Below are 72089 nucleotides of genomic sequence, written 5' to 3' on the forward strand. Positions count from 1 at the left end.
TTGTCTTAGTAATAATTATTAGCAGCAATGCCCCCAGGTCAAGTTCTCATGCTACATACTTTCTCTATGTACTTTATGCTGTAGTCTTTATCTCTACTATGTGCGATAATGCACTGAGGAAAGCAACTTGGTTAACTGATTATACATTGATCATAGGTAATTATATATATATAGTAACAAAAAGTGCACACACAAACACTTGTATGAGCCCTTGTGTAATCTTGGCAATGATGCAAGGGTTCACCTTTTCTTATTGTGGTAATGAGCTTTAGCTTGAAAGGCATCTCCTCTCCCTGTAAGAACAAGGAGCATGAGGTTGTGGGCTTGAAATCCATTGAATGGGTGTGTAATTACCAATCCAAAAAAAGAAAAAGAGAAAAGGAAAAAAAAAAAAAAAAACTAGGAAAAAATATGCAAAAGCCCCTTATGGTTTTCCTGTAAGATATAAAGAGCCTTAAGGTTTTGAGTGTAACACTTAACCCCCTAGAGGTTTTTAGTGTGACACAAAACCCCCTTGTGGTTTTTGTTTAATGTGAAATCACTCAATACTTTACAACAGTTTTGTGTTTTATGGAGAAACCACAGTGGAGGTTTTGTGTACCTTTTCCAAAAACAGCTTTCATTATGGAACAAGAATGGTTTGTAAGGTGTATAATGTCGTGTCACAAGGTCTTTATATTTTTAAAAATTTTCACTTGATTGTTGTGTTGTTTGTTATGGTCAACCGGCCTTGGAAAAAGGAAAAGATATGGTTAATATTAAGTAAAGTGAATAAATTTGTGTTATACTGAACTGAAAACTTATGATTCTTCTTTAGGTGCTATTTTCTTGTTTTGCTTTAGTACTCTAGCTTCTAACTGGAGGTAGCTTTTGGCGTGTACAATTAAGGGAATTTTGACAATTTGCTCAAATTTTTATTATTGGCGTAACATATTTGCATTCTTTTTCCTAATTATTATTTTCTTGCAAATTTGGCATGAAGGACCCTAGCCTAGATGGAGAACTCAGGGGGTTCTGAGGAAGATGGTGGGCCACCACCACCTTTTCCCTCGTCGCCTCCGACCATACCTCCCAATGTTAAGCCAGAATGAGTGACCACTACTAAGTATACTATTATTAGCAGGCGTGGAGTTAGGACTACTGGTTCTTCTTGCAAAAGTGTACCAAAGGCATCTTCTTGCAAAAGTGTTGAAGGATTTGTTTAAATACTTTGAAACTTTGATAATGGTTTTTAATAATGGTTATATGTATTTGATAATATATTTTTATGTATAGACAATGTTATATGTATTTGATAATATATTTTTATGTTAATATTACATTAGTTTGGAGACATTTATAGTGTTGTTAATTAGTTACATTTGTGGTATTGTGTTTGTAGAGCTAAAACTATTACAGGTTCTTTGTAATAGGTCTGTAAAAAAAAAAAAAAAAAAGTAGTTAAAAAACCCGCTGGGAAAAAAAAAAAGAACCTATAGCGGCGGTAAAAAAGCCCTGCTAAAGGTGCATATATTATGATTTAAATGAAGTCCTATAGCGGCGTTTTTGCCCGCTACTAAAAGGTTTACACATATAGTGGCATTTCTCCCCGCCGCTAAAACTACAATTAATCCGTTTTAATTGATTCCCTATAGCAGCGCCTTTCACCCGCCACTAAAGGTGGACACTAATACAGCGGGCATAACTCGCCTCTAAAAGTCAATTGATACAAATTCTAACCTCATATGGTGGCGGTTTTCTGCCCACTATAAAAAACCAAAAATGCCACTAAAAGGTGCATTTATAGTGGCATTTTTTGTTATTGCTGCAATAGAACTATTGCGGCACCGCAAGGCTGGTGGGTAGAACCGCCGCAATTGGCCAAATGGACCTTTAGTCGTGGTTTTTTGGGCCTTTGTGGTGGTTTTGCCTGCCATAATAGTCCAATTTTTTTGTAGTGATATATTTTTTTCAAAAATTAAAGAAAAAAAAAACTAGGATAGAATTAGGAAAACCTTTCAACAGCTTGTATTTTGTTGGGGATTAGTTTTAAACTTTAATATTATTAATTAAATATTAAATTGAAGGTAGTGGTAATGACAATAACAGTACCATGAACCACACCGTTGCCTTTTGTCTATTTGTTCTCATTCTAAACTCAGGCTTGAGCTCTTTCTAGTTTCGTTAATGATAAGGATAGAGAAATAAATTTAATCCCTGTTACAATAAGATTTAGTTTCCTAATTAGTCATAGTGATGAAGTGAAGCACTATGATACATTGATTCCTTGTTATAGTAATAAATTATTAATCGATTACTTGGTACACAGTTGAAACATGTTTTATATATATATATATATATATATTTGTTAGGTTCTAAAGATTTAGATTAAATGTTTAGAATCATGATTGTATTGTGTTGGCAAACTGAGAGCAAAACATGTCTAGTCTAAGTGTTTAGGCAATGCTTAAATAAGTGTGTTTCAAGATTTGAAGCCCAACTGATTGCAGAAAAGAGAAGTCAAGTTATGACTTCCTCGACCGATCGAAAATCACAAACACAGTTTTCTGCAAAAGTTTATTTCAGTCCAATCTCTACTAAAACATTTAGGGTTTCACTTAAACTTCTCCACATATAAAAGGGAAACCCTAGCTACGTTTTGAAGACTTTTTTGGAAGACTTGTGTGTTACTCTTTGTAAGATTTGAGAGGTTCTGTACCTTTTAACTACACAAGATTCTAACAGATCTTAAACTACAATCAAGAATTGGTAGAACTAGTTGCTGCATCAAGATCAACAAGAAAAAGTGATCTGAAACCTTTGAGTGGAGTCTTAAAGTCACAAGCAAGGGTGTGCTTGTGTTGCTATAAATCTAAGAAGATAAGGAGTCCGTGGATTCGGAGCTTGTACGTGGTCGTGTCAGTAAGTTACTACATGAGGTAGCATTAGATTTAGGGTTAAATATTTTGTAAAAACTTCAATTCTTTTATAGTGGATTTGGTTTACCTTGAGGATAGTTAGGTTAAATCCTCTCCAGGTTTTTACCTTGAAACGGGTTAGTTTCATTGGTTTTCTTGGGTAATTATATCGTGGTGTTATTTACTTTTCCACAACTTAGCATGATATGATTCAATTGTGTTTAACCTAGATCTGAAAATTAATTTAAGTAATCACTTGGCTAATTAGTTAGGTTAAACAATCTGTTTAAGGGGTTTAACAGAGCAAGTTAGCTCTTGTTCTTAGGTTTCTTAAGCTAGAGTTAATCCTTGACCCCTGCTGTCATGGAACATGATCACTCTCTTGTGATCCCCTTACACTTTGTTGGAAATAACTATACTTACTGGAAGGTTAGGATGAAAGCCTTCTTGAAATCCATTGATGAGAGAGTGTAGCTCTCTGTTGAGAATGGTTGGGAAAGACCAACCACTACTATTGGTGAATGGACAACTGCCTAAAAGGAATTAGCAAGCTTTAACAGTAAGGCTATGAATGCGATATTCAATGCTGTTTCCATGGAAGAGTTTAAGAGAATCTCAAATGTGGAGATTGTTCACATTGCATGGAACATCTTGCAAACAGTGCATGATGGCACTAAGGCAGCAAAGATTAATAAACTTTAGCAGTTGACATCTAGATTTGAAAGTATTAGAATGTCGAATGATGAGTCTTTTGATGAATTCTATGCTAAATTGAATGATATTGTTAATTCTGCTTTTAAACTAGGTGAAGTTTATGATCAACCTAAAATTGTTAGGAAAATTCTTAGATCTTTTACTGAGGATTTTAGACCCAAAATGACTACCATAACTGAAAGTAAAGATGTTGATTCTATCCCTGTAGATGAACTTGTAAGATCTCTTCAGTCCTATGAATCTGACTTACCAAAGACTAATAAATCCAAATCTATGGCTTTAAAAACTTTTGATGATGTTGAAGATTGTGGATTTGATGATGAACTCTCATCTACTGAGATTGCTTATCTTGTCAAGAACTTTATAAATTTTTTGAGAAATAATAATAGGAGGGCAAGAAATGGAAACATTGCTGATTCTAGGAATGTTAAGAAGAATGACACTGTTAAAAACAATAATGCTGAAAAATCTAAAGAAAGAGTAGGTCAATTTTTAAATAATTCTTTAGGACAACAGTGTTATGGTTGTCAGGGTTATGGTCATATAAAATCTGAGTGTCCAACCTTCTTTAAGTTAAAAGGTAAGGCTATGACTATTACTTTGAGTGATGATGAAGTTTCTGATCGTGAGTCTGAAAGTGATCAAGAAGGAAATTCCATGGCTTTCACTGCTACTGCTGTAGTAAGTGAAATTGAGACTGTTGATGAGAATCCTTCTTATGGGGAACTCTCAGAAAATGCAGATTTGTAGGAAGCTTATAACAAGCTTTGCAAGATAGCAACTAAAGATGCTATGAGTGTTGATTTAGGTTTGAAAAAGATAAACACTCTCGAACAAGAGAAGAAAAATTTGCTACTAAAGTTGTTTGATGCTAATGAACTCCTAAACTCTGTTAAGATTGAGAACATGTCTTTGCTTAAAAAAGTTAAAAGTTAAAAGTTTAGAATTAGAATTATCTATTGCTAGAGAACAAATAAATAGAACTTCTACCTCTAAACTAGATGAGATATTGCATGTTCAAAAGTCTGTTTTTTATAAGACTGGTCTAGGGTTTATTAAGAATGATCTACAACTGTAGTGAATCCTTCTAAGTTTGTACCTGCTACATCATCTTTTGTTGTTCGTCAAACTCTTTTTGATGTTAAGGTTCATAAAGTTGTATCTCTTGCTTCTAGAAGAACTAGAGTAGATCTGAGTGAGTCTGAATCTAAAGAGTCAAATCAATTTGGAAGCAAGAAAAATCACAAACCTCAATGGGTTTGTCACTTCTGTGGTAAAGCTGGGCATACTAGACCTAATTGCATTAAGTGCAAGCCATAAAGCAAGCTTCCAAACAACAAGTGCCAGTGCCAAAAGCACAAGATCTCATGACACTTATTCATGAGTTGGTAAAGGTTCTTAACCTTTATACCAATACCGGAGTTGAAATTAGAGTAAACTCTAATAGAAACTCCAACTCCAAGTTTGCATCCAAAAGTGTATGGCTGCAAAAGACTCGGGCTCAGTGAGTCTTTCTAACATGGTTCTTGTGTTAATTTTTTCTATCTCTTGTGACCAAAATTGTTTTTCTTTAGGATTGCATTTGCATAACATTCATAGGATGTATTATGCATCTTCAAGGTGTGTAATTGAGGTTGGCCTAAGAAATTTGCATTTCATGACTGTGTACCTTGTATAGCTTTGGTGAGCTTTATTTTTCTGCACTATACTAGTTTGTGCTATTTAGTGCTTGTATTGTGTGAGTTGTTTATGTTTTTCAAACACATGGTCTTGATTTTGAAGTCACATTCTTTTGATTGTAAGGACTAAAAAATCCTTAAAAAAGGCATAAATAACCATTTCACTACTGTTACTTGCCAATCATGAACACCTATGTGCAAATCATAAAAGCTGTGCTTGGTAAGGTGTAGCACTTGCACAACAAAATTATTAAGGTGTTATTGAACATTAGTAAAAGAAGCTAAAAGCAAAATAAAAAAACAAAAAGAAAATTATGCTTCAAAAGAAAAGAATAAAAAAAAAAATTGCATGATTACAAGCCTGTTTTCTAGGAGATGTAGGAGTTATATGATGTAACTCTTTAGGTGATAGTCATTTTCAAACTTTATTCTCTGTTTACATATGACCTTGTGAGTATCTTGTTCACTTGCTAGTTGCACACACCACAAGCAAAATTTTGTTAAATTTGGTACATGTGATTGTGTGTCAAGTTTATATGGCCTACAAAAATTAAACTTCTTGATATGTTTAATGCATTTTGGGGAGTGAGGAAAGAAAAGATTGAGAAAATTTTGATAGATTTTGAATTTTTCTTTGAAAATTTTGGTTTTGGAAATCATTTGAAGTCATGAACATACATGTCATATCATAAAAACAGTTTTTCAAATGATTTTGCAAAAAAAGTTTTCTAGAAATTTTCAAAATTTGTGTTTCTTTGAACTCGACTGATCGAGTCTATTCTTTGATCGATCAAAATGGGAAGAAGAAAAATGGTATTTTCTTTTAAAACTCTCGGGTTGCCTCGATTCCTTCCCGATTCCTCTAGACTGATCGAGCCTGTTTTCCTATTGTTTTCAATTCCTACTCGATTCCTCTCGACAGATCGGATTCCCAATTTTTAAAACATATAGGAATCAAATCTGACTTTTTCAAAATATCTTTTTGTCTATCTCTTCAATTCCACTCTCGATCCCTCATCTAATTTTTGTTTTTGTTTTTTTTTGTCGTTTTTGTGGTCAAAGCTTCAAAGGTTTTCTTCATCTATACTAGGTAAGACCATTTTAACCTTCCTTTTTCATCTTTTTACATGTTTACATGCATTTTCTAGGGATTTTTGCATATTAGAAAAGTTGTGGTTTTTGATGAAAATTGGGTTTTTGATCAATTTCAAACCATGGGTTTTTGTTCATGCATCATTTATATAAGGTTGAATTTATTCAATCATTAGTTGGCTTTATTCCATGCCAAATTTGCTTGTAATTCAGCATTTAGAAACCCTGTATTTAGGTGGGAATCATGTAAGGGTGGTGTGTGAGAGAGTGTGAAGAAAAGCTCAAGAGTGTGCAATCAAGAAAAGCCTCGCGAATGGATATCGCAACTGGCAAGTCGCCAAAATGGCACACGTGTGAAGCATTTAGAGGGATCTAAAGGGTCACACCAGCTGTTGCACTATAGGATAAAACCTCCAGTCTGGCAAGGTAGTTAGCTTGCGACTTAAACAATGAGTCGCGGGCTCGAGTCGCCAGAACACCCTATTTGGTTGTAACTGACTCTTTGCATTCCATACACACCCTACTATAAATACCCTTATACCCATGAAATGTAGAGAGCTTCCAAAGAGAATTTTGAGAGAGAAACCCTAGAGAAAAACAAGATTGACTCATCCACAATCTTCATCCTTTAATTCTCCAAATTCCTCTACTCTCACCCTCTCCATTGATACTTCCTTAAGAGGTACATTAGCCAAATCCTTATCTCACCATACCCATATCTGTGAGAAAGTATTTTGGTTCTTGGGAAGCAGTTCATAAAGGACCAATTCATTTTGGTTGATGCAATGGGCTATTGCGGGATCTGTTAAGCTAGAGAAGACAAGGTTCGGTGTAACCTTGTTGGAGCAAGAAGCTTGGAAGGCTTAGGTGCTCTGGGTAGATTAGGCTTGGAGGGTATTCTACTATTCATGTATCCCAACTTTATTCTCTAGTGGATTATTGACTGCTTGGAGGGTGGCGAAGAGGTTTTACGCTGAGGACTTCGGTTTCCTCTTCAATAACACATCGCTGTGTTGTCTTTGTGTTTGCATCTCTCTTCCCTTAATCTTTGCCTTGTAATTATTGTTGTGGTTGTGATTAATTTCGGTTTAAATTGTTTTACCAATTCTGTTTTAGCTTATTATCATATTCCGCACATACATTGTTTGATTATAAGCTTGTATTGGTATTTTGTAATTTGGGGGTCTAAAAGTTCATAGGTGTTTTACACATTTTTTGAACATTCAATTTAAATATGTTTCACATGCTTTAATTTCAAAACTTTTAAGTTTTATTGGAAATTTTGAAATTAGGGTTCTAAGTTCTTGAGAAATTGAGGATTTTGTGAAATTGGACAAAATTTGAGTGAAATTGACTTCTTAAATTGATAAATTGGGTTATTATAATTAGTACATTACTTGTTGTGGTGTTCAATTTGTCAATATAAGGATTTTTTTGAGAATTGTTTGATTTTTCAAAATTGAGAATTTTCCATAATTCTTAAATTTACCTTGTCAATTTTGCAAATTGTGATGATTTTGGACTGCTTGAGAACATTAGATCATGCATCATACAAGGTTAATTGTCATGCATCATATAGTTTTTAAATTATGTAGCCTACCCTTGGTTATTGTTTTTTTTTTTTCTTTCTTTTTATCTTTTTCTTTTTGACTCTTAGACATGGCTCCTAAACTTGTTGGGAAATTCAAAACTAAAGCCAAAAGGAACCTTGGGTCTTCCTCTTCTTCTGGTTCAACCATAGGAGTTAGATTTTTGATTGAAAAGTGTGAGGAAGCCTATGAAACCTTAAACAAGTACAGGCCAATTTGGGGTGAAAGGGAGATAGTTTTGAGTGAGTTAGATCCTTCTATACGTAGGAATTTTATGGCTAGGAACTGGGTTTCTCTATGTGAGGTGTCTGAACCTCCTTCTGCGACCTTAATTAGAGAGTTTTACTCTAATCTTTCTGTTTATTTTGAGGACATCGGCGATCATTACTCGACTACTTGGATCTGTGGTCACGAGTTTACCATAAGTAAACAAGTTGTTTCTAAGGCTTTAGGAGTACCTATTGTTCGTAAAACTGTCTATCCATACACTGAGTTTATTGCTGTAAGTGATATGATGTCCTTTCTTTGTGGCCGTTCTATTTCTTGGGGATTAGAACCAAGAATCAACTCTTGTGAGTTTACTGAGCTTAACTAATTATACTTACAGATCACTTGTCATAACATCTATCCTATCTCTCATGTTCATATAGTACCTATTGAGCGTTGTGCTTTTCTATATGCTTTTATCACTGATGTTTCTATGTGTTTTCCTTCCATGTTTATTCAAACCATTGTTGATATCTCTAGGAGTAAGAGTAAAGGCCAAAGGTTATTCTTTCCTTTGTTTATTTTTAGGAATTTATTTTTAAAGTTGTCAAAGTTTCCTTCCCTTGAATTATTACACATTATGGCCCCCATAAGAACTACCTATCTTAGACAAAGACAAGCACAGATGAAGAGTGCTAAGCCAAGCACTAGGACGTCTAAGAGACCACGAGGAGATGCTTCTACTACCTCTGGTGCCATGCCTGCTGCTGAGGAGACTTATGTGGATCTGACTGTTGCTATGGATCCTGCTGGTCATGCTAATGATGTTGATCTTGTTAGGCCATATGTGATTCAATGTTAGAAACATATGTCACTATTTTATGTAATTGGCTAATCCTTTGACAAAACTCACTTTACTTGTAATTGGGTAGATCTAGGATGTGTTTAATTCTTCAAGAAACAAGGTTTCAAGTTCAAGTGTTAAAGCCATGCAAGTCTATCCAAGAATCAAGTCAGAAAGTGCAGGATTTTGAAGCTCAACAACTAGCTCGACAGCTAGCATCTATCGAGGTTTAAAAGCTGCTGAAGCCCATGGCTCAATAGCTATCTCGATAGATGGCTATCTATCAAGGTTTATGAAATTCAAATTTTCTATTCTGTTTTTCATCCAATTCGTGGGTATATGTTTGGACTTTTTTTCTCACAATCCTAAACATATATAAGAATTATTTTAAGGACCGTAAAAGATTATACAAGTTGTACAAAAGCACAATTGCACAAGTGTGAAGAAAAGTGTAACCGGAAACCTAGTTTACCCTAGTTCTTCATTCTCTTCAAGAAGCTGCTATGTTTTGTACACTGTAGGGTTTTGTGACCAAGCAACTTCATGATCTTCATCAAGTGATGAATAGAAGAACTTTGCAACCAACATCCTTCTCTAATTGGTGATTAAGTTACGTACTGGGATCTGCACAATTGGTTAGTCACGTACTGGGAGCCGTGCATTGAAAAGGAGAGATTGTCACTACAGAACAAGTCCAATTAGGTATTTGGGTAAGGGTTCAACTGTAGGTTGGTATAAGGTACTGGGATTCCTTTACTTGTAACTACTTGTTTTGATAATAGTGGATTCTTAGGAGTGGTAACTTAAAATCACCCGATGGGGTTTTTGCCATGTAGGTTTTCCCCATTCATAAACAAATCACCGTGTCAATTTATTTTCCACTACACACTTAGTTTAATTGGTAATTTTTTTGTGCTACCACGTGTTTTGCATGTTAATTTGATTAATTAATAAACTTGGTTAATTAATCAATTAATTTATCACAAGGGGTCAATACGTATTTGGCCTATCAAGTGGTATCAGAGCAGGCACACTCTGATTAGGTTTTAATTTTTGTTGTGTGATCCATTAACCCTTGTTTGTCATGGATAGAAGATAGTCTCTCATTATACCTCCTTTATTTGATTGCACTAACTATGCATTTTGGAAAGTACGCATGAGAGCTTTCTTACAGTCTTTAGATGAGAAAGTGTGGCTAGTTGTAAAGATTGGCTAGAATAAGCCAACAGAAGCGCCGACCGATGGGGATGATGCTAAGATGCAAACTTTAATTGTAGGGCATGGAATGCTCTATTCAGTGTAGTCACAAATGGGTAGTTTAAGAAGATATCCTCCACTGAAACTGCTAAGGAAGCATGGACCATCCTCCAGACAATCTATGAATTTGAAGCTTCAGAGGCTCACTACAAGCTTTGAAGAAATCAAGATAGAGGAGGATGAGTCATTTGATGAGTTCTATGCCAAGCTCAAGGACATAGTAAACTCAGCTTTTAATCTTGGGGAAACCATTCTTGAACCCAAGATTATGAGAAAGTGCTCCAATCTCTACCTGAGAGATTTCATGCCAAGATCACCGTGATTGAGGAATCAAAGGATATTGACAAAATTCATTTGATAGAGCTGGTTTATAATCTACAGACCTATGAGTTGGGTTTGTCTAGAATTGGGAAATCGAGCAAGAGCAAGAGCATGGCATTGAAGGCCAAGAGCAATGACATGGATGAGTCTTCAGACGATGAAGATTCTAAGATGAAGTCCTATATCACCGGGCAATTCAAGAAGTTCTTGAAGAATGCAAATGGGAAGGGCTTCGACAAGGACCGTAGGCAATCTAGTTCCTCTTAGTTCAAAAGCCAAGACAAAGGGAAGAAGCATGCTAGGGATGGCAGTTAGTACATTGTTCCCTCAGGACCAAAATGCTTTGGGTGTTAAGGTTTCGGTCACATGAAACAAGAGTGCCCCACCTATCTCAAGACCATTGGGAAAAGAAAGGCCCTTGCTGCTACATTGAGTGACACCGAGCCTGAGGATGATTCCGACAATGAGGATGACGGAATCCTGAATGCCTTCACTTCCACCAAGAAGGTTAGTGATGTGGAGCTTAAGTGAGAGGAAATCTCTACAAAGTTTAATGAAGCCAATCAGACTATTGGAGCACTGGGATTTAAGAATAATTTCTTGGCTAAGAAGACCAAGAAACTTGAGGCAAAACTGTTCCAAGTTAGAGCTTAGTTGGAAAGGACCTCAAGCACTAAGCTCGATGAGATGCTCAGTCTTCAGAAATCTACTTTCGATCGAACCGATTTAGGGTATGATTTCTCTTCTTCTAGTATTGCTTCTACTAATACTATTGTTTTTGTTCCTCTTGCTAATAATATTGAAATTGAGAACAATGTTGTTGAAAATGAATTAGCTAGTGAGAAGATAAATAAGGGTAAATCTATCTTAGAAGCACCCCTTAAGCTTGACAAGAAACAAATTAAAAACCTTAGGGCTAAGAAGGGAAACTCTCAAAAGCCAAAATAGAAAAAGCAGCATTTCTGTCATCACTACAGCACAGTTGGGCATACTCGACCTAATTGCTACAAATTGTTAGCCACTCAAAAGAGTAACAGCATGATCGCGTCAGAAGACCAGAGTCAGCTTCCATCCTCTCTTGCTCCTCTTGGAGATCTTCTCAAAGCTCTCATGTTCCTTTCGAACTTCAATGGTTTTAACTCTTCCCCCTCACCGCCGGATCAAGGGTTCACTAAACGGAAAGATTCTTCCAAGGTGTGGAAAGAAAAGGGCTCCAAGTGATTCTGTCACTTTTTCTCTCCCCTTCTTGTTTTTGTTTGCATTACTTGTGTGTTTTGCTTTATTATTTTGAGCCAGTCTAGTTTTATGCATTGCGTTGTTTTTGTTTAATTTGTTTTTGTTTGTTTTCTTTTTAGTTTTTGGTTTATTTTATTTTTCATATAAAAATAAAAATAAAAAAAATTGAAAAAATTGAAATATACAAAAAACAGTGTGTTTGTGTACATTGGTATTTATGTACCTTGGATGGCCATTGAAACAAAGTTTTCTAAATTTTGTATCATTTGTAACTTAGATGAGCATCTCTATGCACAATTAAGCAAGTGAGTTTTGTGGCTCATGTTTGTGATGAGAAGATTAAGTAATCTTTTGTACTTAACACTCGTACCACTCTTTGTAACGAAAAGGACTAGAAAATCCTAAGAGAAAGGCATAAATAACCATCTCACCACTGTTGCTTGCCAATCATGAAATGACATTTGTATGCTTCGGCATAGCAAAAGTGCAATGTTAATGACATATGTATGCTTTGGCATAGCAAAAGTGCAATGTCAAAAACTTAACATCATTGGCTATTTCTTTTCTTTATCTTATATGACCATGTATGAAATGCTTATTAAAAGAAAAATATGCAAAGAAAAATAAAAACAAAAAGATCAAAATGCTTTATATATGATTGCAAGCGTGTATTCTAGGAGATGTGGGAGTTATAGAATGTACCTCGAAGGTGATAGTCCCCATCAAATAGTTATGATTGTGTGTTTGTTAAAGTGATTTTCTCATATCTCAAATTGTCATAACATGTAGACACTTATGCAATCTTGCGATATTTTTCACACACGACATGCAATATTCTTTGCTACCTTTGATACATGTGCAGGTACAATGTGATTTGGCAATCACAAAGAATACATGTGTTGATGTATGCTCACTAAATTGTCTTAACTTTTTTTGAAATATAAAATTATTAGACTTGTTTAGTATCTGTGTGTGTTTTGGATCTAAATGCCTATCATTTTTATTGTTGAGAGATGCTTTTGAGAGCTTAAAATGTTGATTGGATCTTTGTTTAAGGAGCATGTTTGATTGCATTCATATCTGTGTTTTTCTCTCCTTTGTAAAACTATTTTTAAGCAATCTCGAGCTTCTCGATATCTCTCAACAGATAAGCTATCTATCGAGACTCTTCAGCTGTTGTCTATTGCAATCTTGATAGCTCTCGATAGCTAGTTCAATCAATCAACAAACTTCATGTCACCTCGATAGCTTCTCGATAGCTGTCTCAATTTATCGAGATTCTTTGTGTTGAAAACCTTTTGGTTGATCCTCGATAGCTCTTCGTTAGCTGGTTCAACAACTAAAAAATGCGTTTTAAACTTCGACAGATGCTCGACAGCTCTCGATCGATTGAGATTTATGAGTTTTCTATATAAGGAGTTGTCGCGATTTCAGATCTCACACCTTCGATATCTCTTGACAGTTTTCAAGCCTTTCACCTTCCAAACTTACTTTTCTCTCTCTAAACCTTCACTCCACGTGATTTTCGGCCTGTTCTTACTTCTAATCACTTGGTATGACCTCTCTACCTCTCATTCTTCATGCATTTCAAGCATTTAGATCTAGGTTTTGGGTTGTTTAAAAAATTTTTGGGGTTTTTCAAAATTGATGAAGGTTTTCTGCAATTTTTAGGTTGGGTATTACTTATTTGAGTTTAAAACCTCATGCATTGCATCACATGAGAATTATAACAATGTTTCATGCATTTTAGATGTATGTTTACTTTGTGCAATGTTGTGTGCTGGTAGGTTTGGATTGGGCTGAGCCCATGATGAATTTATCTTTGCATGTCACATGTTCATGCATTCTCATGCATATGTACCTTCAATTCTATATCTTGTTATATCAACTGTTTGGGCCTTTTATGATTGTCTCCCTCTCTTTCTTTCTTTCTCTCCCTCTTACGTTAATTGTGTCATGGCACCTAAGCGTAAGTCTACTCCGTCTTGGAACCCTCTTCATTCTGGGGCATCTTCTTCTTCTTCTCCTTCTGACCCCACACCTTCTCACGTTTGGTTCCGTGATGAGAAGGCAAAATCGGACTTCTTTGAGAACTTTTCATGACGAGGCATTCATTCGGATCGCCAAGTCATTCTGTTAGACTTTTCTGACACTGACCTACCCACTATCATCTACAGTAAAGGTCGGGAGTCACTATGTGGCGCCCCCGTCACGTGCCCTTCCGTGATCATATAGGAGTTCTACTCCAATATGCACGGATTTGATTACTCTATACCCCGATTTTCTACTCGCGTTCGGGGTATACGTATGGTAGTTACTCTGGAGATTGTCTCTGAGGTACTACATGTCCTTAGGGTAGCGCATCTTGACTACCCTGGCTGTTAGCGTCTAAGGACTGTGTCCAAAGAAGAACTCTCATCTCTATTTTGTGAGACACTTCATGGGGTGATCGTCAAAACACCTCATGCTCAGCCTTTGCTAAAGGTCCGAGATTCCTAAACATGGTGATGACATTCATTCTTCATCCATTGTCTCACTATAACACTATCACAGAGCCTCATGCTCGATTTTTGTTGTCTCTCATTGAGGGTCTCACTATTGATTTCCCCTCACACTTTATACTCTCCCTCATAGAAAATCTATAAGAACACGACGACTCGTGATAAGCTCATCTTTCCTTCCGCTATCACGGGGCCCTTCGCCACTTTTCTGTCTCCTATCTTAAGTCTCCCCACTTTTCTTTTATGTATGCCATTGATGTCACTACTGTCAAGTGGAGTTTTGCACAACTTCGCTCGAGGCAGCCCCAGTTGCAAATGGTAGTTCCTCCGGCTTCTATCACTCCATCCACCTCTACACCTTTTTCTTTCGTGGGTGGAGTCACACTTGAGGCCATCATGGCATAACTTGTGCACATGGATGCTCGCCTTGATACTCTCAGCAATGAGTTGTGTCAGGTGAACACCCGTGTCGGTCATATTGCGTGACGACAGGCTGTAATGGGTGGTTACATAGTGGCTTCCTCTCTCGAGGCATCTGAGGATGAGAGTGATGGCTCCGGCAGTGCTGATGATGTTGAGGATGGTGATGATGGCTCGCTGAGTGATGATGAGATGTCTACTTGATGTACTTACCCCTTTGTCACTCGTGACAAAAAGGGGGAGTAGTTTTGAGATGAGAGTAGTCATACTCATAGGGGGAGGGGTAGTTTTGGAGATAGGGGGAGTGTTCATATGTTGAGGGATGTAGTGAGGATTTGATGTATTTTTTTCTATTTCAGATATATTACATCTTGTATATTGGTCTTGTGGCCATTTTGACATAGTGTTGTTTCTTTTCTATCTTTGCACACATGTTTCTTATATTAGTGTATGCAATCTTTTATTTTTGTTTCACACTAAGATACCGTGATGAGTTTTGTTTAAAGTGTTTCAGAAATACAGGTTGTCAAAGTTTACTTGCCATAAACTCTCTTCTTGCAAAGTTTTTCAAGAGTTTGTGTTAGGATAGATTTTATTGTATTCAACAAATGAATATGAGTTGAGTGATTTACGACTTCTCTCATATCTCATTTGTTTTTGTGGATTTGTCACGGATTGCCAAAGGGGAAGATTGTTAGGACATATGTGATTTAATGTTAGGAACATATGTCACTATTTTATGTAATTGGCTAATCCTTTGACGAAACTCACTTTACTTGTAATTGGATAGATCTAGGATGTGTTTAATGCTTCAAGAAATAAGGTTTCAAGTTCAAGTGTTAAAGTCATGCAAGTCTGTCCAAAAATCAAGTCAGAAAGTGCAGGATTTTAAAGCTCGATAGCTAGCATCTATCGAGGTTTAGAAGCTGCTGAAGCCAGTGGCTCGACAATTAGCTTGATAGATGGCTATCTATCGAGGTTTATGAAATTCAGATTTTTTGTTCTGTTTTTCATCCAATCCGTGTGTATATGTTTGGGCTTTCTTTTCTTACAACCCTAAACATATATAAGGATTATTTTAAGGTCCGTAAAAGGTTAGACAAGTTGCACAAGAGCACAATTGCACAAATGTGAAGAAAAGTATAACCAGAAACCTAGCTTGCCCTAGTTCTTCATTCTTTTCAAGAAGTTGTTGTGTTTTGTACACCGTAGGGTTTTGTGACCAAGCAACTTCATGATCTTCATCGAGTAATGAACAGAAGAACTTTGCAGCCAACATCCTTCTCTAGTTGGTGATCAAGTTGCATACTGAGATCCGCACAATTGGTTAGTCACGTACTGGGAGCCGTGCATTGAAAATGAGAGATTGTCACTACAGAATAAGTCCAATTGGGTATTGGGATAGGGGTTCAACTGTAGGTTGGTATAAGGTGCTGTGATTCCTTTACTTGTAACCACTTGTTTTGATAATAGTGGATTCTCGAGAATGGTGACCTTAAAATCATCCGGTTGGGTTTTTGCAGTGTAGGTTTTCCCCATTCGTAAACAAATCACCGTGTCAATTTATTTTCCACTGCATACTTAGTTTAATTGGTGATTTGTTTGTGCTACCACGCACTCTGCATGTTAATTTGATTAATTAATAAACTTGGCTAATTAATCAATTAATTTGTCACAAGGGGTCAATACGTTTTTGGCCTATAAGATCCTTCAGTAGCTCCTCCATTGTCACTTCGAGCCATGATGCAATCTATCATGACAACTCAGGCTACTCAGGGACAGCTGCTTGATGAGTTATTGACTGAGGTTGCATCATTGAGAGTTGACTTCTTGGATTATAAGAGTTCTTTTCCACCTCCTCCACCCTTTGGTAATACATAACAAAAAGGGGGAGATTAGGTTTTATGTATATAGGGGGAGTACATGTATTTTGGCTTGGGGGAGTACTTTGTTTTATTTTTAGTTTTGATGTATTTATATTTCTGTTTTTAGATATTTTCTTTGTTTCACTTAAACATTGATGTGATGAGATTATGATAGTTGATGATTCTATGGTTATTCATTTTGATGTGTCACTATCTAATTGTTTGTTTTTGTGATTTCAAAGTTTAAATTCTGTTTAGAATGTTTTATTGTATTTTCCACACATGCGTTTATGAGTTGTTTTCAGTGTTTCAAGAATTTATAGGTTAAATCTTTCAACAACTATTGTCTATACTAGCAACTAATAGTTAGTAGTCGTGTAAGATATGTATTTGGACAATAACTTGTATTTGAGCTGGTTTTTTTTTAAGCATTACATATTGTGCGTGTGTTTTGTCATGGATTTCTAAACGGGGAGATTGTTAGGTTCTAAATATTTTAATTAAATGTTTAGAATCATAATTGTATTGTGTTGGCAAACTGAGAGCAAAACATGTTTAGTCTAAGTGTTTAGGCAATGCTTAAATAAGTGTGTTTCAAGATTGGAAGTCCAGCTAATTGTAGAAAAGAGAAATCAAGTTCTACCTTCCTTGACCGATTGAGAATTAGACCTAACTGATTGAAAATCGCAAACACAGTTTTCTGCAGAAGTTTATTTCAGTCCAATCTCTACTAAAACGTTTAGGGTTTCACTTAAACTTCTCCACATATAAAAGGGAAGCCCTAGCCACGTTTTGAAGACTTTTTTGGAAGACTTGTGTGTTACTCATTGTGAGATCTGAGAGGTTTTGTACCTTCTAACTCCACAAGATTCTACCGGAGCTTAAATTACAATCAAGAATTGGTAGAACTAGTTGCTGCATCAAGATCAACAAGAAAAAGTGATTTGAACCTTTGAGTGGAGTCTCAAAGTCACAAGCAAGGGTGTGCTTGTGTTGTTATAAATCCAAGAAGAGAAAGAGTCCATGGATTTGGAGCTCTTGCACGTGGTCGTGTTAGTAAGTTACTATATGAGGTAGTATTAGATTTAGGGTTAAATCTTTTGTAAAAATTTCAATTCTCTTATAATGGATTTGGTTTATCTTGAGGATAGTTAGGTTAAATCCTCCTCAGGTTTTTACCTTGAAACGGCTTAGTTTCATTAGTTTTCCTAGGTAATCATATTATGGTATTATTTACTTTTCTGCATCTTTACATGATATGATTCATTTATGTTTAACTTAAATCTGAAAATTAATATAAGTAATCACTTGATTAATAAATTAGGTTAAACAATCTGTTAAAGAGGTCTAAACAAACTTTCAAACCTAACGGTCTGCTTCCGGTGCTCCTAGTAACCATTTTTGAACAATAACCAACCTTCAACTGAGCTTGCCTGCAGGAATGTTTGGCAATTATATGATACCTTGTCAGAGTTTAGTAAGCGGTTGAGTGATTTGATTTCTAGTTTTTGCTTTTCCTAGGAGCATAATATTTCAAGAATAAAAACGTGGGTGATTTGAATGCCACATACGCTTATGAGATCATGAGTGAGTGATCAGATGGTATTGACTTTTGACAGTTGAAACTAGATATTAATCTTGTTTATTCGTGGAATGTTAGGTTGAATCACGTGCCTTGGTATATATTGACATAGAATCACGTTTTACATTTGACTTTTAATTTTAAAATAGTTTGACTTGTTTTATATATGTATATATAAACTCTCAAAGCACTACGTGAATATCACAGAAGATACTGGTTTTCGATTCTCAAAAGAGAAAAGAAAAAAGAAACTAGTTTCGTGCTGAAGAGGGTGAGTGATGAATCCAAAAAAGAAAGAATCGCTGTTTCTGGGCTCTCTGTTTCTTGCTGTACAGTGTCTTTGCATGGTCAAGGGCGATGTTCATTTTTATGACTTTGTTGTAAGTACGAGCTATCGTGTGGTTTCCTTCTGTAGTTTTATCTTGAAAATCACAGTTACAGATGAACTACCTCTGCTAGCATTAGTTTTCTCTTGCGCTTTCTTTTCGTCCAGTAATGGGATGGATTTTAGTTGTGGCAGAACGTTTGTTTCTTTCTTTGTTTGTTTATTTGTTTTTTTCACTATCATGAGATATAGTTGCCATAATGGCGGTTGTGGCTGGTGGAGTTGTGGTGGAGGTGGTTGTAGCTGGTTGCTAAAGTTTTTGTGGGGAATTTTTACTATTATTTTAATCAAAGTGTTGCTAAAATAAAACTATTAATGTTAGATAAATGGTAAAGTGAGATGCTAAAATAAATAAACTAGTTTTTAGAGTTGTTAAAAGCTAAAAAATATAACTCTATCAATGTGGATGCTCTAAAGGTGATTTTCTAATAATGTGGGTTTGAAAACACAAACATAAACTTGCCATCAGAGTTGGAGAGTACAAGCTTGATGTTTTATTCCGTTACATCAATTTATAAGCATATGCTTCTTCTTCTTCTACTTTTACAGCTTACAGAGGAAAACTTCACAAGGTTGTGTAGCACTGAGACCATGTTAGCCGTAAATGGCAGTATTCCTGGGCCAGTAATACGGGTTCATAAAGGGGATACGATGTATGTCAATGTTCATAACAAAGGATATTATGGGGTGACCATTCACTGGTAATCTCTCCCTCTTTCCCAAAATAAACACGCACGCATCCATATTCAGTAAAATTATCTTTCATTTAATGTGGTTATCATCTCTTTGGGTCGAGGCACTGAATGACTCAGACTTAAGGCATATTTGCACTTGGTATTTAGTTTGAGTAGTCTATTATACACTCTTAACATTCATATTCTCACAAGTACGATGTTCTCCATACTACGGATTTTATTATATAAATTGATGTTGATATCTATATTGAAAATTATAACTATTTGATGTGGCAAAGTACACCAATCCATTCATTATCAAGCCAAATTATTAGGCTTATACAGTAAATATTTATAGCAACTTTATCATTTCCCATCTCATAAATATGAGTGTTGAGGATTTGTAAACCTAGGAATGCAACCATGCCCATATATATATATATATATATTATAACATTTTCTAAGAATAAAATATTTTCATATTAAACCGGTTAAATTACCATTTTATTTATAACATAAGCACTGCCTAACAAGATTGACAACCTTAAATGATATTATGATTCTTATAGGCATGGTGTAAAGCAACCAAGAAATCCATGGTCAGATGGCACAAACTACATCACGCAATGTCCTATTGAACCAGGATCAAACTTCACCTATGAGGTCATTTTTTCCACCGAAGAGGGAACACTTTGGTGGCATGCTCACAGTGATTGGACACGAGTTGGTGTTCATGGTGCTATTGTTATCTTGCCTGCTATTGGAACCACTTATCCATTTCCCAAACCAGATGACGAAGAGATCATTATACTTGGTATGTTAATATTTTTATCCATTCCTTAAATTTTAGCTAAACTAACCCAATATACTTTACTATCAATATGGAGAAGGGGGGACTCGAAGGTGCTAGTGGTGGTGAGTGAGGGAATGGTGGTAATATTGGCTCGCCTTAGGCCTCTCGTGGCGACCCCTTCAACATCAAAACAAGGTGAGATCTGTAATCATCCTTTAGCAGAGGTTGCCAGATTTCTCACCAATGATGAGTGGAGGTGAAGGGTGGCACCATTGGTGGTGCTGTCGCTAGTCTGGCTTAGGCAAGTATGAGAGAGGAAGAGAAAAGTGTGAGAGAGGAACAAAAAAAGGTGAGTGTGAGAGTGAGAGTCAGTCGGGTGTGATGGAGTGAGATTTTTGTAAAATGTTTTTGTAAAGTGGTGTGGAGTCACTACTTATTTTTTATACAAAAAATAAGAAAAAAATTAATAACAAATTTACACAACTGAATTGTTCCATTCTCATTGATTAAAAAGTACAAATTTGATAAATTGAATATTACATGGCTTTGGGTCCTAGTTACAATCTACCAAAGATACATGGCGTTTTGTCGTAGTTACAATCTAGCCCAAAAAAATAAATAAATAAAGATAAAGCCTAGGTCTACCTATCCAAAGACACTAAATTTGGAGGCTAAGTTACGGAATGGAAAGGTGTTAGGCACCCATTTCGCCCAAACAGAGTCTAGTCTTCTAGACTTTCACGACCGATGTACCCCTTTTATGTATGACATGAATGATATGTTGCACACATGAAAAACTAAATCACATAAGTCTATTTATGAATGCATCCTCTTCTTTGTTAAAAAAAGAATTAGATCTGTGTTGTGATAAAAAATTTAGTTTGGTTTAGAAAAATCAAATCTATTTTTGGCATAGAAAAGTCAGATCTATTTTTAAGAACTAGAAAAATTGGTTTTTGGTTTGTATTAAAAAAATCAAATCTATTTTATAACAAAAATTTTTGTGATCGGAGACAAAATTTGCCCTAATTCATCGTTCTTGAAGAAGTTGTTGTGTTTGTGTACCGTAGGATTTTGTGACCAAGCATCTTCTTAATCTTCATCGTTGAGATGAACTGAAGAACTTTGCAGCCAACAACCTTCTCTAGTAGGTGATTGAAGTCGCATACTAGGATCCGCACAATTTGTTAGTCACGTATTTAAGAGCCGTGCATTAAAAGGAGAAATTATTACTACAGAACAAGTCCAAGTGGGTATTGGGGTAAGGGTTCAACTGTAGGTTGGTATGAGGTACTGGGATTCCTTTACTTGTAACCGCTTGTTGTTACAATAATGAAATTTTGGGAGTGGTGACCCTTAAAATCACTCGGTGGGGTTTTTACCATGTAGGTTTTCCCCATTCGTAAACAAATCACCATGTCAATTTATTTTCCACTGCACTTAGTTTAATTGGTGATTTGTTTATGCTACCATGCGTTTGCATGTTAATTTGATTAATTAATAAACTTAGCTAATTAATCAATTAATTCATCACAAGAGATCAATTCGTTTTTGGCTTATCAAGTGGTATCAGAGCAAACACACTCTGATTAGGGTTAATCTTTGTTGTGTTTGATCCATTGACCCTCATTTGTCATGGATAGAGGACAGTCATTAATTATGCCTCCTTTATTTAATGGCATTAACTATGCATATTGGAAAGTACGTATGAGAGATTTCTTGCAGTCTCTAGATGAAAAGGTATGGCAAGCTGTAGAGATTGGCTGGACCAAGCCAAAGGAAGAGCTAACCAATTGGGATGATACCAAGATTAAGGCAGCAAACTATAACAGCAGGGCATTGAATGCTTTATTCGGTGCAGTCACCAATTAGGAGTTCAAGAAGATATCCTCCATTGAAACTGCTAAGGAGGCATGGACCATCCTCCAGACAACCTATGAGGAAACCAAGGCTGTCAAGGATTCGAAGCTACAGAGGCTCATTACAAGCTTCGAAGAGATTAAGATGGAGGAGAATGAGTCGTTCGATGAGTTCTATGCCAAACTCAAAGACATAGTGAACTCAGCGTTCAATCTTGGGGAAACCATTCTTGAACCCAAGATTGTAAGAAAGGTGCTCAGATCTCTGCACGAGAGATTCCATGCCAAGATCATGGCGATCAAGGAATCAAAGGATATCGACAAGATTCGTTTGACAGAGCTGGTTGGCAATCTACAAACCTACGAGCTAGAGTTAACTAGAATTGGCAAATCAGGTAAAGGCAAGAGCATGGCACTGAAGGCCAAGAGCAGTGACACGGATGAGTCTTCAGATGACGAAGATTCTAAGATGAATTCTTACATCATTAGGCAATTCAAGAACTTCATGAAGAATGCAAATGGGAAGGGCTTCGACAAGGACTATAGGTAATCTAGTTCTTCTCAGTTCAAAAGCCAAGACAAAGGGAAGAAGGATGCTAGGAATGGCAGTCAGTACACTGTTCCCACAGGAGCTAAGTACTTTGGGGGTCAAGGCTTCGGTCACATGAAATAGGAGTGTCCTACATATCTCATGAGCATTGGAAAGAGCAAGGCACTTGCTGCTACCTTAAGTGACACCAAGCCTGAGAATGATTCCGACAATGAGGATGATGGAATCCTGAGTTCCTTCACTGCCACTGTCAATCCTACTGAGGGGATTGTTGAAGATGTGGATGAAGAAGAGGAATTGGTGGAGTCCAAGTTTGAGAAGATGGATGATCAAGATGATATTCATACAACCTATGAGAAAATATACAAGCTTTTTGAGAAACATGAGAAACTTTATAGGCTGACCAACAAGAAGCTCAGTGATGTGGAACTTGATCATGAAGAGCTTTTCACAAAGTTTGATGAAGCTAATCAGACTATTGGAGCATTGAAGAAGTGCCTGTCATTAAAGCTCGACAACTAGCTCAACAGCTAGCTATCCATTGAGCTTAAGAAGTTATTCCAGCCCTATGGCTCGACAGCTACTCAATAGCATCTCGACAGACAGGTATCTGTCGAGCTTTATGAAGAACAAAATTCTAGTTCTGTTTTGACTCCAATCCTGTTTTATGTGTTTGAGCTTTCTTTGCTCACAACCCTAAACATATAAAGGACTATTTTAAGGGCCGTCAAAGTGTTCACAAGTTGCACAAGTGTTGAGCAAAGTTTGTTCAAGCAAATTGTGAGCAGAGATAGAATTTGCCCTAATTCATCATTCTTGAAGAAGTTGCTGTGTTTGTGCACCGTAAGGTTTTGTGACAAAGAATCTTCTTAATCCTCATCGTTGAGATGAACTGAAGAACTTTACAGCCAACAACCTTTTCTAGTTGGTGATTGAAGTCGCGTACTAGGATCTGCGCAATTGGTTAGTCACGTACTTGGGAGCCGTGCATTAAAAAGAGAAATTGTCACTATAGAACAAGTCCAATTGGGTATTGGGGTAAGGGTTCAACTGTAGGTTGATATAAGGTACTGGATTCGTTTACTTGTAACCACTTGTTGTGATAATAGTGGAATTTCGGGAGTGATAACCTTAAAATCACCCGGTGGAGTTTTTGCCGTATAGGTTTTCTAGTTGGTGATTGAAGTCGCGTACTAGGATCTGCGCAATTGGTTAGTCACGTACTTGGGAGCCGTGCATTAAAAAGAGAAATTGTCACTATAGAACAAGTCCAATTGGGTATTGGGGTAAGGGTTCAACTGTAAGTTGATATAAGGTACTGGATTCGTTTACTTGTAACCACTTGTTGTGATAATAGTGGAATTTCGGGAGTGATAACCTTAAAATCACCCGGTGGAGTTTTTGCCGTATAGGTTTTCCCTATTCGTAAATAAATCACCGTGTCAATTTATTTTCCGCTGCACTTAGTTTAATTGGTGATTTGTTTGTGCTATCACGCGTTTGCATGTTAATTTGTTTAATTAATAAACTTGGCTAATTAATCAAGTAATTCATCGTAAGGGGTCAATTCTTTTTTAGCCTATCATCTTTCTTTTTGAATTTCGATCGATCGAGTACCAATCGGGGTACCGATCAAGCAAGGCAGAGAGCTCCTTAAAATTTCCTTTAAATTTTCAATTGGTCAAAAATTAGCTTCAATCGATCAAAAAATGAATAAATCATATTTGATTGACCGAAAACCAATCAAGCAAACTCGAGAGCAATGATTAAAAATCAAGGAATTTTTTATTGATCGAAAAACACATTTGATCGATCACAGTTCTATAAATTTGAATTTCTGAAAAACTACAGAAGATTATGCAAAAACAACTCAACCCAAGTAATTTCATGAATGAAATGCATGAGAATGAGTTTAAATGTTTTTCAAAAACAGAAGTTTTCAACCCAGAACTTCAAAACAAGATTTTCAAACTCTTGCACTAAAATTTTCAACCCTTGAACATATTTTGTATCAAAATCAGAGAATATATAATCTTGGATGGCCAAACCATATTCACACACAATTTCATATACTAAGTTTAGCAAAGAATAACTTATGAAGTGTGTGCAACTAGTAACAACATGAGATACATGTGGGGTAATATGTAGATAGTAATCAATCACAATTTCTAAATTATTCATCACATAAATTTGAAAGTGACTATCACCTAAAGAGTTACATCATATAGCTCCCACATCTCCTAGGAGTAGGAACTTCTTCTTTTGGCTATACAACTTCTATCTTAGATGGTTCAAAAGTAGGAATAAAGTTTATGGAATGGGTTTCAGACTCAGAGATGCTATCAACAAAACCTAAACCTGATTTGTCTAAGGGAGACTTCTGAATACTCAACATGTGATCAAGTTTAGAATTGGCAGACCTATTTGACTGTTCTCTAGCAACAGACAATTCTAGTTCTAGGTTCTTAATTTTTTCAACCAACTTAATATTTTCAGCCTTCACCTTATTTACCAGTTCATTAGCATCAAACAAATTCAGCAACAAGGTTTTCTTTTCTTGTTCAAGAATGGCTATCTTCTTTAGCCCTACATCCACACTCATTACATCCTTTGCAGCAACCTTGCATAGCTTGTTATAAGCTTCTTGCAAGTCAGCACTCTCAGAGAGTTCCCCATTAAAAGGGTTCTCTTCAACTGAATCACTTTCATTAACTACAACAGTAGTTGTGAAAGTAAATAAGTTTCCATCTTCATCACTTCCAAACTCATGATCAAAAACTTCACCATCACTAAGGGTTATAGCCATAACTTTACCCTTTGTTCTCAAGAATGTTGGACATTCTGATTTCACATGACCATACCCTTGACAACCAAAACATTGTTAACCTAGAGAATGACTAGAAGATTGACCAACTTTTTATTTTTATTTTTCAGTATTTATGGTTTTAGTTGGTTCATTTGTCTTAGAGTTCTTAGGTTCAACATTGTTTTTACATCTTGCCCTTCTATTGTTATTTCAGAGAAAATTTCTAAAGTTCTTGGTAAGATAGGCAATCTCTGTAGAAGAGAGTTCATCATCAAATCCATTATAATTAACATCATCACTGACTTAAGAGCCATTGATTTGGATTTGTTAGTTTTGGGTAGGTCTAACTCATAGGATTGTAGAGATCCTACAAGTTCTGTTAGGACATATGTGTTTCACATGTTAAGAACATATGTCATGATTTTATGTAATTGACTTATCCTTTGACAAAACGCACTTTACTTGTATTTGGGTAGATTTAGGATGTGTTTGGGTAGATTTAGGATGTGTTTAAATACTTCAAGAAACCTTGTTTCAAGATCAAGTATTGAAGCCTTCAAGTCTGTCCAAGAAAACAAGTTCATAGTGCAAAAACATTAAAGCTTGACAGCTGGCTCGACAGCTACATCTATCGAGCTCAAGAAAGTTGTTCTACATTCGATGTGCTCGACACCTTTTCGACAGCTGCTCGACATCTTCTATCTGTCGAGGTTTAAGATTTTCAGAATTCCAATATGATTTTCTTGGGATTCGTGAATATGTCTTTGGGCTTTCTTTTCTCTTAACCCTAGATATATAAAAGGATTATTTTAAGGGCCGTCAAACAGTTCACAAGTTGCACAAGCTTTAAGCAAACTCTATTCAAGCAAATTGTGACCAGAGACGAAGTTCTTACCCTAGTTCATCTCTTTCTCTTGAAGAAGTTGTTGTGTATATGCACCGTAGGGTTTTATGACCAAGCATCTTCTTGATCTTCATCGTGTGGATGAACTGAAGAACTTTGCAACTAACAACCTCTTAGTTGGTGATTGAAGTCGCGTACTGGGATCCGCGCAATTGGTTAGTCACGTACTTGGGAGTCATGCATCGAAAGGGGAACTGTCACTACAGAACAAGTCCAATTGGGTATTAGGGTAAGGGTTTAACTGCAAGTTGGTAAGGTACTTGGGATTCCTTTACTTGTAACCGCTTGTTGTGATAATAGTGGAGTTTGGGGAGTGGTGACTTGGAAATCATCCGGTGGGGTTTTTGTCGTTAGGTTTTCCCCATTCGTAAACAAATCACCGTGTTATTTATTTTCCGCTGCATAATTAGTTTATTGGTGATTTGTTTGTGCTACCACGCATTTGCATGATAAATTGGTTAATTAATAACTTGGCTAATTAATTAATTAATCTCTATCACAATGGGTCATTCAGTTTGTGGCCTATCAAGTTTATCAACCGGGATGGAGTCCACATCCTTACTTTCAGTAATTACAGTTACTTTGGGTCTAAAGTCCTTAGTTAAGGATCTAAGAATCTTCCTAACTATCTTAGTTTAATCATAAATTTCACCCAAATTATATGCAAAATTTACAATATCATCTAGTTTAGCATAGAATTCATCAAAACTTTCATCCTCAAACATTCTAGTGCTTTTAAACCTAGTAGTCAACTATTGCAACTTGTTTATTTTGACTGCCTTTGTGCCTTCATGCACAGTTTGGAGAATTTTCCAAGCAGTATGAGCAACCTCAACATTTAAGATTCTCCTAAACTCCTCCATAGAAATAGCATTAAAAATAGCATTCATAGCTTTGCTATTAAAAGCGGCTGCATCTTTTTCGGCCGTTGAACACTCACTAATAAGAGTAGCTGGTTTCTCCCATCCCTATTCAACGGAGTTCCACACTCTCTCATTTATAGATTTCAAGAAGGTTTTCACCCTAACCTTCCAATAGGCATAGTTATTTCCATTAAAGTGTGGAGGGATCACAAGAGAGTTACCGTGTTCCATGACAACATGGGTCAAGGATCAACTCTTAGATCAAGAGATCTAACTCAAGAGCTAACCTGCTTTGATACCACTTGCTAGGTTTTTAGACCCCTTGCCACAATATGTTTGACCTAATATTAAACTAAATTGATTAACAAGATTGTTATTCAAGATTAGGTTAAACAAAAATAAACATAAAGCGGAAAATATAAAGAACACGAAGAACTAATGACCCAGGAAAACCAAATCAGTAAAAAACCTGGGAAGGATTTGACCTAGCTATCCTCAAGGTAAAAACAGATCCACCATAAAAGAATTGAAGTTTTACAAAATGACTTAGACTACTAACATCCTAATGCTACCTCAAGTATAAAACTTACTATCATGACCACGTGCTATCTCCAAATCCACGAACTACTTCTTTCTTGAATTTGCTACAGCACAAGTTCTCCTACTTGTGACTTTGAGACACCTCTCAAAGGTTTTGTTGTTCTTTGAAGGTTCTTTATGTAGCAATTGAACCACCACCAAATCTTGATTAAAAATCTTGCTATTGGTAGAGCTTTCCGTGCATTCTAAGCTAAACACCTCTTAAATCTCACACAAGAGCAAACACACAACTATTCAGAGACTTCTAAAACATGGTTAGGGTTTTTTCTTTTATATTAGAAGTAAAACACTTAACCCTACGCGCTTATTGGGCTTGGCCTACATTTGAAACTTTTCTGCAGAATTCTGGAACTGCGTGTTTCAATCGATCAAGCATTGCAGTTTTACACAGTAAATTCTTGCAAAACACTCGATTCAAACTTACGCTTAAAACAAACTTTAAGCAAGCCTAAATCTAGACTCATTGTTTTGATCATGGTTTGCCAACATATACAAAATGAAGTTCTAATACATTTAGTTCTTAATGTCTTAGAACCTAACATATACCTATATATACAACATTTTGTGGGTTGGTGGTGGTGGTGGGATTGTTTTTTTTTTTTTTTTTTTGTGTGGTTCATGGTGCATTTGTGTTGGTTCTTGGAGAGAGAGAGAGAGAGAGAGAGAGAGAGAGAGAGAGAGAGAGAGAGAGAGAGAGAGAGAGAGAGAGAGAGAAATATTAAAAAATATATATTTAAATGAAGTGTTGAAAAAATAAAAATTTGGATATTTGATGTATTATAAAGTGGTATGGTATAATAGTAAATTAACATTTTAGACGATAAAATAGACATTTTTATGCAAACGTAAATGCCTAGGGGATCAAAAAAAGATGAGATAGTTTTTTTTTTTCCCCTTTCTGGTCTCAACACGTTGTCCTAATTAATGCGAGATGGTGAACTATTACTGTGGCTGTTGGGGTTTATACACACAGAATGATGTATGGGAGAAGAACTAAACTCTTGTGTGCCACAACTCTGAGAAACAGTACCAACAAGCTAATTTTGCTCCAAAACATGTGGAAAGAAGTTGCTCCACATATATAACATATTGATATTATGTTTCCTAATTCTCACTGATCGGTGGTCAATATACTATAGTAGGCTCCAAGCTGTGAATTGAGTATGGATTTTAGAAAAAGCAATGTTACATGTATAACAATTTTTACAATAAATTTTATAATTGTCAAGTTGTTATTAATTTTTAACTCTCACATTATTGGTTATGTGAAAAAAAAAAATTTCCAAAAATTATCACCCAAGATTAATGACTTTTAGAAACCAACAATAACAATAAATCTACTTAAAATTCAAATGAGATAAATATTTTGTTTCCAAAATACCAAAATAGGTCAATTGCTAGAAAAAGACAGTTCAGTTATAAATATTATTCATATTTTAAAACACAATAAAAAAATAAAAAATTCACCTTCTCATAGTCCAGAAAAAGTAAAAGAATTTTTTTATTGTGATAATATGATTAAAAAAAAATTATACTACAAAAAAAGACTTAAAGTTATGAGCCGCCCAATCTTCTTTGTAATAAAAAAAAAAAAAAAAAAGTGAACAAATAAATAAATTTCAAATTTTGGAAAATAAATTAATTCCTAAATGTTATTTTGATTTTTGGCATACGTGGTGTAATAATTAAACCTATATATGAATCTTTTATTTATTTACTAAAATACAATTACTTTTATCGTTCAAAATCATTGTCTCAATATATAACTGCTATACTTACTAGGTAAATCAATAATAAAATGTAAAGCATATTTATGATTCAATTTTATTGAGCATGCAGGTTCGTTGTACAGAGGAAATTTAAAATCTTCGTTGGATGAGGATCTACACTCTGGTATTGACTTGCCACATTCTGTTGCTTACACTATAAATGGCGAACCAGGAGATTTGTGCCCATGCTCTAAAGGTAGGATTGTAGATTTTGAATTTTGGACTTCAGGCATACCGCATATCATGTTGGATCATTCTCTTAAAATAAGATATATTTTGCCATTTCACCCATTGGAATCCTAAATAGAGTGTAGGTTCCATATTAATTTATACTAGTCTCGTCACATGCGTTTTGCGCATGTGCAATGAGGCTTTTTTTTTTTTGGGGCTTACATATTTTACTCATGATAGTTTTATTTTATTTTTTATTTTAAGAAGAAATTGTATTAGTACTTGATTATTAATGTGAAAGAGAAATGTGGAGGTCGGAAGAAAATAGTTTAGTGATAAAAAAAAAAAATGGTACGTTTGTGGAAAATTAAGCAATTTTATTAAAAAAAAATTTCAAAAAAGAAGAAATTGTATTAGTATTTGACAACTAACGTGAGAGGGAAATGTAGATGTGAGAGAAAAAACTATTATTTTTTTTTAATTTACCTAAAAATTAGGAGTTTTTAAATTACTAATTTTACATGTCTAATCATATGATTTAAGCCTTAGAAATGGATGAATTTGAGAGTATTTTGGACATCTAAATTAAGAATTCTAAACAGGAGAAGCCCTTTAAATATTAGTATAGATATAACAATAATTTGAGTTTTTTTTTTTTTTTTTTTTTTTTTGTTGAGAATCAACAATTTGAGTTAATGTGGATATAATAATATTTTGTAATAAAAAATTATAAGCATTATTATTTATTTATATTAAAAAAAACTAACATTGAGCTATAATCTTAATGTTGTAGAAACAACATACCGTTGGATGGTTGAATACGGCAAGACCTATCTTGTTCGACTTGTCAACGCTGCTGTGTCTGTCGATCTATTCTTCGCAGTTGCTCAACACAACCTCACAGTTGTTGGAACAGATGCACATTATACCAAACCCATAAACACTAGTTACATCATGATAAGCCCAGGACAAACAATGGATATCCTACTCACAACAAATCAGAGTCTTGGCCATTATTATATTGCTGCTCGACAATTTTGGAGCCAAGATGCCCCGGCTACATTATTTGACCCAGTCAATGCCACCATGATCCTCCAATATAAAGGCAATTATACTATCCCATCGTCCCCTACCTTTCCAAGTAATCTTCCCTTTTACAAAGACTTGCGATCTGCCATAACATTCACAAATCTTTTTAAGAGCTTAGCAAACAAAGATTATCCTGTAAATGTCCCCCTAAACATAACTACCAGAATGTTTATAACACTTTCCATGGGCGGCATTATTTTTCATAACCTTACATCAACACTTGAAGCAAAGGCTACAAGCGCCAATAACATAAGTTGGTCCAACCCAACTACAGATGTATTGCTTGCTTACTACAGGTTTTTCCGTCTTTCTCTCATTTAATTATTTAAAATATACATTGCTTTTCTTGGGGAATAAGGTTGTCAGTTTTAATGTCTTTCCCATGCTCCTTTATGATTTCATGTCTTGCCCTGTGGGTTTTACTCAAAGACCATGTAGAAAAAAATAGATAGTAATACATGGTTATCTTACATTTGTAGAACCGAATATGAGTGAAGTGTGAAAGAAGGCTTGGACTTTCTCTTACAATAATAACAAGATCATATCCATTTCAAATTCGGTCCATTTTTTCTTGTATGCCTAAGATTGATTGGATATTGGTTGAATCTGCCTTGTGGGGTGTGCATTGAATTTTGCATCAGGTATATGCTGAGGTAATGGTTTTATTAAATTAAAAGAAGCCTCAATTGTGAACTAATTATTTTAGGGTATAGCATTGATATGGTTAGCACTTTTACTAGCATAGCGTAGATATGGTTATCATTTTTGCTTGAATAGCATTGATGTACCAATAGAACCATGAAATCGAGAGGATTCTTTTTGGTGATGTTATGATATAGCTTATAGATTCTTTTTATAAAAAAGAAATTAAAAATACACTATTTTGGAAATGGACTTACAAAAGATTGTATTCATTAATAACTAGTTATCAACATTCTAACATGAGTATCGTACTATCATAGATGCCTATATGTTTGGAAAATGGATTAAATTAAGACTTCCGTGCAGGAACATTAGTGGGGTTTACACTACAGATTTCCCAGACCAGCCCCCATCTTATTTTAACTTCACAGGAGACGATTTTCCATATACCTTAACAGAACTTGGGACCAAAGTGAAGGTGTTGAATTATAATGAAGCAGTTGAGATGGTTTTTCAAAGTACCAATTTGGTGGAAGGCGCAGGGCTTCATCCAATGCATTTGCATGGGCATAGCTTCTATGTGGTTGGATCAGGTCCTGGGATCTATGACAATGTAACCGACCCAAAAAGTTTTAATCTGGTTGATCCGGTTGAAGTGAATACCTTCGGAGTTCCTAAGGAAGGATGGCTTGCCATTAGATTTGTGGCAAACAATCCAGGTATGCAATGTCTCTATAACGTAAATATTAATGAGTTTTAGTTATTCTAAAAGGAAATGCATATGGGCTTAAAATATATACTTTGGTTCAAGATCTTGCAACCAACAACCTGACTAGCAAATAATAATAATTTTAATGGAGAAGTTGGGATCAATTGATTCATACCTTTTGTGAAGCATACTCCATACATAGCAATTGCATGCATGTGAGAACAGTTAGGTCAACCCGTTTATGAAACTGATTGGACACGTTATAAGTGTAACTATAATCATGTGGCTCTAGTTGGTTGGCATATATATTTTGGATGCTAACATCAATCATATTTGGCAGGTGTGTGGTTTTGGCATTGTCATTTGGATAGACATATGACGTGGGGTATGTCTTCTGTTTTTATTGTAAAGAATGGGGACACGACTGAGACAAGTATTCGCAAGCCCCCTCCTCAAATGCCTCTATGCGATGCTTCATTTAGATTGAAGCTCGAAAACATTGATGGATTGGATCAAGGAAAAGAAAATTAACCAATTTTTAGTTAAATGCATTCATCTAAATGCATTTCATCTACTTATGTACTATTTCTTTATTATTTAGACTCCTGCAAACTTCTATTGGGATTAGTACCCTAAAATCCTATTATATGCCATGTATGACATTATGTATGATATTATGTTGTGGTTAATAAAGTTGTTTTATTATTATCTAAAATAATGGTAACATGAATATTTGGATATTATCATATAGTCCATGAGATGTGTACGTTTTTAGACCCCTTAAAACACAACCAGATTAACCTAAGTAATTAGCCAAGTAATTACTTAATCAAATTATCAAGTCTAGGTTAACACACATATATCATATTATTGTAAAGTGCAGAAAATAAAGAACACAACAATATGATAACCCAGGAAAACCAAATTGGTAAAAAACCTGAGGAGGATTTAACCTAACTATCCTCAAGGTAAAACTGAATCTACTATGAAAGAATTGAAGTTTACACAATAGCGATTTAGACCACTAACATCCTATTACTACCTTGAGTAGAAAACTTACTACCACGACCATGTGACAACTCCGAGTCCACGGACTACTTCTTTCTTAGATTCCTAGAAAGTACAAGCACCCCCGCTTGTGTATCTTTAAGCTCTTAATGCAGCAACTGAATCGATCACCAAGTTCTTGACATAACCTTGAAACTTGGAAACCCTAAGTATGTGTGAAGGCAACCACCTCTTACTCTCACAAAAGATTCACACACATAGCATATGGAGCATCTCCAAAACATGGCTAGGGTTTTCCCTTTTATACTTAAAACAAAACTTAAAACCCTACACGTCAAACGGGATTGGGCTAAGTTGGAAATTTTTGCAGAAAAACAATTTGCACAACTTTCGATCGATCGAGTCTAATTCTCGATCAATTGAACCAAACAGAATTGCACAATAAATTCTACAGTAACTTGATTCCAACTTTACATAAAAAGCAAATACTTTGAGCAAGTCTAAACAAGACTAAAACGTTTTGATCATGGTTTGCCAACATTACAAATTGAAGTTCTAATACATTTAAATAACAAAACAACCTAGAATGAAATGTATGATTGTTATGCAATACAAATCCTAGAAACAAAAAATACATAACAAAGAGCAATGGCCACAAAGAGTAGAGCAATGAAGTACAAGGACCATGTCAGAAAGACTCACTTAGATTAAACTTTTTTTATCCAAAAATTTTTAGATGCACATCGAGCATTGGAGTTCTTATTCACATTAGAATGATTTCCAACTCCAGGATTGGAATAAAGGTTAAGAGCCTTTGCCAATTCACCAATAAGTACCGTAGGATCTTGTGCTTGAGGCATAGGTACTTTTGGATTATTTGCTTGCTTCTCAACTTGCAACTTGAAACAATTTGAACGAATGTGCCTAGACTTTCCACAAAAATGACAAACCCATGCAGGCTTATCATGCAACTTGCCCTTAGGATGGATAGGAGCCTTAGGTTTAGACTCTTGAAGATTAACCATAATCTTCCTAAGAGGTGAAAAGTTTGTGGAATAGGGTATAGGCACAAAGATGCTTTCTACAAAACCTAAGTCAGTTTTGTTAGAGGGAGACTTTTGAATACTTAGCATGTGATCAAGTTTGGAGCTTGCAGACATATCAGTTTGTTCTCTAGCAATAGATAATTCAAGTTCTAATTTCTTAACTTTATCAAGCAAAAGCATGTTCTCAGTCTTCACATTATTCAACAATTCATTAGCATCAAACAGTTTCATAAGCAAATTTTTATTTTCAAGTTCAAGAGATGTAATTTTCTTTAAGCCTAAATCAACACTCATAGCATCCTTTGCAGCAACTTTGCAAAGTTTATTGTAGGCCTCTGTAAATCTGCATCTTCAGAAAGTTCCCCATCAGAATGGTTCTCCTCAACAACAACACTTTCATTAACTACAGCAGTAGTAGTGAAAGTAATGAAGTTTCCATCCTCATCACTACCAGACTCATTGTCAGAAACTTCATCATCACTAAGGGTTACAGCCATAGTCTTACCCTTATACCTCAAGGATGTTGGACATTCAAATTTCACATGACTATACCCTTGATATCCAAAACATTGTTGACCCATAGTATTATTAGAAGGTTGACCTACTTTTTCTTTAGGTTTTTCAGTATTATTAACCTTAATGGGATCATTCCTCCTAAAATTTCTAGGTTCAGCAGTGTTCTTACCTCTTGCCTTTCTGTTGTTGTTCTTAAGAAAATTTCTAAAGTTCTTGGCAAGGTAAGCAATCTCTGTAGTAGAGAGCTCATCATCAAATCCACTAGCGTCAACATCATCAACAAACTTGAGAGCCATTGGTTTGGATTTGCTAGTCTTAGGTAGGTCTAACTTATAGGTCTGAAGAGATCCTACAAATTCATCAACAGGGATGGAGTCCACATCCTTGCTTTTAGTGATGGCTGTCACTTTAGGTCTAAAATTCTCAGTCAAAGATCTAAGAATCTTCCTAACAAAAGATTCATCATCAAACATCCTAATGCTTTCAAATCTAGTTGTTAATTGCTGCAAATTATTAATTTTAACAGCCTTTATGCCTTCATGCATAGTCTGAAGGATATTCCAAGCAGTATGAGCAACCTTAACATTAGAGATTCTCTTAAATTCTTCCATAGAAATAGCATTAAAGATAGCATTCATAGCTTTGCTATTGAACGCAACTGCTTATTTTTGAGAAGATTGCCACTCACTAATAGGAGTAGTGGGCTTCTCCCATCCGTATTCAACGAAGTTCCAGACTCTCCAATCAATTGATTCCAGGAATGCTTTCATTCTTACTTTCCAATAAGTATAATTATTCCCATCAAAGTGAGGTGGGATAACAAGAGAGTGTCTGTGTTCCATGACAATAGGGGTCAAGGATCAGCTCTTAGATCAAAAGATCTACAACAAGAGAGTTACCCGCTCTGATACCTCTTGTACGTTTTTAGACCCCTTTAAACACAACTAGATTAACCTAGGTAATTAGCCAAGTAATTACTTAGTCAAATTATCAAGTCTAGATTAACACACATGTATCATATTATTGTAAAGTGCGGAAAATAAAGAATACAATAATATAAACCAAATCGATAAAAAACCTGAGAAGGATTTAACCTAATTATCCTCAAGGTAAAATTGAATTCACTATGAAAGAATTGAAGTTTACATAATAGCGACTTAGACCACTAACATCCTATTGCTACCTCGAGTGGAAAACTTACTACCACGACCACATGACAGCTCCAAGTCCATGGACTAGTTCTTTCTTGGATTCCCAGCAAGTATAAGCATCCTTACTTATGTATCTTTAAGCTCTTAATGCAGCAACTAAATCAATCACCAAGTTTTTGACATAATCTTGAAACTTGGAAACCCTAAGTATGTGTGAAGGCAACCACCTCTTGATCTCACAAAAAATTCACACACACAGCATATGGAGCATCTCCAAAACGTGGCTAGGGTTTTCTCTTTTATAATTAAGACAAAACATAAAACCCTACATGTCAAATGGGCTTGGGTTGAGTTGGAAATTTCTGCAGAAAAACAATCTGCACGACTTTCAATTAATCGAGTCTAATTCTCGATCGATCGAGCAATATAGAATTGCATAATAAATTCTACAGTAACTTGATTCAAACTTTACATAAAAAGCAAATACTTTGAGCAACTCTAAACAAGACTAAAATGTTTTGATCATAGTTTGCCAATATTACAAATTAAAGTTCTAATACATTTAAAACTAAAGTCTTAGAACCCAACAAGATGCATAGTATGTAATTTATATGATTTAGTCACAGAAGATATAAATTATAAGTTCTTTGTAAACTCAGAATTTTAGTTTGTAGTCAGTGATGAAATTGGACATTTTATCTATGAAAACTATAATATATCAACGAAGATGATTTGTCTTGATCATAAAAGCGGAGACTTCTAGTTGATATGTTGATATTAAGTGTTAAGACATATTGAACTGGACCACTATGAGATTTATTATTCTACTAACGACTATTAAATGAATAATAAATCTCACGACTTCTATTTATATAAACTCTCAATCTTGAGAGAATAATGAATTTGATCATGAAGTGTACGTTGTTTTGATATATCAGAAGTGAGATCTAAAGTCACAATCAAAAGCTCAATATATTGGGCAGCCACATTTAATGTTGAAGGAACATATATTCTCAAGATAAAATTCATAATCTCTTAACGGAGATATAAAATATTCCCTTGAGATAAGTTTAATGGGTTTGATTATTTAGAATGTTAGGCGTCACTACTTTAGAAAGAAGTTACTAAAGTATATATTTATAAAATTGGATTTCAAAAATACATGATGAATAACCTAAAGGATTAAACTAGATACTCAAGGATTAAAATGTAGTAATCTTCAATGTGGCAGTTAACATTCATGATTTTGTATTACTAGAATATTTTAATGAAGGGGTTCAACATATAATAAAGTCTTGAGATATAATTTATTAATAAGGCCTAAAGTGCAATTATATTTGAAAGCTCGAAAATGTGTTGAAAAACACAAGAGCTGTTTAGACTCCCAAATAAAAGTTACAGCTCGATAGATTTTACACTAACTTAATTCTAAGTGCGGAATAGTGTAAATGCGAGCGGATAAACAAAACAAGCTACTCTAACACATATTCAAATAATTACAGCAGTAAAATGAAATGTAAAAGAGTAGGGAAGAAGAATGCAAACACAGATAACACGCTGATGTGTTATCGAAGAGGAAACCGAAGACCTTGGTGAAAAACCTTTCCACCGCCCTCCAATCGGTAATCGATCCACTAGACAATTAGTTGGGATACATGGGTTAGCAAGAGACCCTCTAAGCCTAATCTACCTGCTATACCTAAACCCTCCAAGCTCCTACTCCAACAAGGCTTCTCGGAACCGTGTCTTGTCTAGCTCTCCAAATCCCGCAACAAGCTCCATGTTGCATCTGCCATCCTTGGCTTTTTTCAATACTTCCCAGCAGCCCCAAATGATCACTTGACACTCTGAAAGGGTGTGTTAAGTGTTTAGGCTATGAACCTCTCAATGGTATGGAAATGGAGAGGTAGAAGTTGAGGAAAATCCATAAGCTTATGTGTAGAGATATATGCGTATGATAATCTCTAACTTTCAAGGTGTTTGGCTAGGGTTTTCTCTCAGAAGCACTCCTCAACATTTGTGGGTAATGATGAGATATATAGTATGGGTATAGAAAGTGTGTATCAGATAGTACAGTTTGGCAGAACAGAATGTTTCGCGAGTGTCTCACGGGAAGGCCTTACCTGTGAGCTACTCGCAAAACATAGCCGTCTCCATCTATACTGACTTTCCACATTCTAGTCATGTGCATGGCACATGCTTCACTTTGCGGGATGCTTAGTCATGAGCTACCCGCGATAAATCTTCTGGCTTCAATTGCTTGAGTCTTCACACTCTCTCTCTCTATCACACATCCCTTATAATCAAATCTTACAATAAATACAGGGTACAAAAGATTGAATATAATTACAATCAAATTTGACATAGAATAAAAACCAACTAAATACATAATTGTAAATCACAACTTTACAATATTTATATAGTGGTATTAAATATAATTAATAGTAATTTTGGGCTTGCAAGAGTTGATAAAAAGGCCCAAAACCCATTGGAGCTAGTGTTTTATTTGTCCCTTTTGATCCCACTCCAAGCCACATACTAAAGCTCAATTGGAATGACCCAAAAGGCTAGCCCAATTAGATAATCAGTTATATATAAGGAGAAAAACATACAGAATTTGAAATACATTGTAATGTATGAAAACGGTGTGTGTGTGAGTGTATGCCATTCTCTTATTCTCCCTTGAACACATATGTGTAAACCAATTGAGTGACCACATTTCTTGGGCATAAGTGGAGTTGAAATGAAGATTAAAAGTGTTCCCAAGTATTTCTAATCTTTGATTTTGAATTTCACTATACCAAGGTACACTTTCTTGTTCTTAAATTCTGAAATTTACATAGTACATGTTATCAATTAAGAATGAAGTAGATCTGTTATTTTTCCGATGTGTATGTTTTGTATGCGATATAAACTATGTTTTTCCTATAATTGGTATCAGAGTGGTCTTCAATTTTGAATTTGTATAACATGTTTTGTGAGTTTTGGAATCAAAGAAGGTAGTTTCATAACGTTAGAAGATTTTTCAATCAATTTTTTGCATTGATATTGAAACTATTATTTACTAAAACCGAAATTGATGTTATGATGATGTCTCAATTTAATGTCAAGTGTGTGTTAAATTGAACTTTAAGGTTATAGCATCAATGAAATTCAGTTTTTGATCCCAAACTCAATCTATTATGTTCATATGATGGTAGTTTGTTCATGAAAAACTGTTGCAAACTGTTTGGTGAAAATTCTAGAAAATTCGGTTTTATGAGCTTCGATCGATCGACAATCATTTTTAATCGATTGAGTGAGACAAAAACTTTTTGGAAGATTTCATCAAATATTTTGATCAATCGAAATTTATTTTGGATCGATCAATCGACTAGCAATCGAGAGTCGATTGAATTGGACAAAAAGTTTGTGATGGTTTTCTTTAAATTTTTTATTGGTCAAGAATTGTTTTCGATCGATCGAATGATCTTTTTTACCGACTGAGTAGCAATCGAGAAGCAATCGAGTCTTGCAGAAAGTTTGTTAAGATTTTCTTCATGATTTCGATTGATCAAGAGATACATTCAATCGATCTAAAGTTGTGAATTTTGAATTTTCGCTAAGTATTTTCACATTTAAAAGTGCAAGTCTATATGTGATGAGATTGCACATGATTTTTAATTAAAAATCTTTCTTTTAAAATATCTAGTGAGGGAGAGATACAACGATTGGATCTCACAGCCTCCATTATCGGTTCATAGTAGTGTGGGTAAGCACCTCGTCTTGGCATATATGCCTCGTGATCCTAAAGGAGGGTGTTTACTTCATAGTACTACAAGATTGAACTTACCCATTTAAAGTAATGTGAACAAGCACCTCGTCTTGGCGTATTTGCCTCTCGCGATCCCAAAGGAGGGTGTTTTGTTTCATGGTACTACAAGTTTAAACACTATAAGGGAAATGAAATGTGGCTACACATGATTCTAAATAATGGTGTACACTAAACTAAGTCTAATGTTAACCTCCCAAAGGAGCTATGTCATTACTTACTTAGAGGCTAAATTTCATACAGCATATTATTAGTGTTTGATAAGAGTTATCGTGATAGTACTAATAATGAAAATAGTTCTCAATCAATCATGATGTTTATAATATACTTGCTACCAAGGAATTATAGACATGGATTGGGTTGTCGTTGCATATTTTATGGTATGATTTTATTAAGGTTCCATATCATATGTTTATATGCTAAATTGATAATGTCCGGTTTACTTATTATATTCATGTTTGTTATTTTAGCCCACTTGTTGCTATTCTTAATCAAAACAAACTAACTGGATCCAACTATGTTAACTGGAAAAGAAACTTGGACATTGTTCTCAGTGCTGAAGAGCATAATTTCGTGCTTTATGACCTTGTCCTAACTTCCCATCATTAAATGCTCCTCTTGAGGAAAAAAAGCGATATGATCGTTGGTAGAAATCTAATGAGATGACCAAGTGCTATATCCTAGCATCTATCTTAAAAGTTCTACAGCATCAAATGTAGGATGTAAAACTAGATTTAGACATAATGTGAAGTCTGAAGGAGATGTTTGGTGATAAGAGTATGAAAAGTTCATTCCTTCTTGAAACATGTTTAGTACAGAATCCCACGGATTCCTGGTGTGTGGATTCACGATGTACTAATCATATCTACAATTCTTTGCAGGGGTTCCAAGAGACTAGAAAGCTAAATGAAGGGAAAATGTTTCTTACTTTGGCTGATGGGAGCAGAATTCCAATTGTAGCTGTTGGAGTGTTTAATTTGTGTTTTGGTTCTAGAGTTTTAATATCGAAAGATTATTTGTATGTACGTAATGTTCGTAGAAATTTAATTTCTGCAACTTATTTAGGTAGACTTGGATATTATGTTATCTTGAAAGACAATGTTGTAATAAAAAAGAGTAAAGTGTTTATCTGTTTTGGCAATATTGTTGATGGTCTTTATATTTTAACTCCTGATAAGCATGAATTATAAAATTCTAAATTAGATAATAATTCTCATGTAAAATCATTAAAGAGAAAGTTTCCTTCTACTAATGATGCATATCTTTGGCACTTGTGTTTGGGTCATATTAATTCAAACGGAATTCAAAGATTGATCAAAGATGGACTCTTAGAGTTATTGGACTTTGATGGATTTCTAGTTTGTGAATCTTGTTTAGAGGGCAAAATGACCAAAAGACCTTTTAATACAAAAGGTAGAAGAGCCCAAGAGTTGCATGAACTAGTTCATACGGATGTATGTGGTCCTTTGTCAACCCAAGCAAAAGGAGGTTATGAGTACTTCATCACTTTTACGGATGATTACTCAAGATATGGTTATGTGTACCTAATGAGACGGAAGTCCAAAACCTTTGAAATGTTCAAAGAGTTTAGGGCTGAAGTTGAGAATTAATTGGGTAAACGCATAAAAGCCATTCGATCTGAATGAGGTCGCAAATACCCTCTTGGGGATTTCAAGGATTACTTAAATCAAAATGGGATTGTATCCCAATTGACTACAACTAGAACTCCTTAACAAAATGGTGTAGCAGAGAGAAGGAACAAGACTCTTTTAGAAATGGTTAGGTCCGTGGTGAGTTATTCAACTTTACCAATTTCCTTTTAGGGATATGCACTAAAAATTGGAATGCATATTTTAAATTTAGTTCCATCAAAATTAGTTCCCAACACACCTAAGGAATTGTTAAGTGGGCGCAAGCTTAGTATTAAATACCTCTACATTTGGGGATGTCCAGCACATGTGTTGAAAGGGAAGTCAGATAAGTTGGAAGCAAAAACAGAAGTATGCATGTTTTTAGGGTATTCAAAGGAAACTAAGGGTTATTTATTCTATAATCATAAAGATAACAAAGTGTTTGTTTGCAACAATGCCAAATTTTTGGAAGATGATTATGTGAATAATTTAAATCCTAGAAGTAAAGTTGTCTTGGCTGAAATAGATGAACTTGTAATTGAACAACTAATGGATGAAACTAGGGATGATGTGGCTATATTAGATACACCAAAAGATTCTACTCATGAGATAACTTGTACATAGGTGCCTTGTCGTAGTGGGAGAATTGTTCGGCCACCCGTAAGATTTACACTTATGGGAGAAATTTTGAAGTTAATTCAGAAGGGCCTAAATTGGATCCATTTACTTTTGAAGAGGCAATGAAAGATATAGATGCAACTCATTGGATTAAAGCTATGAAATCTAAATTGGATTCTATGTATTCCAATCAAGTTTGGGATCTTATAAAGGCACCTAACAACATTAAACCTGTTGGTTGCAAATGGGTTTACAAGAAGAAGAGAGGGATAGATGAAAAGGATGAAATCTTTAAAGCAAGGCTAGTGGCAAAAGGGTATACACAAAAAGAAGGTATTGATTATGAAGAAACATTTTCACCAGTAGCAATATTTAAATCTATCAGAATTCTCTTATCCGCTACTCATTATGACTTTGAGATTTGGAAAATGGATGTCAAGACTACATTTCTTAATGGCAATCTTGAAGAAGAAATCTATATGATGCAATCGGAAGGTTTCATAGCAAAGAACCAAGAATATATGGTATGCAAGTTAAAAAGGTCCATTTATGGACTAAAGCAAGCATCTAAATCATGGAACATCAGATTTAATCAAGCAATCAAATCATTTTCTTTGAAAAAAATCTAGATGAACCATGTATGTACAAAAGACATCGAGATATAGTAGTAATCTTCCTAGTGCTTTATGTTGATGACATTCTACTCATTAGAAATGATGTAGGGGTGATGTCATCGATTAATATATGGTTGTCAAGCCAATTTGATATGAAGGACTTGGGTGAAGCTAGCTATATCCTAGGGATTAAGCTTTGGCGAGATCGTAAGCAGGGTATATAGATAGGGTTCTAGAATGGTTTAGCATGTAAAATTCCAAAAGAGGATTACTCCATTTTAGACATGGACTTCCTTTGTCTGATGATCAAAGGCCTAAGACTCTTAAGGAAGAAAATATGATGAGACAAATTCCTTATGCTTCTGTAGTGGGAAGTCTCATGTATGCCACGCTTTGTACTAGACCAGATATCTGTTATTCAGTTGGCCTAGTCAGTCGATATCAATCAAATCCAAGACTTAAACATTGGCAAGCTGTAAAGCATATTCTCAAGTATCTAAGGAGAATGAGAGATTATATGCTTGTTTACCATAGTAAGGATTTGATTCTCATTGGTTATACAGATTCTAGTTTTCAGTCAGATCTTGATTTTAGAAAGTCCACTTCAGGTTATGTGTTCACCTTGGGAGGTGGAACCATAAGTTGGAGGAGTGTTAAGCAATCTTGTATTGTTGACTCCACCATGGAAGATGAATATGTTGTTGCTTGTGGAGCAGCAAAAAGAAGCTGTTTGGCTCAAGAAATTCCTTTCTAATCTTGGTGTTGTGGGAATGTAGCAAGTTCCTATCATATTGTTCTGCGACAATAGTGGAGTAGTTGCACATTCCAAGGATCCAAGAAATCACAAGAAAGGAAAGCATATTGAAAGAAAGTGCCACATCATTTGAGACATTGTTACTTGAAGAGATGTAGTAGTAGCAAAGATTGATAGTGTAAATAATCTAGCAGATCCCTTTACCAAAACTATGCCCCAAAGGACTTTTGAGTCACATTTGGAGGTAATGGAAGTTAATTTATTGCAAAATAGTCTTTAGGGCAAGTGGGAGATTGTTAGGATTAATGCCCTAAAATCCTATTGTACACCATGTATGAAATTATGTATGATATTATATGTGATTAATAAAGTTGTTTTATTATTATCTAAAATAATGGTAACATGAATATTTGGACATTATCATATAGTTCATGAGAAGTATAGTATGTGATTTAGTCAGAGAAGATATAAACCACAAGCTCTTTGCAAACTTAGAATTTTAGTTCGTAATCGGTAATGAAATTGGGAATTTTATCTGTGAAGACTATAACATATTAATGAAGATGATTTGTCTTGATCATGGAAGTGGAGACTTCTAGTTGATATGTTGATATGTTTTTAGTGTTAAGACATATTGAACTGAACCGCTGTGAGATTTATTATTCTATTAACGAGTGTCAAATGAATAATAAATCTCACGACTTCTATTTACATTAACTCTCAATCCTGAGAGAATAATGAACCAAATCATGAAATGTAGGTTGCTTTGATATATCAAGAGTGAGATCTCAAGTCACGATCAAAACCTCAGTATGTTGGGCAGCCACATTTAATGTTAAAGAACATATATTCTTAAGATGGAATTCATAATCTCTTAACAGAGATATAAAATATTCCCTCTAGATAAGTTTAATGGGTTTGGTTATTCAGAATGTTAGGCTTAACTACTTTAGTAAGAAGTTACTAAAGTATATATTTATAAAATTGGATTTCATAAATATATGATGAATAACCTAAAGAATTAAACCAGGTACTCAAGGATTAAGATGTAATAATCTTTAAAGTGACAGTTAACATTGATGACTTTATATTACTATGAAGTGGTATCAGAGTAGGCACACTCTAATTAGGGATAATCTTTGTTGTGTGATCCATTGACCCCTGTTTTCATGGCTACAACTGGCTTGAAGAGATCTTTGTTTTCAAATACATCTTGTTTTTCTAATCTCTACTTGTTTTAGTGTATCAGAAAATGCAAGTCTAAAAGTTATTTGAATACTATTATGATGACTATTGGAAAAGATTTCAGGTTGACAAAGAAGAAAATAGATTGTCCCAGAATGAAAATATGTAAAAGAGTTCGTCTGAGAAAAGTGAAGGTTAAAGGTTTAGTTCATAAAAGGCAGATGAGAGAAAACATCATTCCCACTGATATGTCATCTAAGCACGAAGTGTGCTTCATGATGAAGTCCACATTTAAAGTTAAGGACACGTGTTTGTGGTATCTTGACAGCGACTGCTCAAGACACATGACTAGAAACCAATCTCTCTTCAAGATTTTTTATTCTAAGAAAGGTGGCAATGTCACTTTTGGTGATGGGAGCAAATCGCAGATTAAAGGAAAGGGAATCAACTCTCTACCTAGACTGTCGAACATTGCACATGTTCTATATGTAGAAGGTCTAAGAGTGAACCTGTTGAGCATAAGTCAGATATGTGATCAAGAATTATGGTACTATTCTTGAAAGGAAAGTGCCTTGTCATGGATGAGTCTGGAAAGAAACTCATAAGTGGTGTTCAAACTCTAGACAATTGTTATGGATTGGTTCTTGTTGCTGATATTGTGTGCAATAGCATTCATTTACCAAATGAAGATCTATGGCATCAAAGTATGGGACATGCTAGTTACAAACATTTTTCAATTGTATCTAAGCATGAATCAATCTTGGGGATACCAAAACTCAATAAAGTGAGCAATGTGATGTGTGGACCATGTCAACTTGGAAAACAGACGAAAGCTAAACATCCGAGCACCCAGACATCTGCTACATCTAAACCATTGGAGCTTCTACATCTGGATCTTATGGGTCCAACTAGAACTGAGTCTCTTGATAGTAAGAGATACATCATGGTTGTGGTAAACAAGTTCACTAGGTACACTTGGGTTATCCTCCTATGATCCAAGTCTGATGCTCCTAAGCACATTGAAACCTTGTGTACAAGATTGCAGAATGAAAAGTGCCTAAAGATTGATCAAATTTGAAGTGACCATGGTAAAGAATTTTAGAACTCATATATGGAGTCCTTTTGCACAAGATCAGGTATATCTCAAAAATTCTTTACTCCTATTACTCCTTAGTAGAATGGTGTAGTAGAAAGAAAGAAAGAATAGGGTTATTTAGGAGATGGCTAGAGCCATATTGCACAATAAGGATGTGGCTAGAAACTTGTGAGGAGAAGCCGTTAACACTGCATGTCATATGGTTAATAGGGTGTGCTTTAGACCCGGTACCAAGAAGACTCCATATGAGTTATGGAAAGGAAGAAAGCCAAATTTGAAGTATTTCATAATTTTTGGAAGTACTTGTTTCATTCTCAAGGATAGAGAGAATGTGGGAAAATTTGACTCCTGAAGCGATGAAGGAATATTTATGGGATACTCCTCTACAAGCAAGGCTTATCGGGTATACAACAAAAGAACAATGAAGGTAATGGAAACAGTGAATGTTGTTATTGATGAATCTTCAGATTCTAGTTCTGAGAAAGTTAGTAAGGAATTCCCCAAAGAAATTATTCCTCTTGAGTCAAAGGAAGTTCAAGAAATTGTTGAACAAGAGCCTGTATCTCCAAGTACTCCTGATACTCCGAGTGTTGTGGAAGATTCTACAAATATATCCACTTCACCAGATTCTGAATCCCATGAAGAGAAAGGACCTTCTTCCAGGACTAAATTAAGTCATACTCATGAAGTTATTATGGGAAACATTAATGAACTCACATTAAGTAAGCGTACAATTGATAAATGTGTTGCTAACTTTGTGTCTTATTCTTGTTATTTATCACAGGTTAAACCCACTAAAGTTGAGGAAGCTCTTCAGGATGAAACCTAGGTTGAAGCAATATATGATGAACTACTTCCGTTTTAGAGGAATGATGTCTGGAATCTAGTACCTAGACCGGAGGGTGAGCACATCATCGGCACAAAGTGGATATTCTGCAATAAGACTGATGAGGAGGGTAATGTGATCCGCAACAAGACTCGTCTTATAGCTCAAGGATACTCACAAATGGAAGGAGTAGACTATGATGAGACATTTGCCCCAGTTGCCCGTATGGAGTCCATCAGAATTCTCCTAACCCTAGCATGTCACTTAAAGTTTAAGCTTTACCAAATGGATGTAAAGATTGCTTTCTTGAATGGGCTCCTTAAAGAAGATGTCTATGTGGCTCAACCAAAAGAATTCATCGATCCACACTTTTTGGATCATGTGTTGTACCTCAAGAAGGTACTTTATGGTTTAAAACAAGCCCCTAGAGCTTGGTATGATCGGCTCACACAATACTTGATGTCACATGGGTTCATAAGAGGAAAAGTTGATCAGACTCTCTTCATCAAAAGGGAAGATGGTGAGTTGATAGTTATTCAAGTCTATGTTGATGATATCATCTTTGGGTCGACTAAGGATGAACTTGCTCATAGCTTCTCAAAACTCATGCAAGCTGAGTTCGAGATGGGCATGATTGGAAAGCTGACTCACTTCCTTAGATTGCAGATTCATCAACAAGATTCAGGTATATTCCTATCAAAATCTAAATATGCTAAGAATCTTGTGAAAAAGTTTGGTTTGAAATCTGCTAGTTCTATCAGAACCCCTATAAGTCTAAATGTCAAACTCACTATTGACTTGTTAGGTAAAAGTGTAGATTCATCTCTATATAGAAGCATGATCGGTAGTCTTCTTTACCTTACTGCTAGTAGACCTGACATTAATTACAATGTAGGAGTTTATGCTAGATATCAGGCTAATTCCAAAGAGTCTCATATGATTGCTTTGAAAAGAATCATAAAGTATGTCAAAACCACTGCAGAGTTTGGTGTGTGGTACAACAAGGACACAAATGATGTCTTAGCTGGGTATTCTGACGCTGATTGGACTGGGAATGCTAATGATAGAAAGAGTACTTTGGGGGGTTGTTTTCATATAAATTTTTTTTTAAAAAAAAATCAGAAAAATACAAAAACAGTGTGTATTTTGTGTACATTGGTACTTGTATACTTTGGATGGCCATTAAAACAAAGTTTTCTAAACTTTGTATCTCTTGTAGCTTAGATGAGCATCTCTTTGCACAACTAAGCAAGTGAGCTTTGTGGCTCGTATTTATGATGAGTAAGATTAAGTAATCTCTTATACTTAACACTTGTATCACTCTTTTTAATGGGAAAGACTAGAAAATCCTAAAAGAAAGGCATAAATAATCATTTCACCACTGTTGCCCACCAATCATGAATTGACATTTGTGTGCTTCGGCATAGCAAAATTGGAATGTCAATTGCTTAACATAATTGGGTATTTCTTTTCTATCTCATATATGCCTATGTATGGTTTGCTAAAAAGAAAAATAAAAGCAAAAAGATCAAAATGCTTTATATATGATCGCAAGCGTGTATTCTAGGAGATGTGGGAGTTATAAGATGTACCTTGAAGGTGATAGTCCCTATCAAACAGTTATAACTGTATGTGAGTTAAAGTGATTTTCTCATATCTCAAATCGTCATAACATGTAGACACTTATGCAATCTTACGATGTTTTTCACACACAACATGCAATATTCTTTGTACTCTTGATACATGTGCAAATACAATGTGATTTGGCCATCACAAGGTTTACATGTGTTAATATATGCTCACTAAATTGTTATGACTTGTTTTTGAAATATAAAATTGGTTAAATTTGTTTAGTGTGTGTGTATGTGTATGTGTGTGTGTGTTTGTTTTGGGATCTATGTGCTTAACAATTCTTTGTTGAGAGATGATTTTAAAAGTTTAAAATGTTGTTTGAATCCATGGTTGAGTTGCATGTTTGATTGCATTCATGGTTATGTTTTTCTCTTCTTGAAAAACTGTTTTTAAGTAATCTCGACAGCTCCTCGACACCTCTTGACACCTAACTTATCTATCGAGCTCTTCAATTGCTTTTTATCGCAATCTCGACACCTCACAATAGCTATGTCGATCAATCGAGAAACTTTCTATCCCTTCGATAGCTCCTCGTCAGATCCTTGATCCATCAAGCTTCGTTTTGCCTTGGACACCTCTGGACACCTACTCGATAGATGCATCTATTAACCCTATCAGATCTCGACACCTCTTGATATGTCGACAATTAGTGAGGTTCTATAAATTGGGTCAGTGCAATTTAGCTCTCATTTCGCTTAATCTCTCTAGACTTCTCACCTCCCAAAACCTCTCTCTCTCACTCCCAACCTCTTCCTCTAGGATTTTTTGGCCTTAATCAAGTTTTCTTCACTTGGTAAGTGTCCTAATCCTTCTCTTTCATATCTTTTGACCTAAAAATTGGGGTTTTTTGGAAAATGTTTGGGATTTTTCAAATTGATGAGGTTTTTGCAAATTTTTTGGGATGGGTTTTAAAGATTTGATCTTAAAAACTTCATGCATTGCATCTCATTTGCATTACAACTATATTTTCATGCATTATATGTGTGTTATATATGTGCAATTGATTGTGTGCTAGTAGGATTGGATTGGGTAGAGCCTATGATGAAATTACCTTTGCATGTCACATGTTAATGCATTCCCATGCATACGTTCTTTCTATTCACTATATTGATATATTTTTGCTGCTTAGGACTTTTCTGATTGTCTCTTTCTCCCTCTCTCTCTTTTGTTTGCGTTAGTCTACTTCTATGGCACCCAAACGCAAATCTACTCTATCTCGGGGCATCCACTTCTTTTAATCCTACATCATTTTATGTCCGGTTCCATGATGAGAAGGCCAAATTGGACTTCCTTAAGAACTTTTCCCGACGAGGCATTCATTCTGAACGCCAAGTCATCTTGTCAGATTTCTTTGACACTGACCTTCCCACTGTCATCCATAGTAGGGAATAGGAATCACTATGTGACGTCCCGGTCACTTGTCTATTCGTGCTAATCCAAGACTTTTACTTCAACATGCATGGATTTGATTTTTCAGTAAATTTTTTTATTACTCGTGTTCGAGGTACGTGCATTGTTGTCACACCAGATATTGTATCTGATGTGCTCTGTGTCCCTAAGGTAAAACATCCGCACTACCCTGGTTATGATCATCTTAAGACCGTGTCTAAAGATGAGCTTATTTCTTCTTTTTGTGAACGCCCCTCTGATTGGGGTGAGGATCAGTCCACTTACTGTTCAGGCTTTGCTAAAGGCCCTTGTTTTCTTAACATGGTCATGACTTTTGTTTTACATCCCTTATCTCATTATAACTCTATTACAAAGCCCTATGTTCGGTTTTTTCGTTCACTTTTAGAGTATCTTAGTATAGATTTTCCCTCTCATTTCATTCTTTCTATCATAGATATGTATAGAGATTTGGCGACCCGTGATAAGTTTATCTTCCCTTCGGCTATCACGAGGATTTTACGCCATTTTTTTGTTCCTTTTCCCTTGTCCGACCATTTCTCTATTATGGGTGCTATAGATGCCACTACCGTTAAACGAAGCGAGGCATAGTTTCGGTCAAGGCGATCCGGGTTAGTAGCTCCTCCCACTCCTTCGGCTCCATCCACATTTGCTCCCTCTTCTTCTACAAGCGGTGTGACTCTTAGGGACATCATGGCACAGTTTCAATGCATGAATGCTTGCCTTGACACTCTTAGTGATAAGTTGTGTAAGGTGAACACCTGTGTTGGTCGTATTGCACGACGCTAGACGGTCATGGGTGGCTTCGTTACTTCTCCTCCACCTACTCTAGAAGCTTCTGAGGATGATAATGATAATGATGATGATGATGATGATGCTACTACTTCCGATGATGAGGATGATGGAGATGCAAGTTCTTCTAGTGCTGACAAGATGTCTACTTGACACTTTTACCCTTTGTCACTCATGACAAAAATGGGGAGTAGTTTTGGTTATAAGAGTAGTCATAGTTAAGGGGAGAGTAAGTATATGAGATTTTTGTTAGGGGGACTGTTGATATTGAGGGATGTAGTAAGGACTTTATGTATCTTTTTCTTTTCTCTCCTTTTTAGATACATTGTTCTTGTACATAGGTCTTGTGACCATTTTGACATACATTGTACTTATATTCTTTATATATTGATGTATGTTTTTCACCTACCCTTACATGTGTTGTTTCTTTTCTCTCTTTATGCACATGCTTCTTATATCTTGTATGCAATCTATTATTTCTGTTTCACACTAAGATCCCTTGATAAGTTTTGTTTAAAGTGTTTCAAAAATACAGGTTGTCAAAGTCTACTTGCCATAAACTCTCTTCTTACAAAGTTTTTCAAGAGTTTGTGTTAGGATAGATTTTATTGTATTCAACAAGTGAGTATAAGTTGAGTGATTTATGATTTCTCTTATATGTTCATTTGTTTGTTGTGGTTTTGTCATAGATTGCCAAAAGGGGAAATTATTAGGATGTACATGATTCAATGTTAGGAACATATGTCGATATTTATGTAATTGGCTAATCCTTTGACAAAACGCACTTTACTTGTAATTGGGTAGATCTACGATGTGTTTAATGCTTTAAGAAATAAGGTTTCAAGTTCAAGTATTAAAGCCATGCAAGTCTGTCCAAGAATCAAGTGTGAAAAGTGTTGTTCATTAAAACTCGACAACTAGCTCGACAGCTAGCATCTATCGAGACTTAGAGTTATTTGAATCCCATGGCTCAACAGCAACTCGACAAATAGGGTACTTGTCGAGGCTTATGAAACTCATATTTTCAAGTCTGTTTTTCATCCAATCCATGATTATATGTTTGGACTTTATTTTCTCACAACCCTAAACATATATAAGGATTATTTTAAGGGCCGTCAAAGGTGACACAAGTTGCACAAGTGTTGAGCAAAGTTTTGTTCAAGAAAATTGTGACCTGAGACAAAATTTGCCTAAGTTCATCTTTCTTATGAAAAAGCTGCTGTGTTTGTACACCGTAGGGTTTTGTGACCAAGGAGCTTCTTGATCTTCATCGTGTGATGAGCTGAAGAACTTTGCAGCCAACAACCTTCTCTAATTGGTGATTGAAGTCATGTACTGGGATCCGCCCAATTGGTTAGTCACGTACTGGGAGCCATGCATTGAAAAGAAGAGATTTTCACTACAGAACAAGTCCAATTAGATATTGGGGTAAGGGTTCAACTGTAGGTTGGTAGAAGGTACTGAGATTCCTTTACTTGTAACCGCTTGTTGTGCTAATAGTGAATTCTCGGGAGTGGTGACCTTAAAATCACCCCGTGTGGTTTTTGCCTTATAGGTTTTCCCCATTCGTAAACAAATCACCGTGTCAATTTATTTTCCGCTGCATACTTTAGTTTATCGGTGATTTGTTTGTGCTACCACGCATTTTGCTCGTTAATTTGATTAATTAATAAACTTGGCTAATTAATCAATTAATTCATCACAAGGGGTCAATACATTCTTGGCCTATCACAAACCTTTTTTTTTTTTTTTTTTTCCTTTTAAACTTTATATAAGTAGACAATTGCATGAGATATAGTGGAGGGGAAAAACATCTTAAATGTTAATGTGTCATATATTTAGTGAAGTGAATGTTTATAATTTTATAAGAAGTTTAAAATGGTAATGTTTGGCTATGGAATATTTTAATGTTTTTTCTATGGTTTTAGGCATGGAATAAAACAACCAAGAAACTCATGGTTTGATGGACCAAAATACATCACACAATGTCCCATTCTCGCTGGAACAAATTTCACATGCCAAATCTTACTTTCATTAAAAGAACGAACTCTATAGTGGCATGCTCACAGTGATTGGACAAGGTCATTAGTGCATGGTGCTTCCGTTATTTTACCTGTAGAGGGAACAACTTATCCTTTTCCCAAGCCTAATGAAGAACAAGTTATAGTATTTGGCACGCAAAAAATCATATTTGATGATGTTGAAAATCGTCAGTAAGCTGCACAGCCCTCACGTGCTCTAGACAAAACTTGCACAATAAAGAAGAAAGAAAACCCTACAGAGAGTACCAGTGTGGTACCGGCCAAATACCCTCCGAAGGTCAAGTTAAAGAGTGTTCACAACTCTAGAGTGATAGAGCAGGGGTAAATTATGCGTACCTTTTTTTCTGGGGGCTTTGGGATTTTATAGTAGTGTGGAATAGACCTTCATTTCTTGCTTAGGAAGATGTTTCCTTATGGGGAAGATCCTCATAAACGTGCGTATGTTGCAGGATTCTTCCCATATTGGGATTCTATTAACTAGGATTAATCGTGGGACACACGATATTTCCATGTGGGATTTACCTAAGCCATATGGGTGCCACGTGGCCTTGGTATCCATCGGCCTTGGGCCCATGTTCCTAGAACCCGTCTATATGGAGGGACTATCCATCTATTATGGGGAAGGGGGGGGGGGTTCCATCTGTCATGTGGTCTATCCGTCCATCACTCCATTCGTTGCCTTATTTTTGACAGCTCACTAATTTAGTACCATTAGGTTCATTTAAACGGATCCGTCATCCTTGATTTTTGTCCTCTTCAGTTGTCCCCTCACTCCATTGGTCTGTCACCTCCCTTCATGAACGGACCCATGGAGTGTCAGTCTAACTCATCTCCTGAGAAATGTGCTTTGATTGACAGGCTAGCCTAGGGCCATAAATATCGTAGGGGCATGTGGCATGTTTTTAGTGGTTAATCACTCAGATCGAAGAGTCCCTTTGTCTTCCATGCCATTCCCTCTATATATACATGCTTCTTGACCTTTCATTTTTACTTTCCACAATGAATTTACAACCAAAGCGCTATCGTCCTCTTTATCAAACCGGCATTCCTTCTACTTGGTACGACCGTCAACCACACTTTCCTTTTTATTCTCTCCAACTAGTAAGTATTCTTTACCTCATGTTGAATTCCTTTGTTACTTATTTAAATTTTGCAAGTCCGTCATCTATGTAGACTCGTCAGAGTCTTAGGGTTTATCCGTCATGTGTAGGTGACAGATGTCTAGTGCATTGAGTGAACAATCGTATGTCCACGAGGGAGCGGGCTATGATAAGGTGTTTCCATTAGGTCAAGATGACCCTGGCACCTCAAATGATGAAAGGAATCTATCGGCCACCTCACCTTCCACTAGGGATAAGGACTTGGATATGGTCGGGTCAGAGAATGACTCTAATGAAGGTCTAGCTGGTGCTAAACCCCCTATTCAATTCGTCATAGGTCCTGATGGACTTAGGGAGTTTATCATGCTTCCGTTGTGGACAATCAATGATTTCATATCTTCCATCAAACAAACACAATTCAATATGCTAAGGGAGAAGTATCAGATACTTGTCCACATGCCCATCCATCTACCCTTCAACTTCGAAAAATGTTACTATAAGGGTGTTGATGACGTCGAAGTGTATGAGCAAATGTTGAAAGCAGGACTTAGATTCCCATTGAGTGCACTTCACCGTTGTCTTCTTCAGTACCTAGGACTAGCCATCACCCAAATCTCCCTAAATGCCTGGAGGGTTTTCCTAGATGTGGAAGTTTTATATGAGGTGATGTCTGACAGGGCACATAGGTTGACGATGGAGGAGTTCTTCCATTGTTACTGTTCGTCTGAGATTACCCAATCAAGAGGCATGTACAGTTTTTTACCAAGGAGTCTGTTACTTAGGCTAGTATGCAAGACCTTGGATTCTAATAGAAACTGGAAGAGTCGATACTTTTTCATCCAAGGGGACGACTGGATGTGTCATCCTAACGACTAGGAATACATGCCTATAGACAAAACCTGGGGTATAATGCCCCTGTCTGGTATGTGTCCGTTTGTCCTAGGTTCCATTCTTTAACTTGCTTTGTTAATATTCTAATCATCTCTTATTGCAGCTCGGGATCGCCCCTTGAGCAGTGGAGTTTTTTGGAAAAAAAACTCCAAGACTACCAAGTTGTCGGAGAGAACGTGGGCTAAGCTAGTCACTTTGGACACTCTCCATTGGTACTATGACGATCCTGAACCTACAGTAGCTACCTGTTGCTACGACACACAAGTGTGCCAACATAAGTCCGTTGCCCAATACTTGCCTTTCTTTTTAACATTTTAGTAGCTCATCTAACCTTTTTCCATCCATCTTCATGCAAAAATGGAAGATAGCAAGAGAAAGGCCTTTATCAAATAGCAGGCTACTGCTAAGAAAAAGCTGGAGGGTAGCTTACCTCTTAAGACGAGTTAAGCTAACCCATCCACCAAAAGGAAACCATCCAAGATGGGGGACCATCCACCCAAGAAGCCTAAGGTGGTGATGGGGCCAAATGTTGGTGAGACCTTTGCAATTAGCAAGTTGCCCCCGAAGCCTGGCCCGGGGAAGGGGAAAGGCTTGATGAAAGGCCATCTGAGAGAGAAGCTGGGTGCTAAGGAGACGAAGGTACAAGAGCTGTTGGCCTGGAAGGATGTCCAAATTGGAAAGCTTGACTTGACCAAACAACTCTTAAAGGATTCGGAGGCACAAGTTGAAGCATTAAAAAAAATTGTCAAGGACAAAGAGGCAGAGATCTCGGAGGCTAAGAGTCAACTCTATCAAGCTAAGGAGGACGTGATAAGGGAATATCATGACTCCAACGACCTCCTAAGGGAGCTCGACAGCTCCTTCGCTAATGGTTTTAACAATTTTTTTCGTCAGGTCAAAGCCTCTTTCCCAGACCTGGACCTTTCCCATATCTCCATCGATGCCCAGCCCCGGACTCCAGCCCAACCCATCTACTCTAAGGGTACCGACGAGTAATTTGCTAGTGATCCTGTTGCAGACCCTCAAGGTGATAGGGAGATTCCTCCTGTTGACCAAGCCAAACCCGTTGGTGATGAACCTCATCCACTTGAGGAGGACCAGAGGGCTGAAGGGAAGGATGGAGAGAACCCCGTGCACCAAGAGTAGTTTTTTTTTTTTTTTTTTTTTTTTTTTTCCAAATGTAAAGATCTTTTGGAAGAATATTATTTATGTCAATTTAACCGTTGCCCATTGCTTTCTAGGCTTTGTATGTAGACATCTCCCTTTATGGGCCTTTTTAATATTTTGATTGTTTTCCAGTATGTATTTGCAATATATTCATCTATTTCGGATTTAACATTTGCAAATCAACTCTTGGGATGAATCCATCCTTTTGTGAACTTAATAAAATATAAACCATTGGTTTGGATGAACCCGTCCACTTTGCGGATTAAACAAACATAAGTTATCCCTTTTAGGATGAGCCCATTTATTTTGCAGACTCAATATAAGTCATCCCGTTAGGATGAACCCATCCACTTTATGGACTTAACGAATATAAGTCATCCCTTTAGGATGAACCTATTGATTTTGTGGACTTAATGAATATAAGCTTATCCCTTTGGGATGAACCCATCCATTTAGTGGACTTAATGAACATGTCCATTTTGTGGACCTAATTAATATAAGCTTATCCCTTTGGGATGAACCTGTCCACTTTGTGGACTTAATGAACACATCCATTTTGTGGACTTAATGAATATAAGTCATCTTTCTAGGATGAACCCGTCCACTTTGTGGACTTGATAAACATAAGCCATCCCTTTAGGATGAACCCGTCCACTGTGGACTTGATAATTTCAATTCACCCCTTTGGGATGAGTTCGTCCACTTTGGACTTAATAATGATTATGTAGACATGTAGGTAGCATACACATGGCATTTCTGAATAACTCCTCTTATTGTGATAAATATGCGTATAGAAATTGTTTATTGGAGAACGAAAAAATTGCCCTTTAGGCTTAAAAGAAACTGCAGATAATAAAAATTTAACTAAAAATTAGTAAAATGGAAATAAGGAGTATTGTTGTCCATGTTATTGTCTACTGGTAGTACTTCTTCAGGTGCTCCGTGTTCCAGGGGTGGTGCAACTTCTGCCCGTCCAGTGTCTCCAGGTGGTAAGTTCCCTTCCTATGCCATGATGCGATCCTGTAAGGTCCTTCCCAATTAGGTCCTAGCTTTTCCTGGGAGGTGTCTTTTGTGGCACCTGTTACCCTTCTTAGGACAAGATCTCTAACCTGGAAGTCCCTATGTTTGACCTTGGAGTTGTGGTGCTTGGTCATGAGGTCTTGGTACCGTGCTAACCTTTGCTCAATCGTTGCTCTGACCTCGTCTACCAGATCAAGCTACAAGCGCATAGTTTCATCATTTTTACCCTCGTCATGGTTTCCTACTTTGTAGCTTGTGAGTTCTACTTTAGCCGAAATGACCGCCTTGCTTCCATATGCTAGTCGAAATGGTGTCTCTCCTGTAGGTGTCCTTACCGTCATCCTATATGCCTATAAGACGCTTGGAAATTCCTCTAGCCATATGCCCTTTGTCCCGTCAAGCCAAGTTTTGATGATTTTAAGCAAAGATCAGTTCGTGACCTCAACTTGTTCATTGGCCTAAGGGTTGGCGGGTGATGAGTAGTGATTCTTGATCCCTAGCTGTGAGCAAAAGTCTCTGAATGCATCGTTGTGGAACTGCTTCCCGTTGTTGGAGACCAGCACTCTAAGTATACCGTACTTGCAGATGATATTCTTCCATACGAAGCTTTGCATGTTTTTCTCCGTAATGGTGGCCAGTGCTTCGACTTCTACCCACTTGGTGAAGTAATTTATACTAACCACCAGAAAATTTAGTTGTCGAATTGCTATTGGGAATGGACCCATGATGTCCAATCCCCACTATGTGAAAGGTCATGGGGCCGTCAATGGAGATAGTTCTTCTGCTGGCTGTCGAATAAGGTCGGAAAACCTCTGGCACTTGTCACACGCTTTGACACAAGCAATGGCATTCTTTTGCATGGTAGGCTAATATTATCCTGCCTGGATTAGTTTGTGCACCAATGACCATATCCAGAATGGTTTCATCAAACTCCTTCGTGGACTTCTCGCATGACATAGTCTGCCTCCTCAGGGATGAGACACCTCAAGTACGATCGGGAGATGCCCCTTTTATATAGAACGTCTTTAATTAGAACGAAGCGGACTACTTGAACCTTCAATTTCCTTGCAGCTCCCTTGTCGTCAGGTAGCATGTCATCCTTCAGGTAGGAGGTTATTAGTGTCGTCCAATAGCACTTCGAATATATCTCCTGCATACTGATGCCGTCTATTAATGATGAGATTTCAACGAAGTATGGTACCTGATTGGGGATGAGCATATATTCTGCTGATGTAGCCTTGGTAAGACGGTCAGCCTACTCGTTTTCCTTCCTTGGTATTTGAACGAACTTCGCTTAGAGGTCGCTTGCTCGATTCTTCACTTGCTCAAGGTATTTCTTCATTCGTTCGTTCTTGCATTCTTAGTTGCCATTAACCTGATTGGTCACTACTTGAGAGTCATAATACACAACCAAATTTGTGGCTCCTGCTGCTTTGGCAAGATCCAGTTTGCTATCAAAGCTTCGTACTCTGCCTCGTTATCGGTTGTAGTGAAATCAATTCGAACCATTCATTTGACCTTATCCCCTTCCGGGCTATGGAGTACCACACCATCTCCACCTGCTTACCTGTTGGAAGATCCATTTGTGTGGATGCTCCATTTGGGGCTCTCTTCTACCCCTGGCCATCCACGAGAGTGAATTTTATGATGAAGTTAGCAATAACTTGTCCCTTTATAGTCATACGTGGTCGATACTGTATGTTGAACTCACTCAACTCAATCGCCCATAGCGCCATCTACCCAGCAGCTTCAGGGTTGCTTATTGCTCTTCGTAGGGGCTTGTCTGTTAGGATGATCACAGTGAGTGCCTGGAACTATGGCTTGAGCTTTCGGGCCATAGTTGCTAATGCAAAAGCAAGCTTCTCCATCGGGGGGTATCTCTCTTCTACTTCTCGGAGTGCTCAACTCGTGAAGTATACAGTTTTTTTCACACCATTCTCTTCTCTGACTAAAGCTGCGCTGACAGCGGCTGGGGAGATAGCTAAGTATTGGAACAATTCTTCCCCTGGTTTGGACGGGCTTAGTAATTATGGGGAAGAAAGATATCTCTTCAGGTCTTTAAATACTTGCTAACATTCGGTCGTCCACTTAAAGGACTTTTTCAATGTGTGGAAGAAAAGAAGGCACTTATCCGTTGCTCTTAAGATGAATCTATTCAGTGCAGCTACCTTACCATTCAGGCTCTATACCTCCTTGACGGTTTTCGGCGGAGTTAACTCCATTATGGCTTGAATTTTATCCGAGTTGACTTCAACACCTCTTTGTTGATACCATGAACCCTAGGAATTTTCCAACCGTCAGCCCGAACGCACACTTGTTTCGATTCAGCTTCATGTTATAAGGCTGAAAGGTGTCGAAGGTCTCTTTCAAGTCGCTCAAGTGGTTGTATTCCCGTATGCTATTCACCAACATGTCGTCCACGTAGACCTGCACATTCCTCCTAATCTGATGTATGAACATTTTGTTCATCAGCCGGCACCATTGTTCATAAGCTCGAAGGGCATTACCTTGTAGCAGAAGAGACCCTAACTGGTGACAAATGAAGTTTTTGTTGGCCTTGTCCAGCTTGATCTGGTTGTAACCAGAGAACGAATCCATAAAGCTTAGCAACTAGTGCCTTACTGTTGAATCTACCAAGATGTCAATCCACGAGAGAGGATAGCTATCCTTAAAGCAGGCCCTGTTTAGGTCTGTGAAGTCTACGCACATTCTTCATTTCCTGTTGGCTTTCTTGACCATTACTATGTTCGCTAGCTATTCAGGGTAGTATACATCTCGTATGAACTTTACTTCCTGTAACTTGCGAACTTCATCTGCTATGGCCATGTCTCGCTTCTGTGCAAACACCCGTTTTTTCTGACGGATGGGAGAGAATGAGGGTGACACGTTTAACCTATGGACTATGATCGATGGATCAATTCCAAGCATGTCCTCATGACTCTAGGCAAAAAGGTCTCGGTTTTCCCTTAGAAATGTCGTCAGTGCTTGACGAACTGGTGGGCTAGCTAGAGTGCTGATCCTGGTTGTTCGTTTAGGCTTAGAGTCGTCAAGGAGTTCTTCTTCCAATCCTTCCACTAGTTTTGCCACTGTCTACTATTCTTCTATACACATAGTCTACAAATGATTGTCCATTTCCAGCATGGCAATGTAGCATTCGCGCGTCGCCACTTGATCTCCACGTACCTCTCCTACTCCATACTCCGCGGGGAACTTGATCATTAAATGGTAAGTTGAAGCTATGGCCTTCCATGAATTCAAAGTAGGATGACCCAATATAGCATTGTAAGCGAACGAACAGTCAACAACAAGGAATGTGACATCCTTGGTGATCTATTGTGGGTAATCTACAACACTTATAAACAAAGTAATTGATCCTAGGGGGTGTACCCTTGTTCCCCCAAATCCGACAAGTGGTGCATTAACAGGAATCAACCGTTCTCTATCAATCCTCATCTGCTAAAACGCCGGGTAGTAGAGGATGTCAGCAAAGCTCCCATTATCCACAAGGACTTGCTGAGTGTTGTAGTCCCCCACCCGTATGCTAACCACGAGCGCATTGTCGTGTCGGTGGTGGAGACACCTGGCATCTTCCTCTGTGAACCCAATGACAGGGTTGTTGATCTGTGCCATCTTCAGAACAGAGCTTGTCAACTAGACGTTCAGAACTATCCATAGGTAGGTTTTATGTGCCTTCTTGGAGGCACCGGATGCTGTGGTTCCCCCTACGGTCATCCCTATGTCTCCTAATAGGGGTCTAGGATGCTCGTTTTCTCTCCTGGCAGGTTGTTCTTGGGGTTGGTTCGTCCTTTCCTTACCGATGAACCTTTGCAACTTCCCTTGCCTGATAAGAGCTTCTATCTGCTGCTTTAAGTCATAGCAGTCAAATTTATCATGACTGTGGTCACGATGGAAATAACAGTTCTTGTCTTTGTACCTCTTGCTATGGTCTCCTTTCAACTTGCTAAGGAATATTAGGGTTCCTTCCTCCTTGATCTACATTATGACTTGATCAATCGGGGTGTTCAGCAAGGTGAAGCTTATGAATCTTCCTGTGGGAGGCTTAGAGCATCTATCTTCCCTTCTATCTCCTGTCCTTGCTATCTTTCGCCCCTTGTCCTGTTGTGATTCCTCCTGTCTTTCTCTCTTCTTAGGCTTCTTTTCGCGAGCCAGCAATGCGTCTTCCACATTCATGTACTTAGTAGCCCTGTAGAGTACATCCGATATAGTCTTTGGGTCATTTTTGTATAAAGAAAATAGAAACTTACCCTTCCGTAGCCTATTGGTGAATGCGGCCACGAGTATCTTGTCGTTGACTTCATCAATTGAAAGCGCCTGCTTGTTAAAGTGTGTTATGTAAGATCTTAACATCTCCTCTTTCTGCTGCTTGATGTTCATCAGGCATGCAGTGGACTTTTTATACCTGTGCCCCCCTATGAAGTGCGAAGCAAACTATGCACTCAGCTCCGTGAAGGTATTGATGGAGTTGGGTATCAGTCTGCTGAACCATACCCTTGTAGGGCCTATTAACGTAGTTGGGAAGGCTCGACACATGATCTCGTCCACCACGCCCTACAAGTGCATGAGGGTTTTGAATGACTCCAAGTGGTCCAAAGGATCCTTTGATCCGTCATAGGCTTCTACCTGTGGCATACAGAACTTTGGTGGTAAAGGGAATGAAATGACAGGTGCGGTAAAGGGTGAATCTATCCTGTGGACTAATTCGTCGAGGTCGCTTGATACCCGTCCTCTGAGAGCACTCATCATGAAGTCCATCCTCTCCTTCATCATCTGCATCTCTGTGACTATGTGTGGTGGCGCTGTTTCTGTGATAGATAAGCAGCTGGTATCTTGTCGATCCTGTCTGCTTGGGGCGTTTCTACCTTCTAGTCCCTTATCTTGGCGCTGGTGCCCTCTTGCTCCTCTTCGTGACTATTGGGCCCCGCATCCTTTTGGCGCAACTACTCCTTCAAGTCATGGTTTTGCTTAGTAAGGCATTCTTGTCATAGCTAGTGTCTGCACTTGTCTTTCAAGGGTAGCAGCACGTGGTTCTTTGTTATTATTGGTTGCCATTGAACGAGTAAGTACCATGTAACTTTTTTTCTGGGAAGCATTAGCAGTCTAATCTCATTTCCCATAGACGGCGCCAACTGATGATGTTGAAAATCGTCAGTAAGCTACACAGCCCTCACATGCTCTAAACAAAACCTACACAATAAAGAAGAAAGAAAACCCTACAGAGAGTACCGGTGTGGTACCGGCCAAATACCCTCCAAAGGTCAAGTTAGAGAGTGTTCACAACTCTAAAGTGCTAGAATTGAGGTAAATTATGCGTACCTTGTTTTCTGGGGGCTTTGGGTTTTTATAGTAGTGTGGAACCAACCTTCGTTTCTTGCTTAGGAAGATGTTTCTTTATGGGGAAGATCCTCATAAACATGCGTATGTTGTGGGATTCTTCCCATGTTGGGATTCTATTAATTAGGGTTAATCGTAGGGCGCAAGATATTTCCATGTGGGGTTTACCTGAGCCATGTGGGTGCCACGTGGCCTTGGTATCCATCGGCCTTGGGCCCATGTACCTAGAACCCATCCGTATAAAGGGACTATCCATCTATTTTGGGGGGGTCCATCCGTCATGTGGTCTATTCGTCCATCACTCCATTCGTTGCCTTATTTCCAATAGCTCACTAATTTAATACCGTCAAGTTCATTTGAACAGATCCGTCATCCTTGATTTTTATCCTCTTCAATATTCAACCACCAGTACTTTTTATGGACGTAGTAGTAGCTTCATTTAGCATAAAATTTTAATTTTCTTTATTGATTGCAATAATTTCGGTTAAAATTTTCCATTAGAATATATATAGTAGATTCTTTTTAATATATATATATATATATAAATATATAATAGGATCAAGTACAGGGGTAAATTATAGTTAATGTTACACTTAATTTTTTTTTTATTAATTTAATATATACAAAATCGCACTATTGAATTTCATATTGTTGTTGTCCTTAACATATGTATGCCATATTTCTTGTTTATAGATTCTTATTCACTATTTGATAAAATATTTTACAAATAAAATAGTTAATGATTTTTTATCATCTTAATATCTTGCAAGTATGAAGAATATAAAGAGACAATGTAAATAACTTACCAACGATTGACATTTTTTAATTAATTTTAGTGACATATAATACATAATTTCTAAATATAATCGATGATGTATAATCTAATCGAAATTAATTTTTTTCCAGATATTAACACATAATTAGTATTAAACTACAAGAAAAATGCCTATTAGCGATCAAGAATTTTTTTATGTATCCAAAAAGCCCTCTAAAAAAATCTTATTTGTGATGGCAAAAAAAAGCCCTCGCAAATACTTGGTAAAATGTGAAATATTTGTGACCAACAAGAAAAGTTGTCGTAATTATATGTTATAGCCGTCACAAATACTAAGATTTTGGAGTGAAATTTTCCCTCCATATTATTTGCGAGGGACAATTAAAAGTCTCTTGCAAAAATTGTATTATTTGTGATGGTTAAAAAAGAACCCGTCACTAATACTAAATTATTTGTGAGGGCTAGGATCAACCTTCACAAATAACCATTAAAATGTCAAAATTTTTGGAGGGAAATGTTCCCACCAAATTATTTATGAGGGACAATAAAAATCCCTTGCAAAAAGTTTATTTTTTGTGTGGGTTAAAAATATGCCTTTACTAGTACTAAATTATTTGCGAGGGCCACAACTGACTTTTGCAAAAAATCATTAAAATATTAAAATTTTTTTTGGAGATAAAAGTAATTCTAAAATTCAAACAAAAATAAAAAGAAACATATAAACATATAGAACTTTTTATTCTTTAGATGAAACTTTTGTTTACAGTCTAAAAATAAAACTTTTTATATATATCCTATATAAGAAAGGTCTGTCCTTATTTTCTAAGCAATTGTACCCATAAAAAAATGATGGCACTTTCAACTTCAAAATGGTAGCCTAAAATTCAAGAATTTTAGCCTTTTGTACTCTCTCTCTCTCTTTCTCAAAAGTGAATAAAAATTTATTCCCATTAAAATAGTGCATAAAAGATGAGTTTATAGATCAAATAGTAAATTACATCTAATTGGCATGAAAATTGGCATACATGTTAAGAACATACAGAACATGTAATCCAGTGGTTGGATTTTCAATAATAAGTTATTGGGTGATGTAACATTTTTTAGAATTACATCAAATGTAACTTGAACCCAACTATATATTTCTTAATTCAACTTGAATTTTGACAAATCTACTATTAGATTACATTATATTCAAATATTTTTCATGCTTATAAAATTTCAAGGAGATCAAATATTAATTGTCATGTCATCAATCAATTGTTTAAATTCAAGTTTTTATAGTTTAAAATAATGCATAAAAGATGAGTTTATAGGTCAAACGATAAATTACATCCGATTGGCATGAAAATTGGCATGCCTGTTAAGAACATATAGAGCATGTAATCCAACGGTTGGATTTTCAAAATATGAATTCAATAATAAGTTATTAGGTGAGGTAACATTTTTTAGAATTACGTCAGGTGTAACTTGAACCCAACCCTATATTTCTTAATTCGATGTGAATTTTGACAAATCTACCATGAGATTACATTATCTTCATATATTTTTCATGCTTACAAAATTTCAAGGTGATCAAATATTAATAACTATGTCATCAATCAATTATTTATATTCAAGTTTTAGTAGTTTAAAATAATGCATAAAAGATGAGTTTATAGATCAAATGGTAAATTACATCTGATTGGCATGAAAATTGGCATGCATGTTAGGACCATATAGAACATTTAATCCGATAGTTGGATTTTCAAAATATGAATTCAATAATAAGTTATTGGGTACTATAACATTTTTTTGAGTTACATCAGGTGTAACTTGAAACCAACCCTATATTTCTTAATTCGATGCGCATTTTGATAAATCTACCATTAGATTATATTATCTTCATATATTTTTGTTGCTTACAGAATTTGAAGGTGTTCAAAGATTAATAGGCATGTTATCAATTAATAGTCTAGATTCAAGTTTTTGTAGTTTAAAATAACGCATAAAAGATGAGTTTAAAAATCAAATGGTAAATTACATCTGATTGGAATGAAAATTGGCATGCATGTTAAGAGCATATAAAACATGTAATCCAAGAGTTGGATTTTTATTAAATTAAAAAAAAATGGCATATACATGCATTACACGAAACATACGGATAGTAAGTAATAAATATAGTCATTATTTAAAGCAATTACAAGCAAAGACTTTCTTTTTGTCTTTCTCTCCACTTAGCATGATAAATGAAGAGATCATGTTTTGCTTTAGAAAATATGATCTTTTCCATTTTTTAGAAACTAGTGCGTAACTACATGCATAAACTCAAATAGAATTGAAAACAATTACAATTACATGGTTCAAATTATATATATATATATATATATTTATATATTTTAGAATTAGCTTACACATTTTTAAACCATAGATTTCTAAAATATGTTATGGTTTCTCATTATTTATACATACATACATATATATAAATACGTATATATATACATACATATATGTATATGTATATATATATATATATATGATTTAGAATTTAATTGGATTTAGACTCTTTGATTTTTGCACCCAATAATTCACTTACTACAATAATTAAAAAAATTAGATAGACACGTGGGGTAAAATTGGACCCCAATTGAAATCCAATTTAGAATCTAATTGGATTTTGGACTCTTCAATTTTTATATTCAATAATTTATTTGGCCCAGAAATTAAAAATTAGACGGGACACATGACACACAATTGGATTCTAATTGAAATTCAATTTGGATTCTAATTTGATTTTCTCTGAGTTTTGGCTTTTAGTGTGTGTGTATATATAGGTTCTATATTTCACTGTTTTTTTGGGGGGGGGGGGAATCCACTTTATTTTCTTAATCTAATATTATAAAGAATGCCACACCATTTAAAATATTATATGACGTGGCATTATTTAAAATTATATGATATAATGTGAACCATGCAATTGATTTTTTTCCCCAGTGAAATATAGGGGAATTTTTCTAGCTTGTAGCCATTGCAAAGAGAATATGATGGGGTCATTTTAAAGGGAAATAATAACCTTGTAAAATTTATTTTATTATATTTGACATTTTTAATTAATATCATGGCAACGTGGCCAGTGAGCAATTGTTGGTTCAAGTACACTAATAAATTGTCTACAGATTTTTGGTGTCGTAACGTAGATTAACAATGTGAACAAATTAAAGGTTGTGAAAGAGTGTGAACTTTATCCAAGTTGACATTGTTTGATGTTTTCCACATATGAAGTGGATTTTCTAGCCATTCCTTCTCTCTCTCTCTCTCTCTCTCTCTCTCTCTCTCTCACCCGAAATTCAAAGTACCTTTTCATCTTTGACTTATTGTTGTATCTCCGTCACATCATACTTCAAAGTCATGTTTGTGTCAATTAGTTTCTAACGCATACCAAAAAAATTAGTTTCTTATATATCTCTGAAATATTTTATGCCAACAAAAGAGTGGAAGTTCTTAGATTAATAATAGAAGCCGATGGGAGCATTTTATTATAGCACTAGGATTTTATTTTCTTTATTAACTATTCTAGATTTGTTTGATTAATGTATTACAAATTGCTTCTATTTTATTCATTAAAAAAATATTGTACATGTCTTACTTTTTGGCTCCTATTGTTTTATAAAGAAGATAGTGGCGACGTTAATGGATGAGGCCCTTCGTTATGGTGGATTGACCACATTGTCTGATGCTTATGCCATCAACGGCCAACCTGGGGATTTTTATGATTGCTCCAACGGTACAATACGGAATCACACAATTATACTTAACTAATTATTTAATTGTACTACTCTTGTAACAAAAAAAAAAAAAAAAATTTATTTGATATTGCATGAGAAGAGACTATAGAACCACTCCAAATTCAACATGTAAGGTTGAATTTTATCAACTATCGTGTTGGCTTTATTCCGTGTCAAATTTGCTTGTATTTTAGTATTTAGTAATCCTGTATTTAGGTGGAAATCATGTAAGGGTAGTGAGTAAGAGAGTGTGAAGAAATACTTAAGATTGTGCAAGGATGCAGAGACTCTCGGCTGGACTCACAGGTGACTCACGACTGGCAAGCTGCCAAAGTTGGCACACGTGTAAAGCATGCAGAGGAGCTGAAGAGTCATGCCAGTTGTTGCACTACAGGACAAAAGTCCCAAGCTGGCCAAGCCGTTAGCTCGCGGCTTGAACTTGCGACTCAGCCCAGTCGCGAGGTCAAGTCGCCAGACTACCCTGTTTGGGAAAAATTGACTTTTCACATTCCTTCTCACCCTACTATATATATACCCTTATACCCACGATTTTTAGAGAGCTTCCAGAGAGAATTTTAAGAGAGAAACCCTAGAGAAAAACAAGATTAATTCATCCATAATCTTCACATAGAGACTCTTCAAATTTTTCTACTCTCTTCCTCTCCATTGTCAAATCCTTGAGAGGTATATTACCAAAACCTTTTCCCACCATACTCATATCTGTGAGAAGACCATTTGGTGTTTGGGAAGCAGTTAAGAAGGGACCGATTTCATATTGGTTGATCCTATGATCAAGTAGCAGAATCCGGTAAGTTAAAGAAGAAATAGGTTTTGCGTAACCTCATTGGAGTAGTAACTTGGAGGGCTTAGGTACATTAGGTAGATTAGGCTTCGAGGGTCTTCTGTTGTTCATGTATCCCAACTACATTCTTTAGTGGATTGTTTACCGTTTGGAGGGCTACAGAGAGGTTTTACACTGAAGGCTTTGGTTTCGTCTTCGATAACACATCGAGTGTTGTCCTTGTATTTGCATTTCTCTTCCCTTAATCTTTTCCATTTAATTTCTGTTGTGGATGTAATTTTATTTGGTTTAGAATATTTTTCAATTTTGTATTAAACTTATGTTCATATTCCGCACATTAATTGTTTGATATTACGCTTGAATTAGCAATTTGTAAATTGGGAGTCTAAACGTTCAAGGTATTTTATACACTTATTGAACTTTCAATTGGTAACAGAGCAAGTACACTTTTATTAGTTTCATTACCATAGTGTGATCCTTGACCCCATATTGAGATGGACCGGTCTCAATCTTTAAATGTTCCACCATATTTTGATGGTAGCAACTATGCCTTTTGGAAGGTAAGGATGAGAGCATTTATGTGTTCTATAGATGAGGCTGTTTGGGATGCTATTGAAATAGGTTGGACAAAGCCAGAGGCAGCCAAATCCACTTGGGATAAGGCAGCCCCCGTAGCGTCAAATGCTAATAGTAAAGCACTTAACGCAATTTTTTGTGGTGTGTCCCCAGATGAATTCCATCAGATTTCTCATATCATCGTTGCCCAAGAAGCATGGCAGATTTTGGAAACCACTTATGAGGGTACAAAGAAAGTTAAGGACACAAAACTACAAATGCTGACTACCCAGTTTGAGGAGCTCAGGATGAGCGAGGATGAGTCCTTTGACTCTTTCTATAGTAAGCTAAATGAAGTGGTCATCGGCAAGTTTAACTTGGGAGAGAAAACGGAGGACTCGAAAGTTGTAAGAAAAATTCTTCGTTCATTGCCAGAGAGCTTCCGTGCAAAGGTGACTACAATTGAGGAGAGCAAAGACCTTGATGAAATCAAAGTCCAAGAGTTGATTGGTTCTCACCAAATGCATGAACTTTCATTACCAAATCAAAGAAAGAGCAAATCACTGGCTCTTAAGACAATAAGTGAAAGGGTAGAAGGTCATGGTTCATCGGATGAGGATGCAGTAGAAAAGGATGTTGCCTACCATGTAAAGAATTTCCGAAAATTTCTAAAGTTCAAGAATAGTGAGAAATTTGGTGATAAAGGGAAATTCATGAGTTCCAAAAAGGAGAAGAAGACTTCAAAAAGAGAGAAGGGAAGGAGTCCCAATCCACACAAGAAGTCACTTGTTTTAAGTGTAATGGATAGGGCCATTTCAAAAAGGAATGTCCTAATTATCTGAGATCGAAGGGCAAGGTGAATGCCACCTCTCTCAGTGACTCATATTCCTCCACCTCTAATTCAGAGGATAGCTGTGATGAAGAAGGGAATTTCTCAACATTCATGACTATTGCTCATGTTGAGTCTTCAAAGGACTTGAATTTGCTTGTGGAAGAGCTTGGGGAGCATAGTGATGAGGAATTCATGGGAATTGTAGAAGAATCAAATGCTGAAGAAGATATAATTCTCTACTTGAGAAGTCAAGAGAATATGCAAAGGTGGCCAAGGCAGCTGTAAAAAAGATGAAGAAAGCTGAGGAGGACTATAAAAGTCTTCTAGTGAGATATAAAGAGGCCAAGTGTGAGATAGAGATGCTAAATGGCGAGCTAACTGAAGCTTACACCAAGGTAAAATTCCTTAAACTTGAGGTGGTTCAAGCAAATGCCAAGGTAGAGCGAGTACAAAGAAGCTTGATGATGTCCTTTCCTCTCAAAAGACTTTCTTTAACAAAATCGGATAAGGATACACCGGAGAAAGTAGTTCAACTATGAACATCTCCAAAGAAGTGAAGTTTGTGAAGGCCAAAGAGTCGGTTGTAGTTGCCCTTACTATTAAAAAGGCAAATGTTGAGAAGAAGAAGAATGTAACTGACCAACGGGTGTTGAACAAGCCCCGTAATCAATCTGAGGTCAGGTTTGAAGCCAGAGCAAAATCTCTTCCACGATCGTAAAGAAATCCTAAAACGAATCATGTGTGTCATCACTGCGGACTTCAAGGGCACACCCGACCCAATTGTCATAAGCTAAGAGCATTAAGGAATGCTAGTGATCAAAGGTCAAGAAGGCCAAGAAATGACAAGAGAACTTAGGCTGTGGAGCCATTAAGAGATCGAAATGTTGATCTTGGAATGATGGATGTGATGAAGATGATTGGTGCATTCACCAACTGCTTGGAAAGCTTCACTAGAAGGTTTGAAAGTCCTAACTCCCGTACTCAATCCTATAAGGATATCACCCCAAACGTACATGACATGTGGGTGATGAAGGATACTGATGCATAAGCATTACCACATGTCTATGCATTAATACTTCCTTCGTGTGTGTCAAAAAATCCAAAAACCACATAAAAAGTAGAAAATCCAAAAAGATTGATCGACATTGTTGAGTTTTGTCTCAAAATATGTTTTACCTTGTACTTTTGTGCAAATGGCTTTGTACATCTTCGAGTATAGCTTGTTTCCTATGCATTCATATTATCATAGGAGAAATCTTGAAATCTATGTGACTGTTATAAATAGATCTTCAACCTTGTCATGAATGATTAGTGAATGGTTTTGTTGATCTTGAGACATACATAGACTTGTGTCTATATATCTTCCCACTTTTTATTTTATTGTTTTTGCTAAAAGAGCTCACCAAAATGTAAATCTCCAAATGAAAAGAGATATTGAGCTACAAAAGCCTGTCGCACATACTAGTATTTGACTAGGGAAAAGGGAAAGCGACCAAAAATTAAAAATTGTATGATGCCCAAAAAGCCAAAGGATAACTCATCAAAGTGAAATATCAAAAATTTCAGATATCAAAAATTTCAGGCATCAATCTCACAATGAGATATGTTGATTCAAAAAGATCAAATGTTATGTCAAACATGGAGCCAAATGAAAAGCTTCAAAGATATTGTATTCTAGCCTTTGTGGGAGGTCATATATACATATTTCTATAATTGAGATGGATCACATTATCTAGTGCTAGTTGTGTATGCCTTGATTGAATTGATCATTGAAGCTTCACATTAGACTAAGGACTATCTCATTTTTTATATTCACACACAACACGCATGTCTATGTCCAATGAATGCCATATTCATTCGTGTGTTTGTACTTGACTAAATGTGTTTTCACATGCTCAATCTTTGTTGATCAATCACAAAAATATTTTTGAGTATTTTAGTTGTTTTTGGAAAGTACTTTGTTTTTGCAAAAATTGTCAAAAATTTCAAAAATTGTATTGCCCTATTTTGGCGACTCAATTGCAGGTAGAACCAATCGCATGCCCTAGTCGCGAGTCCATCACAGAGATTTTTCGCGACTCACTGGCTACTCATTAGAGGGTAAATGCTTCAGTCGCGAAAAAGATTTAGAATATTTTTCAAAAATTTGGAATTTCATGTTTTTTGCGGCTCAGGTTGGCGACTTGTGCACGGGTGGAAGGTCCAGTCGTGAGAGGTACACAGAGATTTTCGCGGCTCAGTTCGTGACTCTCTCGCGAGTGGAACTTCCAGTCGTGAAAAACACTTAGAAAAATTTTCAAAAGTTTTCTTTCAAGTGTTCTGGCAGCTAGTCCTAGCAACTTGCACACGACTTGTTTCAATCGCGAAAATCGCATATTTTGCACAAAATGGGTTAGTTTTTAAACTTTTTTAGTTTTCCCTCAAACATTTCTGACTGTTCATCTCCTTCCTTACCTAAACACTCTCAAACTCACCGTATCATTCTCAAACAAATTTTCATTTTGAATCATTTCATTCTCAAATCTTCAAGAAAAAGGTATGGATTTTCTCTTTCTCACTACATATTTCATGTTTTGAGCTTTGTTTTCTTGGATTTGTGATTCGTTACTGAGTTTTGTGATATCTGTGGTTTCGGCTATGGGATGGGTTCAAGTTTGTTGAGTTTGGGCTTGGTTGATCCTGTTTCTAGGATGCTTAATATGGTTACTTTCATGTTTCTTTTCACTATTAGAGTTTATTACCTGATCTATGATGATTGGTAATTCTCATACCCATGATTATTGGTGACATTGTCATATGATATTTTTTTGGTGATATACCATGTTTGTGAGTATTTTTTATTCAATTTGGTTAAGTTCTGTTTGCTGAGTTATTATGTCTTGTCTGCTTGTTGCTATAGTTTCTTGTTCTCATGAATGTTACTATTGCCTTGAGGATACTGTTTGCTCTATGTTGGTTTGATCATATCATAATCATTTAGATATGTCTCATAGACATATTTTTTTGCGATAAATGTGGTATTCAATGCTTCAATACAACTGATTAGTAGTTGTTGCATTTTGTGTTTGGGATTGTGACCTAGAATGTTTGTGTTTAAGTTGTTGTGTTAGTAGGCTGTTCTATTCCTCTTTGTTTTGAGCTTTCTCATTCAACACCTGTCTCTGAACTATATCTTGATTGAGTGTTTTGGTGATATATTTTTAACAATAACATGTTACTAATGCTCTGAGTGTCCATCTATTGTGCTCTGTATTGTGGCCTTTTCTGCTTGTTCACAGATGGCCCCTTCTCCTACAAAGAAGAAGACTCCTGCTAAGAAAGCTGACAAAAGGTTGAAAATGGACCATAACCTATTTAGGTTGGTTCAACACTTTGATAGATATAGGGATTCTTTCTTAAGGGGAACCATCATTTAGGAAAGATTTGTTGACTTAGGGGATTTAAAGGACACCTTCATTCTAAGTTGTTTTGAGGGCAGAGGATGGGATAAATTGTTGAGTGACCATCCTGCTATCTGTGAGCCTTTAATCAAAGAATTCTATGCAAATGTTGTGATAAAGGAGGATGAGTTGAGTTATTGGGTTCGAAGAAAGGAATTCACCATAGATGCCCATGACATTGATGATGTGCCAGGACTTGAAGGATTAGAGGACCATGACTTCACAAACTACAAGGACAGGATGCTCT

General features: G+C 36.2%; 1 protein-coding gene across 1 annotated transcript; it reads left to right on the plus strand.

The window, feature by feature from the left end:
- Positions 1–18395: 18395 nt before the first annotated feature.
- Positions 18396–32736, plus strand: LOC126713539 (laccase-14-like). Its single transcript, XM_050413297.1, has 7 exons — positions 18396–18584; positions 19139–19290; positions 19833–20077; positions 29478–29603; positions 30372–30963; positions 31676–32028; positions 32359–32736. The coding sequence occupies exons 1-7, from the start codon at positions 18483–18485 to the stop codon at positions 32547–32549; spliced, it is 1761 nt and encodes a 586-aa protein (XP_050269254.1). The 5' UTR covers positions 18396–18482; the 3' UTR covers positions 32550–32736.
- Positions 32737–72089: the final 39353 nt, after the last annotated feature.

Source organism: Quercus robur, chromosome 2 (assembly GCF_932294415.1).
Source record: "Quercus robur chromosome 2, dhQueRobu3.1, whole genome shotgun sequence".
NCBI classification, from domain to species: Eukaryota; Viridiplantae; Streptophyta; class Magnoliopsida; order Fagales; family Fagaceae; genus Quercus; species Quercus robur.

Excerpts from the sequence above, each read along its gene's own strand:
- LOC126713539 (XM_050413297.1), top strand. The coding sequence starts at position 18,483 with ATGAATCCAAAAAAGAAAGAATCGCTGTTTCTGGGCTCTCTGTTTCTT. Across the intron at positions 18,585-19,138 it reads TTCATTTTTATGACTTTGTT|CTTACAGAGGAAAACTTCAC; the intron begins GTAAGTACGAGC and ends CTACTTTTACAG. Across the intron at positions 20,078-29,477 it reads CGAAGAGATCATTATACTTG|GTTCGTTGTACAGAGGAAAT; the intron begins GTATGTTAATAT and ends TTGAGCATGCAG.